The sequence below is a fragment of the Quercus robur genome, chromosome 12 (assembly GCF_932294415.1).
Source record: "Quercus robur chromosome 12, dhQueRobu3.1, whole genome shotgun sequence".
Classification (NCBI taxonomy): Eukaryota; Viridiplantae; Streptophyta; class Magnoliopsida; order Fagales; family Fagaceae; genus Quercus; species Quercus robur.
In genome coordinates this window covers 30,868,570-30,929,517 of record NC_065545.1, presented here as the reverse complement: position 1 = coordinate 30,929,517, position 60,948 = coordinate 30,868,570, and the positions used below count along the sequence as shown (strand labels likewise).

General features: G+C 37.6%; 2 protein-coding genes and 1 pseudogene across 2 annotated transcripts; 2 read left to right on the top strand and 1 right to left on the bottom strand.

Moving 5' to 3' along the window:
* Positions 1-11,895: 11,895 nt before the first annotated feature.
* LOC126708375 (uncharacterized) lies at positions 11,896-12,345 on the top strand. Its single transcript, XM_050408164.1, has one exon. The coding sequence runs from the start codon at positions 11,896-11,898 to the stop codon at positions 12,343-12,345; it is 450 nt and encodes a 149-aa protein (XP_050264121.1).
* A 10,024-nt stretch (positions 12,346-22,369) lies between these two features.
* LOC126709276 (geraniol 8-hydroxylase-like) lies at positions 22,370-24,111 on the bottom strand. The gene is made up of 2 exons (XM_050409444.1): positions 23,215-24,111; positions 22,370-23,052 (listed from the first exon to the last, which is right to left on the bottom strand). The coding sequence occupies exons 1-2, from the start codon at positions 24,109-24,111 to the stop codon at positions 22,447-22,449; spliced, it is 1,503 nt and encodes a 500-aa protein (XP_050265401.1). The 3' UTR covers positions 22,370-22,446.
* A 250-nt stretch (positions 24,112-24,361) lies between these two features.
* On the top strand, positions 24,362-26,135 carry LOC126708373 (flavonoid 3'-monooxygenase CYP75B137-like; annotated as a pseudogene).
* Positions 26,136-60,948: the final 34,813 nt, after the last annotated feature.

Genomic DNA, 60,948 nt, shown 5'->3' with positions numbered 1-60,948 from the left:
GAATTTGTTTGATGCTACTGAACTTTGAATAATGTGAAGTCTGAGAACATGCTTTTACTTGAAAAAATTAAGAATTTGGAACATGAACTATCTGTTGTTAGAGAACAAACTGATAGGTTTGCAAGCTCCAAACTTGATCACTTGTTGAGTGTTCAAAAGTCTCCCTCTGACAAAACTGGCTTAGGTTTTGTAGAAAGCATCTCTGTGCCTGCACCCCATTTCACAAACTTTGTTCATTCTTCTTCTTCGGAACCCCATGTGAGTGAGGTTGTCAAATCCTTTGTGAGTGAGGCTAATTCTGTAGAAGTTACACCTCCTAGGAAGATTAGGGTTGATCTTCATGAATCTAAACCTAAGGCTTCTAACCCTCCTAAGGGCAAGACACGTGATAAGCCTGTATGAGTTTATCATTTTTGTGGAAAGTCTGGACACATTCATCTGAACTGTTTCAAGCTGCAAGCTACTAAGAGAGCAAATAAACCAAAAGTACCTGTGCCTCAAGCACAAGATCCTATGGTACTTATTGGTGAATTGGTAAAGGCTCTAAACCTTTATTTCAATCCTGGAGTTTGTAATCATTCTCATGTAAATAAGAACTCCAATACTCGAGGTGCATCTAAAAAGTTTTGGATGCAAAAGGCTCAATCAAATTGAGTCTTTCTGACGTGGTCCTTGTGCTTCATTGCTCTACCCTTTGTGACCATTGTTTTTTTTTGTTTCTTTTTGTTTTCTTTTTGTTTCTTTTTGTTTTCTTTTTGTTTCTAGGATTTGCATTGCATAACATTCATGCATTTCATTCTAGAACTGTTTTTGTTTCTACTTTTCAAAATAAATAAAAAATAAAAAATAAAAAGGAAAAAGGAAGCAAATTGTGTTTTGCATTTATTTCCTTGGCATTGAAAACAAGGTTGGTCAATTTATTTTCACATAACATGTCTTTGTACCTTGTTTAGCTGGGATGAACTTATTTATTGTACTTTACTAGTTGAAACTTTGTAGTGCATGTTGTGTGGGAAGATGTTTATAGTTTGATCACATGATCTTGATCTTGAAGTCACATGTCTTTGACTGTTGGACTTGAACCTTTGAAGAAAGGCATAAATAACCATCTCACCACTGTTCACTAGCCAATCATGAACACCTTAGTGCATATCGTAAGATTTTGTACTCGAAAAAGTGTAGCACATGCACAAAAAGAACATAAGGTGTAGTCTCGGTTTAAATGCTAAAATTCGTGTGTGCATTATTGGACTTTAATTAAATCAATCAAATAAAATTGGTGTGTATATTATCCTGGCTATTTTAATAAGTTTCTGCTAAATTAAAATTTGTGTGTACAATATGAGGCAAATCAAGAAACTTACATGATTGCAAGCTTATGATCTAGGAGATGTGGGAGTTATATGATATAACTCTTTAGGTGATAGTCTCTTTCAAACTCTATGTGATGAATTTTGTAGAATTTGTATTTGATTTCTATTCACATATCACCTCACATGTATCTCAAGTTTTTGCTAGTTACACACACTACACAAGTTACTCTTTGCTAAATTTTGTACATGTTATTGTGTGTGTTTTTGGTTTGACCAACCAAGTTTGAAAATTCCTTGAGTTTTATGCAAAACATATTTGATGGTTGAGATTTTAAGAGAATGGATTGAAAATCTTAATTTTGGGAAAACTGAGTTCAAAACATGTGATTTTGAAAAACATTTCATCTCATACTCATGCATGTAATTCATAAAATTCAATGCTTTAAGGAGTTTCTGCATTATTTTGCTTTGTTTTTCAAAAAACTGATTTTTCCAGAATTTCGACTGATCAAAATTGTTTTTTGACCAATCGAAATTGCAATTAAAAATGTTTGTGAGTCTTTGTCTGTTTCGATCGGTGCTCGATTGGTGTTGGATCAATCAAAGCATTTTTGACCGATTGAATCTGTTTTTCAATCGATTGAAAATTATGGAGAGAATTTTTTAAAAACTATTCTTCACGTGTTCAAACTCACTTTTTCAAAAGTTTTCATCTTTTTCTCTCTCTATACTACTCGGTCAAGGCTCCAATCCACTTTTTTGTCATTTTCCTCCATTTTGTTTTGCAAGGTTTCTCTCTCCCAAGGCCAGTAAGACCTTTATACCCTTCCTTTTGCATTTATTTTCACTTTTCATGCATCAAATCATGCATTCTTTAGGGATTTTCGAACCTATGCAATTTTGGGGTTTTTGATGAATTAAACCTTTTCTTTCACAATTGATCAATGAGTTTTTGTTGGGGGATGTTATAAACATGATCTTTGGTGTTTAATTTGATCAATTTGATGTATTGTGAGAAATTGAAAATTCTAGGGCTTGAAACTACCCGATTTGGGGATTTTGTTCAAATTGAGTTTAATTGATGAAATTGGCTTGTTGGATTGATTAATTTGATCATTATAAACTGTTTTTTAACTTGTGTGATGATCAATTGGTCAATTTATTACAAATTGAACAAGTGTTTTTTCAAGATTTTGGGGTTTTTGTTATAAACTCAACGTTTAAGCCAATTTTGTGATTCTAAACTTGAATTGAACTTGTTATCACTACATTAGAGCATGCATCATAACATTTATCTGTTCATGCATCATATAGATTGTTATTTCTATATTTTTTTTTGTGCTAACTGGCAATCTGCCCTGGGTATTTTCCTTTTCTTTTTTTTCTTTTTTTTTTCCCTCTTTCTCTTGTGTCTTTGTCCTTACCCTAGCACCATGCCTAGGAAGACTAGAGCCCATAGGACATCTTTCTCTTCTTCTGCTCCTTCCTCTGTGGGCACTGTGTTTCAGAGTAAGAAATGTCAAGAGTTGTATGAGACACTAAACCTTAAGAGAAAAATTTAGGCTGAGCGTAAGGTTCTGTTAGATAAGCTAGATCCTGCCATTAGGGCAAACTTTGAGCGTCGGGGCTGGTTGCCACTTTTGGATATTGATTATCACCCTCCTGCTACCCTTATTAAAGAGTTCTACTCGAATCTCTCTATCCACGTCTATGATTCCAACACTTTAGTCAAGAGTTGGATACGAGATGTAGAGTTCACCATTACTCCTCGTGTAGTGGCTGACACTCTTGGGATACCCGCGGTCCCAAACCCTGTTTATTCGTATGATGAGTCTCCTCCCTTAGACAACATCATGTCTTACATAACTGGTACTTCTATCCGTTGGGGTTCTGATCCTCGAATCACTTCTGCTGAGCTCACTAAGACTACCTATCTTTTCATTAGGATAGCAGGTCATTCCTTGTGGCCTAACTCTCATCTGCACACCATTCCCTTGGAGCGATATGCATTTTTGTATACTCTTGTTACGGATGCTTCTATTAGTTTTCCTCATCTTTTTCTTTGTTCTTTGAACGAAGTTCATAGGAGTTCCTCTACCGCTCATGCTCTTTTTCATCCTATTTTCATTCATAGGATTTTATTGTTTTTAGGTTTAGATGACTTCCCCGCTTCTGAGCCCGTACACATTATTGCTCCCATAAGTGCCACCTTTCTTAGGCAAAGGGCTGCTCAATTGCGACCAAACTCTAAACACCCTGGAGTTGAGCCTTCTGGTACCGCACCCCCTTCTCCTTCTAGTACAGGTACTACTTCTGCTAATCCTGTTGATGATGCTGCTACTACTGTTGTTCCTCCATCATCTGCTTCGGATGATTTTGACATTCGACGTACGTTGGAGACTGTCATAACCGTTCAGGCGGCTTATGGTCAGATTTTGGTGGACATGCTTGATGAGATCTGTGCTTTGAGAGCTGATCTAGAGCATCTTCGACGTTCATCTTTGCCACCTTCTTTTGATGATGGATTATGAGTGTTCTTTGGCATTCTGTCACAAAAAGAAGGAGTATACTTGTGTTTGTAGAGGAGATTTTTGTTTTAGGGAGAGATTCTGTATGTTGGAGCTTGTGGAGTTATTTAGATTGTATCTAGGTGCTTCACTATGTTTTTACATTTTTTTTTTTTTTGGGCTCTTGATGTATTTTTTTTGATAGGGGGAGATACATTGTTTTTGTTTATATGTTTCTTGTTTCACTGCTCATTGATTTATATTTATGAGTTATTCATGATATATGTCTTTGTTTTGTGTGTTGTGAAGTCAAGAATTTAGTTTTGTTTTACTTGTATTTTCCACACAAGCATTTATGCGTTTGTTGAGTATTTCAGGAAATATACATGTTGATTCAGTCATGTTGTTGTCTACACTTGCAACTGATGGATAGTAGTTAGGTTGAATTATTATGTAATGGGCATTATTTTTGTTAAGGGCTTTTACTTGTAACTTTGAGCATTGTGTTTGTGTTTTGTCATGGATTGCCAAAGGGGGAGTTTGTTAGGTTCTAAATACTTAGGAACTAATGTATTAGAACTCTAATTTGTATTGTTGGCAAACCATGATCAAAACAGGTTTTATAGTCTTGTTTAGACTTGCTTAAAGTATGTGTTTTATGTAAAGTTGGAATCGAGCTGCTGCAGAATTCATTATGCAATTCGGTTTGGCTTGATCGATCGAGAATTAGGCTCGACCGATCGAAAGTCGGGCAGAATGTTTTTTCTGCAGAATTTCCAACTCATCCCTAAACCCATATGACGTGTAGGGTTTTATGTTTTGCCCTAGGTATAAAAGGGAAACCCTAGCCACGTTTTTGAGATTGCTCTATTTTGCTGTGTGTGTGAATCTCTTGTGAGATTTGAGAGGTGGTTGCCTTCACACATGCTTAGGATTATCAAGAAGGAGATTTCATTGAGAGCTTGATGATCATTCAGTCGCTGCAATAAAAGCTTAAAGATACACAAGCAGGAGTGCTTGTACTTGCTGCAGAATCCAAGAAATAAGGAGTCCGTGGTCTCGAAGCTGTCACGTGGTCATGTCAGTAAGTTTTCTATTGGTGGGTAGCAATAGGATGTTAGTGGTTTAAGTCGCTATTGTAAAACTTTGATTCTTTCATAGTGGATTCAAGTTTACCTTGAGGATAGCTAGGTTAAATCCTACCCAGGTTTTTACCGGTATGGTTTCCTAGGTCATTATATCTTTGTGTTCTTTATATTCCACACTTTACATTGATATGATTATATGATTGTGTGTTAACCTAGATCTGAATTTTGGACTAAGTAATCACTTGGCTAATTAACTAGGTTAATCCAATTGTGTTTTAAGGGATCTAAAAACATACAGATTGTATATTATTGAAGATAAATAATTAATAAAATAAAACTGATCTTTAACATAGAATATTTGCCTATTTATTATATATATAATAAAAATTGGATCTATAAAATTGATGAATGCACTTAATAATAACATTTGGGACAAAACTTAGATACAGTACTTTAGGTGTTATTCCTTAGGTTCCCCTCTTAATATTCAAATCATATGGCTACTTAACTAAAAAAATACACTTTCATCCTATGAGAAAAAATTCACGTGGCAGAATTTTAAGAGATGAACCTAAGAAACAGCACCAAAATACTGTATCTAAATCTTGCCCTAAAGAAAAGGTGAGTATTTGTTTTATCCTCATAAAAATATGCACATAAAAAAGATCTTTAGCCTTTTCGGCATTGAGAAGTGAAACTTCCTCTAGGTCTTGGAGGCTCAATGTAAAGGAGTTCCCAGCACTGGCTAAAAGGAGAGATGGGGAGAATGGTTTCTTCACTCTCCGCAGCCTTCTTCATGCCCTAAGTCATAACCATTCTTTCATGAATCATGATCTGTGTGTGTGAAAACATAGATATAATTGAGTTCAAATATGTGGTGGTGGAGATGGAGATATGTGGTTGTGGGTTTGATCTGGGCTCAGACCGGTGGTTGTAGATCAATAGTGGAGGTGGGGATTGGAAGTGAGGGTGAAGAGGGGCTTAGATTGGTAGTGGTGGTTGTGGAGGTGGAGATCAATGGTTGGGTTTTGATTTAGGCTCAAATTGGTGTGGTGTGGCCATGGGTCTTCAGCCATGGGTCTTAAGGAAGAAGAGCAAGAAAGCTATGGAGATTCAGCCATGGGTCTTAGGGAAGAATAACAAGAAAAACCATGAGATTTTGGGGTGTGGCATTGTTGTGGAGATCTTTAGGGAAAAGCAATGCAGTCCACTAGGAATTTTCTGGGTTTTTTTGTGTTTGTTTCTCAAGAAAATTTCTAGGTTTACATTTTTTGGAGATTAGTTTGTTTACTAAGTTTATGGGTTTGATTTTTTGGAGAATTCAGTGTTGATTTTGTTAGAATTTGTTGAGTTTGATCATCCAAATGGGTTGGCCGATTGGATATGTTGGGGAAGAACATGAAGAACATGTTCTTATGTTCTTCCAAAAAAATAATGAAAAGCAATAAAAGAAAATAAAAATTTAAGAGTAAAATACTATTTTGATCTCTAAACTTTACTAAAAGTTTAGTTTTCATCCCTAAACTTTAAGAAGTTCATTTTTCATCCCTAAACTATTAAAAAACTCATTTTTCGTCCCTAAACTATTAAAAATGTTTCATTTATGTTCTTAAATTTTGCCAAAAGTTTTTTTTTTCATCCTTAAAATATAAAACAATGTTCTTTTTTCATCCTTATTTTTGTTTCTAAATTATTGAAAAAATTCTTTACAAAGTTTAGCGATGAAAAATGATTTTTTTTTTTTTTTTTTTTTTTTAAAGTTTAGGGATGAAAAACAAACTTTTGGCAAAGATTAGGGACCAAAATAGTATTTTACCCAAAATTTAATTATTTATTTTAATTAGATTTAAGGGCAATTGCATCAATCCAGCCATATTTTTCTGTCTATTATACACCAACAACCTACTTTTTCTATTTTACAAGACCACTTTTACAAAACTCCCATATCAGAATATCTATTATACACTCTAATTTATTTAAATAATATTTTTTATTATTATTTTATTAATACCTATCTCTTTCATTAATATATATTTATTTCCCATCCCAACCGTCCTGCTCTCAATTCTTCTCTACCTCTATTTCTCCCTAAACTCTCTTCCTCACTCATATCTCAAACCCATAATTTACATATGTAGAAGATTTAGCAACGCAGTAGGGCAAATCTGGCTATAACAACAAGGCAGACTGATGACAACTGATAGTAGAGCGGTAGCAACGGCGACAAATCCAACTAATTTTGTTGGGTTTTTCTTGTGGGATTTATGTTGGATTTTTCATATGGTTTTTCCATTGGGTTGGTGTGAGAGACCACACCCCCAGCTCATTTTTTAGATGTTGGCCCAAACCCACGTGAATGGGTGGAGTCGTGTTATTGCCTCTCAAAATAGAGGTTTGACTGATTATATTTTCCCTTTTAGATTAAGGGTTTTACAATCGAGTTGCCACTTATTTAATTATTGGAATAAATAAGAAAACCAAAATTGAAAAATTCCTCATTTATTGATTTGTAAATGAATTTACATTGATCATAAGAAATTACATGGTTTTGGTCCTAGATGCAATCAAAGATAAAGTACATGGTTTTGTTTCCTAGTTACAATCTAGAAATTGAAAATTACATGGATAAACATTGATCTATCAACCCTTGATCTAAGCTCGAAGGCTATGTTACAAGATGAAAAGGTGTTAGGCACCTATCTTACCATGTGAAACTAGTTTTCTAGACTATGGTAGCCAACATTCATACACATCATCCAATATGTCAATCAATTTGCATGTTGAATTTAATGTGTGTACATGTGATAAACCCTAATTCAATTTATTAAGTATTACATTTGGATTGAAAAATAAATTCTATTGTATGTGTAGGGATGGTGATATCCTAAATTCAAGGATTTGAAAGAATTATGAAACAAATATCTTTTTCATATTTTGATGTGGATTTAAAATCAAAACTAGTGTTATTCATGAACATGTGATGAATAACCATGAACATGTGATGAACAACCAGTAACATGTAAAGAACACATAAGAACATTTAAGAACATTTAAACATATTCAAGGAATTTAAATAAATACTAGCATACTCTAATCTTAAATTAACATTATAGCAACATGAAAAACAAGTTAAGGATAGAGATTTTACTTGCATGCAAGATCCACACAGTGGAGGAGGAGTCTCTTGATGGAAGTCTTAAAGGTGAAGTAGAAAAGAAGAACTAGGAGAGGGAGAATAAGTCTCACTCAATACCTTGAGCCTCAGGAAAACCAAGATATGACAATACTATTCAATTTCACTAAAACTCAAGAGAGGAGAAGAGATGGTGTTTCTGTGTGCTCTAGAATGGAGGAGAGGGGAGGATTAGGATTATATAGTAGTGATGGAGAAAATATAAGCAGAATGTCATTTAATGAGGGTTGACAAAGGATCAAAAAGAATCATGAACTTAGACCTTATTTTAGACTTTGGGGAAATCTGGTACATTAAATGTAAAGATTGGTGGGAGTGAGGAGCAAGCAAAATTCAATTTTCCCGTAGCTACTGTAAAGCTTGTAGAGTCAAATTAAAAAAATTATATCTTACTTAATTTTGATCGGAATTATCTCATTTTTGTGCTCAAATTGAAGCCCTAGATGTCTAGTTTCTGGAAAAATTAATCTCATTCACAGATTCAAAATATTCTGAGAGATATCAATGAAACAGTGAGAAGAGGTCATTTGTTAGAAAATAATTTCAGCACAATTAACATTAATAGATCCCAAATTAGTTTCCAATTAACATTAATAGGCTTCAATCACTCCCATTTCAAACTTAATTAGTTCAAAATTTTCCCTAAATAAAAAGATAATTGCACAAATTACTCATTGAATAATTAGTATTTGACTATTTAATTAATTAAGTGTGTGCAACCTTACCATAAAATGTAATCCTAACCAATCAAATTATGGCATGTCATTAATCTCAAATTAATTATAATTATATCCAACGAGCAAAAGATTGGAGTAGATTTTTTTTTTTTTTTTTTTTTTGGTTTTTATGGATTAATATGTAAATATTTTGGAGGAGGGGGCTCAAAATATATATTTTGGGGTAAATTTTTTTTTCTAGTTAGATATATATACTATTCTATATTTTTTTCAAAATCTGGGGGGAGGGGGGGGGGGGGGACATAGCCCCCCTTAGCCCCAACGTAGGTTCGTCTCTGAACACTTGAGATCGCTTTTGAGGTTTGACTCATAAATGGAGAAAAAGCTATGAGAGGGAAGACTCATGTATCGGTTACAAGGTATACCTTCTTCGTCAATAGAGCAAGAAGGCAGACAGATGATGTGTGATAAGTTCTAGTGTTTCTAGATACTAGCAATTGTTCTCAGGAGCTAGTTAATTGGCGTGCTTGTTTTGGAAGCAAGATGAGTTTGGTGTTTATGGATTGAGTAGAGTAGGATTTTTTAGATGACTTTTGAGATTTGACAAGTTTAGTAGTGTATGCTTTATATGTTAAACTAGTCAATCAGCCCACAAGGCTGGGCCTAGCATATTGTATTGGCATGCAATTCATTCATATTACTTTTACTTCACATGTATTGTTCCTTTATAAAGACAGATATTATATAGATTATGTAGGTAGGGCCAGCCCAACATAATTTAGGGCCTAAGACGAAAGATTTATATGAGGCATTTTATATATAAATATTAATTAAATGAAATTATTTAATATTAATCAAATTGAGCTTTATTTGATGCATTAAATACATAATTTAATGAATAATGCTAACTAAAACTAAGGTTAGTTTCATATAAAAATTTGAATATCATAGATGAAGTATAAATTTTAACAAAAAGAAAAAAATGATTTTTTATTTTTTAAAAAAGAAAATTATTTTATCTTGGATATAAGACAATACATGCTTAAATAAATTTGTACTCTAATTTTTAAGAGAAAGAGATAGATATTATTTGGTACGTGGTTTTGTAGGAGATTAGTTTATAAAAATTAAAGTCTCAAATTATTAGAGAAGATTAATCATCATTGCTCTAACACATTTGCAATTTTTTTTTTTTGAAGCATTTTAAGGTTTCAATTGGGTTAGTTTTCTATTAGTCTCATATTTTCAAAATATTTTTAGAAATAAAAAAAAAATGCTAAAGGTACTACAAAATGTTCACAATATGATGTGACAATAACTGCGATTGATGAACTTCAATAAAGTAATTAATAATTATTTAAACATTAAATTACATTTTGTGATTGTTGACATGTCAGTTTGTAAGCCTATATTAAATTTCTAGTATCCCTAACATCACTAATAACAAAAAGTGCTCAACCATTTGAAAAAAAATCATATATTTTTTTTTATATATAAAATGTTGGGCTTATGCAATGGGGATGGGCCTTTTTTCTAGTGTGTAATTATTATTATTATTATTATTATTATTATTTGTTGGGGGCGTTAGGCCTAAGCCTTGTATACATATTGTCTCTCAATCTCTTTTTATTTACATTTTTAACAAATTTTTTTAAAAAATATTAAGTATTTTTAACACACATACGGGGAGAGGGGAAAAGATTTTAAACAAACTGACAGCGATGTATATCCAAAAGGGTCTAACTCTTGGATATACAACATAAACTTTAAACCTCTTTTACTTACACTCATTTTTCAATGTGGAATTAATCCATTGTGTTTTCTTTTGAGAATACTAAGTTGTATAGCACCGAGGTGCCCAGATCCAATTGGGCCTTGGATTCAGGCCCAGTAGCACGGCCCAGTTTTTCAATCCCTTTTTATTCTACCCTCATAAACTACAAGTCCAAATCTCGTCACCTAACCACTGCTCAACGTAAAATGCCCGAATAATAAAGAAAGACTGAAATCCAAACATACCATAGAATGCTCGGCAGTTTCTAGGAAACATCACTACTGGGCATATTCGCTTGAGTTGGAACCAAGTTCCAAAGCCACAGTCGCTGCATTCCGCTCTCACCTAAATATCCACTTACAATAAATAATATTGGACTTTCAACTGCACTAACTATGGCAGTAATCATGATCTCCCCACTAACTTAGAGCTATAAATAGGAGAAGTTGGGGAAGAAAGGGGGGTTCACGAGAGGGAGAGAAAAAAGAGAGAAAAACAGCTATTCAGAAAGAGAGAAAGAAAACTATATTGAGTCTTTGTGCCGAGAACGACCCAAAGTAGGAAATCCTAAGCCCATCTTATAAGTAAGTTATGAGCCCAAGTGAGGTTAAGCCCAATAGCCTCATTTCCGGTGCCCACAATTAGCGCCCATCGTGGGGCTATCATACGAAATTGTGGTTCGACTGAGACTCAAGCATGGGAAATGTCCGAAAGGCGTTCGGGAGGCCAAGTCGAGAGCGGATCGGTAGGATCTTCTCGGGACTCCACATGGTGGGAAAGAAGGCAGAAAAGGTGTGAGGACAGGGAGCGTGGGCGAGGAGAAGAAGAATCTGGCCTAAGGGAGGGGTCAGACCAGATTCACTGAACAATGTTGGGTGCTCGAGACACGGGCAACGTGATGGGAGAGACCAAGAGCTGGAGCAGTTGCGCAGACTGGTGAGGGATTTGGAGTTGGAGGCAAGGGGTTGGCGCCAGAGAATGGACTGAGACAACCAAGAAAGGAGGGATGATAGTGTGGGAAATCGAGGCAAGGAGAGCTCTAGCCAGTCTGGTCCCCGACGATTCCAGGACCGTTCACTTTCCCGGGAATTACACCGACACAAGAACCGCTCGCGGTCCCGCGAGACGCGTCAGCGCCAGAACCATTCACATTCACGCGGATATGACGACCGTGGTTCGGATTCCCCAGAGGAACGGCAACCCTACAATGCTGCCATGGACGCAATAAGCCGGGCCTTACGAAGAGTTGCTCGATCGCCGTTCTCAAATGAAATTGAACAGGCCTTATGTCGAGCTGATTTACACGGCCACCGTTTAATTCCTATGATGGGAAAATAGACCCTATGGAGCACGTCAATCATTATATCCATATGATATCCTTGCATGCACACAATGATGCACTGATGTGTAAAGTGTTCCCCTCTAGTCTCGGCTCCACGACCTTGAGATGGTTTAATAGATTACGAAAAGGTTCCATTTGCAACTTTGCCAAGCTAATCCAGGAGTTTGGCGCTCGATTCGTGACGTGCAGCCGGGTGCCGCAACCAGTGGACGCACTGCTTTCCATAAAAATAAGGGTTGGCGAAACACTTCGGAGTTATGCCAGTCGATATTGGGAACTATACAATGAAATCAGTGGGGGTAATGAGAAGATTGCGGCAAGCAATTTCAGGATGGGGCTTCCCGAAGACTCTGAACTATGGGAATCGTTGACGAAAAGACCTCCCGAGGATATGAGGCAACTTATGAGGCGTATTGAGGAGTATAAACGTCTCGAAGATGATCGGCTATAGAATAAGGGTAAGGCCCCGTTGCTTGGTCGCTCCCGGCAGGGCATTTTTCCATCAAGACCAAAGAAAGATTTCAGGATGCAGGAACTAGAAGCACAAGCTGGAGGGGTGAATGTGGTGTTCAAAGAGCCGATACACAAAAACCGGATTAAGAATGAATCGTTCTTCAGGTGGCCGAACAAGATTGGGGGTGACCCATCCCGAAGGAATCAAAACTTGTACTGCACATACCATAGAGATAAAGGGCACACCACCGAGCAGTACCAGGTATTAAAAGATCATCTAGGACAACTAGTGAAGGCAAGATATTTGAAAGAGTTCGTAGTGGATTCCGATAACCGAGATGCCAGCCATGGTGCTCAGTAGAAAGGGAACCCCCTCCTGCCGCCATTGGGAGTGATCGAGGTCATCCACGCTGCCCCGAGGAGTGTGGCCACAACCAGAAGAGGAGTATTAACAGTGACGCCTAAAGAAACCTGTGCGGAAGGACAATCAATCGGAAAAAGGATGAAAGTTGGCCAGCTGGCAATTTATTTTGATGAGGAAGATCTGAAGGGAACGATCCAACCCCATGATGATGCGTTGGTAGTAACAGCGCGGATAAGCGGCTTCATAGTGAAAAAGGTGATGATGGACCAGGGAAGCGAAGTCGATGTAATGTATCCAGATTTGTTCGAGGGGCTCGGATTAAAAAATCAAGACTTAATGAAGTATGATACGCCGCTAGTCTCGTTTAACGGAAGAGTGGTGATCCCCGAGGGTCAAATTTCTCTTTCGGTGAATATGGAGGGCAAGGAAGTGATGGTGACCTTCATAATAGTCAGATCGTTCTCACCGTACACGGCAATCCTGGGAAGGTCGTGAATTCATGCAATGAAGGCTGTTCCATCCACCCTGCATGTGAAAGTTAAATTTCCCGCCGAGCATGGAGTTGCCGTGGTACGAGGAAACCAGCAAGTGGCTAGGCAGTGTCTGGTCGTCGCGGTCAGGTGGAAAGGCGAGCAGGTTGAACAAAAGGAAATCACCGAAGGAGTAACTTCATAGCAATTACAAAAGCCCTGAGAAGAAGTAGGGTCAAGTTGTGTCGAGGAGGTTTTGAAGGTCAAAATTTTTTCAGACACTAACAGGTATTTCCAAATAGGCACGAGCATGAAAGACCGAGATAAGGTAGAAATATTGTTATTCCTTTTGCAGAATGTGGATGTCTTTGCATGGAGTCCGTACGAAGTGCCCGGAGTAGACCCCGAGTTCATTGTCCATAAGCTCAACGTGGACCCATCATTCCCCCCGAAGAAGCAAAAGCCAAGAAGAGCATCGAAAGAACATGTTGACGTGGTCAAGTTGGAAGTCCAAAGGCTAAAGGAAGCAGGAGTGATAAGAGAAATATTCTTCCCGGAATGGTTAGCAAATACAGTGGTAGTGAAGAAAAGAATGGCAAGTGGAAGGTTTGGATGGACTTCACAAACTTAAACTGAGCATGTCCTAAATACCCATTCCTAATGCCGAAGATTGATTAATTGTTAGATGCTACATAGCATTCATTTCCTTGGATGCAAACTATCACTATAACGTAATGCCATTTGGGTTGAAGAACGCCAGAGCCATGTACTAGCAGATGATGACAAGGATGTTCCGAGAAAAAATTGGGTGCACGGTAGAAGTATACATTGACGATATGGCAGTAAAGAGTAAACATGAACCACAGCATGTAGAAGACCTTCAGGGAGTATTTGAGGTACTCTGGCAGCATAAGTTGCGCCTAAATGCTGAAAAATGCACTTTCGGCGTGAGGGCTGGTAAGTTCTTGGGGTATCTGATCTCTAATCGGGGGATAGAGGCCAATCCCGACCAGATTGAAGCCATGAATCGCCTCAGACTGCCGAGTAATCCCAAACAAGTATAAGTATTAATCGGGATGTTAGCTACACTAAATCAGTTAATTTCCAAATTTGCTAATCGCTGCAGACTGTTTTATCAACTTCTGAAGAAGTGGAAGGGATTTCAGTGGGATGAAGAGTGTGATAGAGCCTTTCGAGATCTGAAGGAGTATCTAACGCAAGCACCTATGTTAACGGCCCCAGATTCCGGAGAAGATTTATTCATGTACCTCTCGGTGTCCGATCACGCCGTAAGCGCTGTGTTGCTGAAGGACCAAGGAGTGCAACAACCGATGTATTACATAAGCAAAACCTTGGTAGATGTCGAGACGAGATATCTGCCCTTGGAAAAGTTAGTGTTGGCTCTAGTGCACGCAACAAGGAAGCTGCCGCATTACTTTGAGGCTTATATTGTGTTCATCCTTACCGAGTATCCCCTGCAGTCGTTGTTAAAAAGGTCAGACTTCACGAGCCGAATAGCTAAGTGGGGGACTCGGCTAGGTTCCTTCGACATAAGGTACAAGCCACAAAGCTCAGTGAAGGGGCAGGTTCTTGCTGATTTCATTGCAGAGTTCTCCCCTAAGAACGTCGGGAAGATAATTTGCAATGTAGAGAGTCACCCGTGGAAGGTGTTTGTGGACGGCGCTTCGAGTGCTATGGGGGCCGGAGCCGGAATTGTCATAATCACTCCAGAGGGTATACGACTGAAGCATTCCTTCAGATTAGGATTCAAAGCCTTTAATAACGATGTCGAGTACGAGGCCTTTCTTACTGGATTGAGGACCATTTTATGCCTAAGTGCATGGGATGTGGAGATTTATTCAGATTCTCGGCTGGTTGTGTATCAGATCTAGGGAAGTTTTGAAGCTCGGGACTCTCGGATGAAAGCCTATCTGAGCGCAGCTAAGCAAATCATTAGTAAGTTCGGAATAGTAAAGGTGGCCCAGGTCGGCCGGGCACAAAACAGACACGCTGACTCACTAGCCACATTGGCCTCGTTAATTACCGAGGAGGTTCCTCAGCTTATCAAAGTAGAACTTATAAGAGAGCCAAGTATCAGTATGGAAGATAATTGTAACTCGGCCGGGGTCGACGTCGCCGTGATTTCAACACCTAAGCCGTGCTGGATGGACCCAATCATCGACTTCTTAGCCGAGGATAGAGTTCTGGATGATGAAAAAGAGGCTAAAAAGATTCGTCGGGTGGCTTCCCGGTATTGGCTGTCAGCAGATCGCAAATTGTATCGGAGGTCTTTTGGAGGTCCGTACCTTTTATGCTTACATCCCGAGAAAGTAAATGAACTTTTGTCCGAGCTGCATGACAGGGTGTGTGGTGGTCATGTTGGGGGGTGCTCGTTAGCACACAAAGCGATGACCCAAGGATTTTGGTGGCTGTAGATGCAGAAGGATGCAGCGGAATATGTGCGGAAATGTGAACAATGCCAAAAACACGCTCCTCTGGTCCACCAGCCAACAAGTTGTTTAAACCCCGTCAATAGTCCATGGCCGTTTGCAAAATGGGGGCTAGACATCCTCGGCCCATTCCCCCAAGCAACAGGTAACCGCCAATTCGTGTTGGTGGTGGTTGATTACTTCATGAAATGGGCGGAAGCCAAGGCCCTGGCAAATATCTGGGATGTAGACATGAAAAAGTTTGTCTGGAAGAACATAGTCATGAGATTCGGGGTGCTGAACTCACTGATATCAGAAAATGGGCTACAATTTGATAGCAAAGCTTTCTGAACCTTTTGCAGCGATCTTGGCATCAAGAACAGATATTCCACTCCATCGTATCCTCAAAGCAACGGCCAAGCTGAGGCAGTTAACAAGACCATTTTGAATAGGTTGAAGAGAAGGTTGGATGGGGCAAAGGGAAGATGGGTCGAGGAGTTACCTAACGTTTTATGGGCTTACTGTACAACCCCCAGAAGGTCCACAGGGAGACTCCATTCTCCTTGACGTATGGAGCAGAAGCCGTGATATCGACCGAAGTAAACTTGTGCAGTGCACGGTCGCAGGATTTGACCCCGTCTAGAACGATGGTTTAATGCTGGAGCACTTAGATTGGTTGGAAAAGTGCCGGGAAGCAGCAACAATACGGCTCGCAGAATACCAGCAGAGACTTGCCCAACGACACAACCGAGATGTAAAAGGTAGGGAATTCAGTGTCGGAGACTTGGTGCTGAGAAAAGTTGTGGGAAACATGCAGGACGTAGGTGTAAGGAAGTTAGCTTAAACGTGGGAGGGACCATACAGAGTTACTACCATTGCAGGCACGGGAGTGTACTATTTAGAAGACCTTAAAGAGAGGCCACTCCCCCGGCCATGGAATGTCCACAACCTAAAAAAGTTTTACCAGTGACCATTCATGCACGAAAACGTAAGTCCAAATATTGTACACCGCTCTAGTCAATATAATGATGAAGTTCCTTGTTCCAGCTATATTCAATTTCATTATTGCACATTAAGTATTAATTAATTTCATATTTAGTATTAATGGATTACGTTAAGGACAGAAACCTCATTCTCAGTTTGATCAAAATCGCTGAGAAGGTGGCAACCTTATTCTTATAAAAAATTCTAAGGACAGAAACCTCATTCTCGGTTCGATCAAAATCATCAAGAAGGTGGAAACCTTATTCTTATAAAAAATTCTAAGGACAAAAACCTCATTCTCGGTACGATCAAAATCGCCGAGTAGGTGGAAACCTTATTATTCTTATAAAAAAATTCTAAGGACAGAAACCTCATTCTCGGTTCGATCAAAATCGCCGAGCGGGTGGAAACCTTATTCTAATAAAGAAAATTTTAAGGGAAAAAACATCATTCTCGGTTCAATCAAAATCACCGAGCAGGTGGAAACCTTATGCCAGAGTATGAGGCATCTTGCCGTTCATATTCTCAAGAAAGCAAATATGTGTTGTATAAACACGCAATATATGGGGGCTAGATTTATCCCACCATGCAAGTCATTCCTGGCCATACATGCAAAAAGATAAGTGGCAACAACAAAAAGAGGGGAAGAAAACAACACCGAACAAAGTAATAACCAAGCATTCACGGGCATGATCAATGCAAGCACACAACAAATAAATTATCATCCAAATAAAGTTAACATAAAAACAAAATCAATGTCTCGTCGCCAAACCCGACAACTGCGTACGGGTCATCCCCAGGAAATAAATAAGTTGTTCAGTCACCACAACCCGGTGACATAGGCAAATTTACAGAAAAAGAAATAGTAATAAAAGGGCAGTAAAAAGAAATAAAAGCATTAAAAAGTCAGTTAAGCAATTAACTTAATGAAACGGAGGGTCCGGTCTGATCTATTGCCTCGGTCTGCTGCTGGTCGGCCACGGGAGAATGCAGGTCCCCACCGAGCTGATCTTGAGCACTTGGTATGCTGGTGGCTTCCGTCTCATCTGGCTCTGCATGTGCATCAATCTGTTCCACCAGTTCCCTCATACTTGTTGTTTCCTCCTCGTCAATGGGCACCGGGGGGATCCTACGTGGCAGCGTTTGAGCTCAGCAAGGGAAACTGGCCGGGATCTCTCAAAGGGGAATCCTCGGGGACTCCCAAAATCTGCAGAGCAGCAAACCACCCGGCCTCAAAACCCAACCTTCGAGCTTGGTTCACAACTGGCTCCACGAAATTCTTGGCATTAGTGAACCCTTCATTGTACCATTTCTCTTCGCAAGCCTCCAAAGCCGCCCTTAGGTCAGCAAGTTCCTCGGCTTAAGCCGTGTTCAAGCTGATCGCCTCAGCTAGCTTAACATCCGTCTCATTCTGTTTAGCCAAGAGTTCCGCGGACCTTTTCTCCGCCAGTGCTCTATTCTTCTTTGCGGCAACAGCCTTTTTCTGGACAGTATCAGCTGCCTTTATTTTTTCCTTAGCTATTTTAACAGCTGTCTCCTGTGCCTCCCTCTCCCGATCAGCCTCCTCGGCAAGTTCCTTTGCACAACCATCCAAAATATGGGCCAGTTGAGCAGCCTAACAAAAACAAAAATTAGTACAGCAACAAAACGAAAGGTAAATGAAAAGTAATAAATGTGTAAAGGACAATAAAGAATTAGTAAGTAGAGGGTTACCACGTCAATATACCATTGTAGCCTACGCCCCATGGACTTCTACGACCCTTCTTCAAAGGCGTGTACATTATCGGGCAGAAGGAGGCCCTTTGCCAAGGTCTGAGCAATGCGGCCCCCCTCACCTTTCTCCCACATCCGCACACAAGCAGTTGAAGGAAGAGGCTTGCCGTCCAGAAGATATTTAGGCTTCCACGCCTACGCGACTTGAGAAGAGGATGCTACACTCGGCCCAACCTGGGTTTGCAGCTCATGGATGACAATGTCTCCGGTTGGTCGGGGAGGAGTCCGAGCTGCTGCATCTCCCGAACCGATAGGAGTTTGCTCGGTAACCCTCTACCTTTTCCGGACTCGGCCGGTTTGAGGAGGAGGCGGAAGAGGAGGCGCTTGAGTTTGGCTCTGAGAGGGTGGCTGCTGCGCGGCTTGCCTCACACCGGGCACGAAGCGGTCTATGGTTATGGTCTTTCGGGTCACCATGTCTTCACTGAGAAAGGACTCGGTGTCTGACAAATGAGTTACGTCAACTACAAATTGCTCAGCTTCCTTTATGGGAGCCTCGGGTTCAACAGGGTCCTTAGGCTGAGCGAGTTCTTGGACAAGAACTTCTTCTTGGACAGGTTCGTGGGCGAGCTCTCGGAGACGCCGGGACACACGCTCCGCATACTCGTCCCGCAGTGGCGCTAGCTCGTCCAAGCAGGTGTATCGCTTGCCCAGTTCCCTCGCTTCACCTACTGTAAGCTTTGGCGGTAGAAAATTCACGTGCCGAACGTCTATTTATGACAAAATGGGGCTGTTAACCAACAGCGCTTGTTTGAAAGACTGCCAGGTAGAATAAACCGGTTTGACCCCGAGGATTAGATGTGATGCTTGGAGCTGTCTGTCCCAATGCACAAATATCTCGGACCAAAAGATAAAATTCAAGTCCCTGACATGAACTATCCTAACGTCCGGGATGAACACTTTACCCTCTGCAAAAAAACGAGATACAATATTAGCAACCAATAAGATAAAACTAGTGCAATTAGAAAAACGGTTAAGTCAGAGATCGGTACAAACCCACTTCACGCCATGAGAGGGGGCAGGGAATTTCTCCGGCAAACCAATTGCCGCACACCCGGACAAACTCCCCGGCTGAGTTCCTATTTAAATCAAGTAGGCATGATATCAGTCGTACCTGTGTATCCCTAGTTTTTAAGTAATAATTGGAAGTCTTATTCCCACAAAGACTGTACATGTGGTTTATGTCATGGTAATCCAACTGTAAATTAAATGTATGGTTCAACTTACTGACACAACTAACTACCCGGTAAAAATTGGGTAGGAGTTGGTCAGGGCGCAGCCCATAATACCTAAGTGTGTTAACTAAAAGAGGGTCCACGGGAAACCGAACCCTGCCCTCTAGAATTGCCATTAGAGGAAAGAAAGCAGTACCATGCCCTCTGTGGAGAGCAAACTCGCTCTCGTGGCAGTAAGCCACTTCCACATCACCGGGGATATCAAACTTTTGCCTAAAGATGGCTAAAGATGCCGGGTATCCAGAAGAAAAGAATAACCCATTTCGAAATCTAATACTGAAAGAAGGAACTCGAAGAAAGAAGATGAAGTAAAAGGAGGGGGGTAGAAAACTTACTTTGGGCTCTAAGGAAGGAAGGGTCACTGGGCTAGTGAGTAAGCGCTCAGATGAATATTCGGCAGAGAGTAAACACAGGAAGAAGGAAGTGAAAAAGTGAAAGAACGTTTTGAGAAGAACTATTTATAGAAGCAAAAGAGGACAGAGAAACTTTTAATCAGCAATAAATAGTCATGATTCACAAAAATCCCTACGAATGCCAATGATAATCGACACGCGCGTCGGGTGGGTTCATGAACCGTCAGGTAATAATGACAAGTAAACCTGGGGCCCCGAAATAGCGCATCTTTTGAGAAGAGCATTAATGGGATGCCGTAACCGCCCAAGTTTCTAACTATTAAACTCCCGAAACAAAAATGCATTTTCGGTTCCTTGATTCCTCCCGGTAGCCAAGCATGAATCAAGGGGGGGCTAATGTATGGTACCGAGGTGCCTAGATCCAATTGGGCCTTGGATTCAGGCCTAGTAGCACGGCCCAGTTTTTCAATCCCTTTTTATTCTACCCTCATAAACTACAAGTCCAAATCTCATCACCTAACCACTGCTCGATGTAAAATGCCCGAACAATAAAGAAAGACTGAAATCTGAACATACCATAGAATGCTCGGCAGTTTCCAGGAAACATCACTACCGGGCATATTTGCTTGAGTTGGAACCAAGTTCCAAAGCCATAGTCGCTGCATTCCACTCTCACCTAAACATCCACTTACAACAAATAATATTGGACCTTCAATTGCACTAACTATGGCAGTAATCATGATCTCCCCACTAACTTAGAGTTATAAATAGGAGAAGTTGGGGAAGAAAGGGGGGTTCACGAGAGGGAGAGAAAAAAGAGAGAAAAACAGCTATTCAGAAAGAGAGAAAGAAAACTACATTGAGTCTCTGTGTCGAGAACGACCCAAAGTAAGAAATCCTAAGCCCACCTTATAAGTAAGTTGTGAGCCCAAGTGAGGTTAAGCCCAATAGCCTCATTTCCGGCGCGCACCTAAGTTTTTTTAATACACACACATACGAGGAAAGGGGAGAAAATCTTAATGGAGGCATGCCAGTGTTTGTCCCACCAGCAAAGGGATAAGGGTGCAAGCTAGGAAGGCAGGGGTGTTTTGAGGAAGGGGTGAATCTAAGAGAGAGTGAATAAGGGACTTACAGTTGACACCTTTTGCATTGAAGAGAAAGTTAGATGAAATATGCTAGTGATACATCATTTTCATGGGAAATTATTGTATACTCCCAAAGTACCATAAATGCGTACTCCCTCCTCTCACATGAATGGTAGGTTTCACGAATTAAATTCATGGTGGGACTCACCATTCATGTGAGATGGGAGACTACGCATTTATGATACTCTAAGAGTACGTAATAATTTTCTCATTTTCACAATAACTGATTTGATGATTTAAATTTATGATGGTTTTATCATAAATGTGTGATGAATGAACACCATATCATCATGCTCCAAGAGCACCTAATACTATTGTTCTTCTTTAAGTGTAATTATTAAGTGCTTTAAGCGCTTAATAAATGCATGCTGAATCTCACATAAATAATAGGTCCCATCATGAATGTAAATAGTGTGATCCATTGACATGTGAGAGGAAAGCAAGCATTTATATATTGTGCTCTTGATACACTGAATAGTTACTCCTTCTTTAACATATCAATTGGTAAAGATTATTTTTCTCCCGATTAATCATATCTTTATAGTTTTGGGGTTTTGACCGAAGATGTATGAACAAAAGCAAAACGGAAAAATCGGGGAAGTGATCTAAGTTGAGGAGGAGAAAATTGAAGTGAAGAAAAAAAGCATAGAAAATGACGAAGGCAACAATGGTGCATGTCATATCTATGCCAGCAGTCAATTTGTGCCTTATTTGCATTATTGCAGTGTCATTGCGATCTGTTTTAGACGAGGCCGAGCTTTTGCCATTTGATATCAAGTAGGCTCTTGCAGATGAAAGTTGTATCTTGCTCTTGCTTGGCTTGTTGAATTTTCTTCATTCATAAAGGATAATACACATTTGTTTGTTTTGAACTTTGATCTGTGGGTCACTACGTAAAAGATTCTAAAACAATCAAATCCTTTTTTATTGAACAGTAAATAATTAAATATTGTTTTGGAATATTTTTTTTCATGAATTATTATTAGGTGCTCTGAGAGTATACTTTCTCTCTCTTACATAGGGTTGGAGTATACTTCTCGAACTATCTAATAAATTTTTATTTTTCACATTTGTACCAACAATCTTTAGAATTGTGTGCGTTATGCAAACGTTTTAAAATCTGAAAATCTGATATTTATTTTACACCGAAAATATGAAAAGGTTAAAATGTACTAAAGATGTGCAAGAAGTTAAGTGTGATAATTATTATACTTTTATTGAATAGATATTACTTTCTTATGCGACAATAAAGTTGAATTTTAAGCCCTTAGAAGGACAGACAATAATAGTTACTAATTAGAGGAGGCTGGTTTAAAATGGAAGGAGAGGAGGGAGAGTGCATAAAATTCTTACGCCATGATAGGAATAGCTCGTAGGGGTTTAGCCTTTTGTAAGGTTAAACCAAACTTCTCTTCAAAGTAGATATCCTTGGGCTTAAAACCACCTTCAACTTTCCAATCAAAGGTGTGTATAAGCGAACCCAACATCAAGTGTAACATTCTTAATGCCAATGGTAATCCAGGACACATTCTCCTTCCTGCACCAAACGGAATAAGCTCAAAATTCCTTCCCTTGACATCAATTTCTGATCCCATGAACCTCTCTGGCTTAAATGAGTTTGGGTTTTCCCATATACTGGCGTCCCTGCCTATAGCCCATATATTTACAAGCACTTGTGCACCCTTTGGGACTGTGAAGCCCTGAATTTCTACATCTGCTCCAGCTTTACGGGGAAGCAACAGCGGAACCGGAGGGTGTAACCGAAAGGTTTCTTTAACTATTGCTTGTAAGTACGGTAAACGATCAATGTCAGATTCCACTACTGCATTTCCTTTGCCAATGATTTGCTCGAGCTCTGCTTTTGCTTTTGACAAAACCTCAGGGTTGTAGAGTAGCTCCGCCATTGCCCATTCCAATGTGGCCGAAGTTGTATCATTGCCCGCAAGAAACAGGTCCTATTCGATCGGTAAAAAGTATGCGATTATAGATCATCAGATCCATTCACGAGACCACAAACCACAATAATAAAATGTACGTAAATGGATAATTACCCAAAAACAAAGTGCATAAATGAATAAATTTGTAGTTATTGAAGAAGAATATAAAGAAATTGTTACCACAAACAAACGTTCGATTTGAGTTTTGTCAATCTCCCCTGTGCTTTCTTCACTAATATGGAGAAGGGTATCTAACATGTCATTGTTTCTGATAGAACCAAACGTTTTTCTTTGAAGCAACCGTTGGCTAATAATGCTGCTAAAGAGGTCTATCATCTTCCCGTAGTAAATTGTCATCTGGCGGCGTATGCCTTGAGGATCAACCTTCTTAAGCACAGGAAAATAGTCTGCCAAGTTTGGACGTGAACCCACTTCTAGGATACTATGGACGAGCTTGCTTAACTCTCTTCCTGTGGCAGAATTGGGGTCAGCCAAGTCTACTGAGAAGATGGTATTAGATAACAAATTAAGGGAGGTTTTAAAAGCTGCTTTGCCAATATCAACTGCATCTCCATTTAGACTACTATTATGGATATCGGCAAGGAGCTCTTGCACTTTCTTTTTCCGGAGGTTTTGGTTTGCATCGAGTATCTGATTAGCAAATAAATGGGACTTGCAAATCCTTCGAAGGTTTCTCCATTGGGCCGAAACTGGTAGCCAAGGCAAGCTGAACTCGTGCTCATTGCCAGCTACGACTGACTCTGGAATGGTACGGTTGCAGAAGAATTGGTCATGTTGTTGGAGAACTTCTTTCGCCAAGTCTGCTGAAGAAATGACTATTGTGGTTTTCAGGCCTAGCTTTAGAGTCATTAAGGGGCCATGTGTATTGGCAAGTTTAGCCAAGGACTTTTGGGGTTTGTGACCAACAAGTTCTAAAAGGTTTCCGATGATTGGAAAAGGTTTAGGTCCCGGTGGAAGCTTTGTGGAAGTCACTATACTTCTTGCAATTGAATAAAAAGCTTGAATTATGGTCCAGGTGTGGCAAAGACATAGTATAAAGCTCAAGAAATAATCCATCTCTCTAGCTCTTTTTGCCTAAGTGAAAGCAGGTCCTAAGAACCATCTTGTTGCTAGATATATAGCGTGGATTACTTCAGAAATAAGGTTTTTTCTTTTTCTTTTTTTTTTTTGATAATCTGCAATAATATTAAACCAAACAAGGAGAACTAGAAAGGTAATCCGCCCTACAAATAGACTCTAAAACAGTAAGGAGATTACCATTATTGAAAAAGGACTGATAGGAAGTTAGAGAAAATTTGGCAGCTTCATGTGCTGCTTCGTTACCTAATCTCCTAACCCACCTAACTTAACAAAGATAAAACTAAAAGAAAGACTACGGTTATTGCTAATGGAGATGTTGATTGACCAGTCTGGAATGGTGTCTTCAGAAATAAGATTAGAATACTATGCATAATTTTTATAAACTGATGTCTCATATAATAACAAAAAATAAATAAATAATCAAACATTGATTTATTAAAAATTAGATCTCGGGGTATTGGCATTTGTGACTGGAGTAAACGCGGTCACGAACATGGTGGGGGGTGACTCGCTACAAGGAGAGAGGGACTAAAATTGGAGCTGAGTTTAAAATATTAGTGGGGGAACAGATGGTGCTAATGGGAAAACCAAATGTCTCGGACTTTTTCCCAGGGCTTGCAATGTTTGATTTACAAGGGATTGAGAGAAAAGGAAAGAGGATTGTGCGATATATTGAGCCTATTCTTGATTCAGCCATTGAAAAAAGGATGAATTCTAACACAGGCAAAAATGAGGGGACTGGACAGATGGAACAAAGGAGGGACTTCTTGCAACTTCTCTTGGAGTTAAGGGAACAAGATGGTGCTGGTGCTGCAACATCAATTAGCATGAGGCAAGTGAAGGCCATGCTTACGGTATGCCCAACCTTCTACTTTGTGGCTTGTTCTCCACTAATTTAGTGTGTGACCAGGATGGATCCAGTAATTGAACTAATACATTGTTAGACTAAGCTCACCCCATTTTGAGTCCTGTCATTAGACTGCTAAATACAACATTAATTATTTTTGATAACTTGATAGTTACAATAACGTAAGAGGGGGGATTTGAACACGGTACATCTCGGTGGGAAACACTAAAAAGTGCCCATTCATTCTCTTTTATTTTTTTCTTTTTTTCTTTTTCTAATTAGAAATAGAGGAAAAGGGGGGGGGGGGGGGGGGGGGGGGGGGGTGGGTGGTGTATGCAGTAATAGCATATATTAATGGAACTTCTAGTATAAATTTTCTTAAACATCAAAACATTGGGTTCATGTTTTGCTTGCCACTTCCAATGAGTACTTTATTTATCTTTTTAACAGGACATGGTGGAACGGGTGATGGCAGAGCTGATGCAGCATCCAGGCAATGAGGAAAGTCAAGGGAGAGTTAACAAAATTTGTGAGTTTGGATAGCTTAGTTGAAGAATCCCATTTGCCCAAATTACACTATTTAGATGCTGTCATTAAAGAGACGTTCCGCTTTCACCCCGTGCTTCCCTTCCTAGTGCCTCGTTGTCCAAGCCGGTCTAGCACTGTTGGTGGGTACTACATCCCCAAAGGTTGTATGGTTTGGTTAAATGTTTGGGTGGTACATAGGGACCCAAAGATTTGGGAGAATCCATTGGAATTTCAACCAGAAAGGTTCCTAAATGAGTCTAGCAATTTGGATTATTCTGGCAACAATTTTAATTATATTCCATTTGGATCTAGGAGAAGAATATGTGCAGGGCTTCCATTATCAGAAAAAACTCTGATATACATCTTAGCTTCGCTCTTGCATTCATTTGAGTGGAAATTGCCACATGGTACAGAGTTGGAATTTTCTAACAATTTTGGTATTGTTACCAAAAAATTGAACCCAACAGTTGCTGTTCCAACAACAAGGTTATCCAACTTTGAGCTCTACACAATAAAATTCTGTATTGTAGTTACTTTGTTTTTTAAGTCAACATGTCATGTAAGATGCTTCTATTTTTCTAGTCTAAATAAAGCTGATATGCTTGTCCTTGATTGCCTATGAGACGCATTCATTCGTGTGGAGATTTGCAATGGTGTTTGAAGTTTAGCCTTTCCAACATGATCAACAATTCATATTCTTGAACATATGATTTTTTTTCTTTCTATACAAATATGATAACAAAAAAAATGAAACCACATAAAAACAAAAGGTGGATAATACAAAAATTCTAAGTTTATGGTCCGATAATTATGTTTACAGTTTCCCAAGTCTAGTAATTTCGTTAAAAAATAAAAGTTGGATGCCGTAGTGCGTATGTAAAACATGAAATAAATGGTAACAAGGTATTACTGTGTGAAGATTATATAGAATGCAAGCTTGGTAGCCTTGTGATCTGTCACACAAAAGTTGCTGGAAAGCTTTTCAAGCATCAACCTTGAGCATATAAGCATAGGTGAAAACAGTCTGGTAGATTCCCCGGCCACTTTGGCCTCTAATTAGGGGGAAAAACTTAGTGCTCGGGCACTACCAGCCTTCCCTTTATAAGGAATGTCGAGACATAGGAAGAAATATCTCAGTAGTTGTTAAGAGAGAAACCCGACTTACAAGGAAAATTTGTGATGCTGCTAACAGATTATAAAAAAAAAAAAAAAAAAAAAAAATTCTTAAATTATTTATTGTTTGCTGGTCTTACATTAATTTTTGTCTCAATTTTATTTTAAATAATCAGAAAAAAAAAATAAAAAAAATAAAAAGAATTAGAAGAAGAAGAAGAAGGTTAGCTTTTAGAATTTTGTCCACATTATGCAAATAAGCTATAAAAAAACAATTCTCAAACAAACAAAAACACACATTTTCCTAGGGGCGGCGTTGGACAATGTCCAAGGGGTTCAACCCCCTAAGCTGCTCAAAAAAAAAAAAAAATTATATATATATATATATATTAATTTTTCTTATTTGACCCTCGTAAAATAAAATTTTGAACACTTTAAACCTGATGGACCATTTGGATTAAAAGAGAGAAAGGAGGAGTAAAATAGAGTATAATAGAATTAATTCAAAATTAGCCTATTTTCAGCCAATTCTACTCTACTCCCCTCCTCTCTACTCTCTCCCCTCCCCCTCCCTTCAATTCAAACAGGCCTTAAATATTTTTAAAACTCGACTAAAATAAGCTTGAATATGATTCTTTTAACAATATATTGGTTTTTTAAAACACAAGAAAAATAAGTCCAACAATAGAAGTTAAATTTTTTTATCTTAAACCTAAGAAAAATGCTATTTAGATCTTAACAAATTTAGAATAAACTAATATATAAAAGTTTATTGTATTGAGATTTCATTTGCAATTCAATTAACAATACTAATTAATATGTTTATTGTATTTAGAAACAATAAATGATTTCCAAGATTTAATCTTAGCAACAATAATTAGTATGTTCATTGTATTAAGAAACAATGTGCCAAATGAACTTATAATTTTTCTTTTATGAGAAATGTTATGTCCACAACATTTTCACAATAAATCTTAAGTGATAGATTGTTACTCACTGTTAATGACAGGCAAAACATAGTACTTCTCATCTTTTATTTTATTACTAGTACATATAAGGGACAAATTTGTAAAAAGAAAACCACGTAAACCATAAAATTGTAAGGTATGTACTAAATTTTGTTAATTGGATATATTATTTTATTTACGATTTGATCCAATATTTTACAAATAAAATTGGTCTCTAACCATCTTAATATTTGCAAGTATAGAGAATATAAAAATATATATAAAAAAATAAAAACAAGGTAACATCTAACCAACAATTTATATTTTTAACTTTTTTTTTTTTTTTTTTTTTTTGAGAAACACTCACACACAAAGAAGAGGGAAAGAGATTTTAACACAAATGCACATCACAAATCCACTCAAAAGTCATGATAACTTTTAAGGGAGAGTGGGACAAGTTATACTATACACAACACACTCTCTTAAGCAATTATTTTTAACTTATTTTAATAACATAAAATATGTGATGCTGAAATTATTGGTTTCTTAAATATATATATAATCAATGACAAGTAATTTAATTGGAAATAATTTCCCAAACATTTTAATGTATAATGGGAATTATATATGAACAATAAAATTAATTTCTTATTAAAATTTAAAAAATAAGCTAATGGGACATCAACTAAGGTGCGGTTTGGATCCGTGTTTGAGATTGTGCGTTTGCACATTTTGCGTTTTCTCTTCTTTTTTTTTTTTAGCACTTATGAATAGTAACCGGTACTGTTTATGCACGTAATTACACTGTACGGGAGACAAAGTTTCTGTTTATGCACTGTTCACGCATTGTACATGAGACCCACAACCAATTTATTCAGAAAAAAATATATATATATTAAAAATGAGTCTCACGGTACTATTCACACATTTAAAAATTATTTTACTACAGTATTTTCAGTTTTCAACAAAATAAGTTATATCTAAACGGACCCTAATATTGTTCAAAAGCCCCTCTCACTTTTCTTTCTTTTCTTTTTTTTCTTTTTTTTTTTTTTTTTTCTTATGAATAAAGAACTCAATAAGCTGATAATTTCCCTTTATTGATACTTGAGAGGAACAAAAGCCGGGTATTGATGTCTGTATCTAATAATAAGACAAGACCTAAAAAAAGGAAAATGAGAAAGAGTTTTTTTTTTTTTTTTCCTGCTGAATAAAGGACCCAATAAGCTGATAATTTCCCTTTATTGATACTTGAGAGGAACAAAAGCCGGGTATTGATATCTGTATCTAATAAGAAGACAAGATCTAAAAAATGGAAAATGAGAAAGAGACAAAAGACCCCCTTTCGTTACACTACAAAAAAGAAAAAAACTAGATACTGCTCAGGAATAAACTCTTTTTTTTTTTTTCTTTTTATGGGAGTACTTGCACACACTCCTAAAAATAAGGGAAATTGTGCCTTCAAATAGTAAGATAAGATAAGATACTAACAGGTACCTTGTTCTTATTCAATATTCAGCAACTGTCCACTGATTCGCAAAAACAGAAAACAACTTGCCCGTGCCTGTAATATAAAAACAAAAACTTGTCCCTTATCACTGATGAGCGGATACGGGCCTCCCTTGGGGCCGGGGGCACCCAAAAAAAATTTATTTGATTGTTCCTTTTGCCCAGTTGTTCCAAGAACACCAAGATAAACCCTTAGTAAACCAAAACGCTAGCAAACAATTCACAAATCTGGATAATAATGAAAACCTTTTGACAAACTCAAATTACCAACAAACAAGTAACATATCTGGTCTATAACAACAACAAAAAATACTAATAAAAACAATTACAAATCACAAACTCCTAACTAAATAATTCACAAACGCTCCAGCCTTCTTTCTTGGATCCATTGGTGACTCCACAATCGGCTGAGGCATGATTTCTTGATCACTGTCTTCTCTGATTTGATCTTTCCCCCTTTCTGCTCTCTCTCTCTCTCTCTCTCTCTCTGTCTCTCTCTCTCTATGCGATTATTGTGTCTTATTTGCTTTGATGAGTTCTCTAACTTCTCTCTATTTTATTACCATAGTATTTTTCTTAAGTTGCTGTGGGCTTTGTGACCTTTAGACTTGTCTTTATCCATATATGTGATAAGCACTTAAAAATAAAAATAAAATTATGTAAAAAGGTTTATTTGGGGCTGTTACTAACAGATAGAAAACGATTTTATAAAAAATAAAATAAAATAAAACTGAAGGAAAACTTTTATTGTGTATTGATCTATACTATCTAGTTGATAGTTTTTAGATCCCTTAAAAACAATTGATTTAACCTAGGTAATTAGTCAAGTTGTTACTTAGTCCAATTTAACAAGTTTAGGTTATCACAATAACAAAGATCATAACATGCAAAGCAGCAGAAAAATAAATAACACAAGATATGATCACCCAGGAAACCAAACCGATAAAAACCTGGGGATGATTTGACCTAACTATCTTCAAGGTAAACTTGAATCCACTATCTTGAAAGAATCGAAGTTCATACAATAAGACTTACAAGCCCCCACGCTCGACTCCTTATTGCTACCAACCAATAGAACTTACTAACACGACTACGTGCAAGCTCCGAATCCACAGATTCCTTCTTTCTTGGATTCACCACCAGATACAAGCACACCCGCTTGTGTTTTCTTTAAGCTTCAATGGCAGCAACTGAGTTGATCATCAAGGTGTAGATAAATCTTCTCCTTGAAAACCCTAAGTTTGTGTAAAGAAAAGTTCCTCTAGATCTCATAAGAGATTTACACAAATAGCAATATGAGTAACACTAAAACGTGGCTAGGGTTTGCCTTTTATACTTAGGACAAATTAGAAACCCTAAAAACGTTTTGAAACAACTAGGGCTGAGTTGGAAATTCTGCAGAAAAAACATTCTGCCCGAGTTTCGATCGATCGAGTCAGGCCGAAATGCATTAATCTTTTATGCATTAAGCTCGATTCCAACTTTACATAAATGCACAACTTTGAGCAAAACTAAAATACTTCTAAACGCACTATTTTGATCATGGTTTGACAACAATACAAATTAGAGTTCTAAATATATAAAATCCTAAGACTTTAGAACCTAACAAACTCCCCCTTCGGTAATCCGTGACAAAACACAACTAGAAGCTCAAAGTTTATAAAATAAAAGCCCTTTACAAAAATAATGCTCATAAAACAAATTCAATCCTAACTACTATCCATCAGTTGCAAGTGTAGACAGCAGCTCAATTGAATCAACTTGTATATTTCCTGAAACACTAAACAAAATGCATAACCACATGTGTGGAAACAATACAAGTAAACAAATTAAATTCTTGATTTCAAACAACACACAATAAAGACATATATCAATAAATAACTCATAAATATAAATCAATAAACAGTTTGAAACAAGAAACATATAAAGTACCAACAAAAAATACTCCCCCTAACATGAATATCTCATCAAAAACATGGCAAGAGCTAAAAAAGTAAAATACAATGTAAGCTCCAACCAAAGAAATACTCTCCCCTTGAAAAAAAAAAAACTCTACAAAGTACTCCCCCTTTTTGTGATGGAATGCCAAAGGGCAAACAAACTCCATCATTAAAAGGGAGGTGGTCTAAACTGCGCCAACTCCGCATGCAAGGCACGGATCTCATCGAGCACGTCCACTAAAATCTGTCCATGAGCCGCCTGAACGGTTAAGACATGATTCAACGTACGTCAAATGTCTGAATCATCCGAAGCAATCGGTGGAGGAACATCAGCATCAGCAGCAGCAGCACCCGATGTCTCAGCAACATTAGCACCCGTAGAAGAGGGAGGAGGGGGAACAGCACTAGATGACGCACCTCTAGGACGCGAAGGAGCAACTCTCAAGTGAGCAGCCCTCTGTCTAAGAAAGGTGGCACCTATGGGAGCAATGACATGCACAGGCTCACCAGACGGAAAACCATCTAGACCTAAAAAGAGAAAAATCCTATGAATGAAAATAGGATGAATAAGCGCATGCCCTATGGTAGAACTCCTATGAACCTTGTTCAAAGAACGAAGGAACAGATGAGGGAAACTGATCAATGCACCAGAAACAAAAGCATACAAAAACACACATCGCTCTAGAGAGATGGTGTGGAAATGAGAAATAGGCCACAACGAATGACACACTATCCTAAAGAAAAGATTGGCAGTCTCGATAAGCTCAGCGGACGTGATCCGAGGATCAGAACCCCACTAGATAGATGATCCAGTGATGTATGACATGACAACATCTAAAGAGGGCTACTCATTATAGGGATAGTCAGGCTCCTGAACAACCGAAACCCCAAGAGCCTCAGCCACTACCCGAGGGGTAATGGTGAACTCAACACCTCATATCCAACTCCTAATAAGGGTGTTGGAATCATAGACGTGGCAAGAGAGGTTCGAGAAGAACTCTCTAATCAGGGCGGTCGGTTGTGGATGATCTATCTCTAAGAGAGGCAACCAACCGCTAGACACAAAGTTAGCCCTAATGGTTGGATCAATCTCATCTAAAACCACAGCACACTCAGCCCAAATCTTACGCTTACTGTTCAGATTATCAAAGGCCTCTCTGCACTTATCATTCCTAAACACCTCACTCTTAAAGGGAGACTCAGAGGAAGTGGAAGGGGCCCTATGGGCTCTAGTTTTCCTAGGCATGGTGCTAGGATAAGGACCAAAACACAAAGCAAAGGAACAAAAACACAAAAGAAAAAACCAAGGGCAGACTGCAAGTTAGCATAGAAAAAAAATATAGAACAAAAATCTATATGATGCATGAACAATTTAAATGGCATGATGCATGTCCTAATGCAGTGCAATTAAGTCCAAATAAGTTCAAATTCACAAAATTGACTTGAACATAGAGGTATTAACAAAAAAACCCCAAAATTTGGAAAACCACTTAATCAATTTGAAAGATATTGACTAATTGATCATCTTACAAGATAGATTTCAGAAAATAATGACCAATTACATCAATTGAACAAGCCAATTTCATCAATTTAACCCAATTTGAACAAAATCCCCAATTCAGATCAAATACAAACCCTAGAATTTTCAATTTTTCAAAAACCACAAAATTGATCAAATTAAACCACAAGGATCATGATTATACTATCCTAGAACAAAAACCCAAGGATCAATTTCACAAAATATGGTTTGTATCATCAAAAACCCCAAAATATGAAAAGTGCCGAAAATACCCAATGAATATGCATGAAAAATGCATGAAAACATGAAATAAAATGCAAAAGGAGGGCATAAAGGACTTACCGGCCTTGGGAGACAAAAACCTTGCAAAAATTTCGAAGGAAAACGACAAAAAATCCTTAGTGGAGCCTAGCCAAGTCAGAGAGAGAGAGGAAAGTTTGAAAAGTTTTGAAAAAGTGACTTTGAAAAAGTGACTTTGAAAAAGTCCAATCTGACTTTTAAAAAACATAATTCACGAGTTTTGATCGATCGAAAAACAACTTCGATCGATTGAAACAGACAGAGACTTTAACAAAACAAATTTAAAAAAGTTCGATCGATCAAAACAGAAAAAGGCTCTCTCTAACATATTTAAAAATTTTCGATTGATCGAAAAATAGAATGGATCGATCAAAATGGGCAGAGGCTCACTAAATTTGAGGAAAAACACAGTTGTTTGAAAAAAATTCAGAATCAACTCAAAGCATTTAAATTTAAGAGCAATATGCATGAGTACGTGATGATGTGATTTTCAAAAACAAGAATTTTAAGCCCAAATTTCCCAAAAATAAAATTTCTTGCATTCTCCATAAATTTTCAAGCAACAAATTAAATTTTCACAAAATTCAAAGTATTTGCAAAACTTGGTTGGTCAGACCATAAACACACACAATAACATGTACAAAATTTAGCAAAAAGTAATTCGTGTAGTGTGTGCAACTAGCAAAACCTTGAGATACATGTGAGGTGATATGTGAATAGCAATCAATCATAAAGTCTACAAAATTCATCACAAAGAATTTAAAAGAGACTATCACCTAAAGAGTTACATCATATAACTCCCACATCTCCTAGATCATAGGCTTGCAATCATGTAAGTTTCTTAAATTTATGCCTCATAATATACACACCAATTTTAAGTCATGTGATTTTGGCATTAAGCCTAAAAGTACACACCAATTTTAAGTATTAAGCACTTTAAACCGAGGTTTCACCTTATGTTCTTTTCGTGCATATGCTACACTTTCTCGAGTACAGAATCTTATGATATGCACTAAGATGTTCATGATTGGCTAGTAAACAGTGGTGAGATGGTTATTTATGCCTTTCTCTAAAAGTTCAAGTCTGACAGTCAAAAACATGTGACTTCAAGATTAAGATAGAGCAATTAAAAACCATAAACATCTTTCCCACATAACATGCACTACAAAGTTTCAACTAGTAAAATGCAATAAGTAAGCTCATCAAAGCTAAATAAGGTACAAACGACATGTTATGTGAAAATAAATTGACCAACCTTGTTCTTCAAAAACCAAGAAGAATAGTACAAAATACAATTTGCTTCCTTTTTCTTCCCTTTTTTTTTTAATTAAAAAGAAAAAACACCTACAATGAAATGCATGAATGTTATGCAATGCAAATCCTAGAAAACAAAAAACAAAAACAAAACCAAAGAACAATGGTCACAAAGGGTAGAGCAATGAAGCATAAGGACCATGTCAGAAAGATTCAGTTAGTTCAAGTTTTTTGCATCCAAAACCTTTTAGATGCACCATGAGCATTGAAGTTCTTATTTAAATGGAAATGATTACCAACTCCAGGATTTGAATAAAGGTTTAAAGTCTTTACCAATTCACCAATAAGTGCCATAGGATCTTGTGCTTGAGGCACAGGTACTTTTAGTTTGTTTGCTCTATTTGCAGCTTGTAGCTTGTAACAGTTAGGACGTATGTGTCCAGACTTTTCATGAAAGTGACAAACCTATACAGGCTTATCATATATCTTGTCCTTAGATAGGGTAGGCTTCTTAGACTTAGACTCTTTCAGATCAACCCTAATCTTCCTAGATGATGAAACTTCTATGGGTTTGACAACCTCACTCACAGGGGGTTTGACAGTTTCACTCACTATCTCACTCACAGAAGGTTTAGAAGAAGATGAAGGAACAAACTTTATGGAATGGGGAGCAGACACAGAGATGCTTTCAACATAACCTAATCCAGATTTGTCACAAGAAGACTTTTGAACACTCAACATTTGATCAAGTTTAGAACTAGCAGATCTTGCAACAAATAAATCAAGTTCCAAAGATTTAACTTTATCAAGCAAAAGCATATTCTCAGTTTTCACATTGTTCAAAAGTTCAGTAGCATCAAACAGTTTAACAAGCAAATTCTTCTTATCAAGCTCAAGAGATTCAATTTTCTTCAAGCCAAGTTCAACATTCATAGCATCCTTTGTAGCAACTTTGCAAAGTTTATTATAGGCCTCTTGAAGATCTGCATCTTCAGAGAGTTCCCCATCCGAAGGGTTCTCTTCAACAGATATGCTCTCATCAACTACAGCAGTAGTGGTGAAAGTAATGAAGTTTCCATCCTCATCACAATCAGACTCATTATCAGAAACTTCACCATCACTAAGGGTTACAGCCATAGCCTTACCCTTAGACTTCAAATAGGTAGGACATTCATATTTCATGTGACCATACCCTTGACATCCAAAACACTGAGAACCCAAAGAATTATTAGAAGATTGACCTACTTTTTCTCTAGGTTTATCATTATTGTTAACCTTTGTGGGATCATGCTTCCTAAAGTTTCTAGGTTCAGTAGTGTTCGTTCCTCTTACCTTTCTGTTACTATTCTTGAGAAAGTTTCTAAAATTCTTGGCAAGGTAAGCAATCTCTGTAGCAGAGAGCTCATCATCAAATCCACCTCCTTCAACATCATCAACAGACTTAAGAGCCATTGATTTGGATTTGGTAGTTTTGGGTAAATCCAACTCATAAGATTGAAGAGATCCTACAAGTTCATCAACAGGGATGGAGTCCACATCCTTGCTTTCAGTAATGGCAGTCACCTTGGGTCTAAAGTCTTCAGTTAAAGATCTAAGAATCTTCCTAACAATTTTAGGTTGATCATAGATTTCACCCAAGTTAAAAACATAATTAACAATGTCATTCAATTTAGCATAGAATTCATCAAAAGATTCATCATCAAACATCCTAATGCTTTCAAATTTAGAAGTCAATTGCTGCAATTTATTTATTTTGACAGCCTTTGTGCTTTCATGCACAGTTTGGAGGATATTCCAAGCAGTATGAGCAACCTTAACATTAGAGATTCTCTTAAATTCCTCCATAGAAACAGCGTTAAAGATAGTATTCATAGCCCTGCTATTAAACGCAGCTGCTTCTTTTTGAGAAGTTTCCCACTCACTAACAGGATTAGTGGGCTTCTCCCATCCGTATTCAACGGAGTTCCACACTCTCTCATCAATAGATTTCAGGAATTCTTTCATCCTTACTTTCCAATAAGCATAATTATTCCCATCAAAGTGACGAGGAATAACTAGAGAGTGTCCGTGTTCCATGATAACAAGGGTCAAGGATCAGCTCAGTGATCAAGATCAACAACAAAAGAGCAACCCATTCTGATACCACTTGATGGTTTTTAGACCCCTTAAAACAATTGATTTAACCTAGGTAATTTGCCAAGTTGTTACTTAGTCCAATTTAACAAGTTTAGGTTATCACAATAACAAAGATCATAACATTCAACGCAGCGGAAAAATAAATAACACAAGATATGATCACCTAGGAAACCAAACCGATAAAAACCTGGGGAGGATTTGACCTAGCTATCCTCAAGGTAAACTTGAATCCACTATCTTGAAAGAATCGAAATTCATACAATAAGACTTACAAGCCCTCACGCTCAACTTCTTATTGCTACCAACCAGTAGAACTTACTGACACGACCACGTGCAAGCTCCGAATCCACAGACTCCTTTCTTAGATTCACCACCAGATACAAGCACACCCGCTTGTGTTTTCTTTAAGTTTCAATGGCAGCAACTGAGTTGATCATCAAGGTGTAGATAAATCTTCTCCTTGAAAATCCTAAGTTTGTGTAAAGGAAAACTCCTCTAGATCCCACAAGAGATTTACACAAACCGCAATATGAGCAACACTAAAACGTGGTTAGGGTTTTCCTTTTATACTTAGGACAAATTAGAAACCCTAAAAACGTTTTAAAACAACTAGGGCTGAGTTGGAAATTCTGCAGAAAAAACATTCTGCCCGAGCTTCGATCGATTGAGCCTAAGCTTCGATCGATCGAGCCAAATCGAAATGCATTAATCTTTTCTGCATTAAGCTCGATTCCAACTTTACATAAATGCACAACTTTGACCAAGACTAAAACACTTCTAAACACATTGTATGGATCTATACCATCTATAAGAGGACTCCCCTCTTTGAACTAGAAAAAAGTATTTTATATCAAATGTTACCGTATCATCCGTATCAAAATCTAATAAAAGAGAGACATGTGCAAAAATTATGGTTTTGAAACCCGAACCGTTTAATAAATTGTAAAAGGAAGAAATTTAAGGTTTTTGAGGTCAAACTAAGCTTGAACCATGATGATGTCATAATTAATATAATAATTATTTAAAATAGAAATAAATATATTAAAGCAATACAAATAAACTAAAATAATCCAAATAAATATAAAAACCATCTTTCAAATATATTTTTTACATCACAATTTTCATTATAATGTTTCAAAAATCAAGATAATATTAACAATCGTTAAAAAATATATATATATTAATAAATTAATAGTTTACATTATACTATTATCAATGTAAGATTTATATTATAGACTAAACAAATATGTGCAATATTGTAAGCATTTATTTAATCAACAATGTAAATATTAAATTCATAATATAAAAGCAATAAATAAATTTAATATACCAATTGGTGGGTTTGCAGTATTAAGAAGTAATGTTAGTGCAACAAAAAAATTTAGGCGTAAATACACTTTTAGTCTCTACATTTTGCACTTTTTCCATTTTGGTCCTTATATTTTATTTTTACCACTTTTAGTCCCTAAACCAATTAACACGTGATATTTAAGTCCTTACTGTCAACCAACTAACAAGAAAAGCTAAGGTGGTAGACAGAACACCCCATTAACTGATGTGGCACTGATGTGGCGATTAAAATATGCCACGTTAGCATTTTAATTTTTTATAAAAAGCCATGTCATATAATTTAAACCAAAAAAGAAAATAAATTAAAAAACAAAACTTAAAATTATTTTTTTAATAAGAAAATAAGAACTTGTTCTTCGTTCTTCATGTTCTTACTAGATCCAAGAAATAAACCTAGCACCCACAACCTAACCACCACCGGACTACCACAACCCAACCACCATCACAATCAATCCCACCTAATCAACCCACAAAATAAAAACCAGAAAAATAAAACCCAGAAAACCAGAAAAATGAAACCCTAAAAACCTAGAAACCTAGAAAAATGAAACCTAGAAAACCCAGAGAAAAAAAACCCAGAAAACGCAAAAAAATGAAACCCATAAACTTGGCTGAAGATTCATGGGCTAGCTTAGATGCCGTAGAGCACATGTAAAACCTGAAATAAATGGTAACAGGTATTACTGTGTGAAGATTCTAAAGAATGCAAGCTTGGTAGCCTAGAGATCTGTCACACAAAAGTTGCTAGACAGCTTTTCAAGCATCAACTTTGAGCATATAAGCATAGGTGAAAACATGAGTCTGGTAGATTCCCCGACCACTTTGGCCTCTAATTAGGGGGAAAAACTTAGATAGTGCTCGGGCACTTGGCCTTACCCTTTATGTCGAATGTCAAGACACAAGAAATATCTCAGTATTTTTAAGAGATGTTAAGAGAGAAACCCGACTTACAAGGAAATATTGTGATGCTACTTAGGACTGAGCAATGGACTCGATCCACCCAAAAACCCAACCGATCCGATAGGTTTTAGGCAGGTCTGAGAATATTCGGGTTGGGTTTCGGGTCTTAATTCGGGTTATTTTCGGATTTGGGTCGGCGTTGGGTCATATATATCCTACTTCTGAACCTGATTTTTTTTTTTTTTTTTTAAATCCCTACTTTTTGTTTTTTGTTTTTTTTTTTTTTTTTTTTTTTTTTTTTTTTGATAAACAAACCCTACTCTTTGTTGGTCAAATACTTTCAGCGAAACAACCCTACTCTTTGTTGGTCAAATACTTTCAGTGAAACAAAAATGGAAAATGAGAAAGCCTCAGGCTTGTGATTTTACCTGCGAATGTGAGGAGAGAAATGAACAAGAAGAGGCAAGAGAAAGCTAGGCGCTCCATGCTCTAGTTCTGGACTTCTGGTTTTAAGAGAAATAGAGCATGTGAGAAAGTAAGAGAGAGTGGTTTTAATTTTGCTTGCTGTATATCTGGAATTGTTTGTACTGTCAATGAGAGTATGTGGGTGAGCTTTTCAAAACGAAAAAAGAAAAAAGAGGAGAGTAAGTGGGTGAGAAAGAGTGTGAACACTGAAGAGTCTTTTATGAAGGAGAGAGGAATTGAGTGGATCGAGGTAGTAGCCATTTGACAGAGAAAAACTAAAGGCTAAAGGACAAGTACATTGGAAAGTAAGAGAGGAATTCAATTTGCCAGTTGCTATTGTTGGTCCAAGGAATTGGGTGGGACCCACTGTTGGTAGCCATTTGACAAGAACTAAAGGCTGTAAATAAGACTTGAGAGTTAATAAGAGAAGAGAGTAAGCTCAACGGATCAGACCAAGGGTTTAACGAACAAATTCGCCTGCCCACAAGTCCAACTCGAGACCCGACCCGAAACCCGAAAAACTGACCCGATTTCAAACCCGATTTTTCGGGTCGAGTCGGGTCTCAAGCAACCAAACCCGATTTCTATTAGGTCGGGTTTCGGGCCACAGTAAACCCGACCCAAATTGACCCAATATCACTCTTAATGCTGCTAACAGATTATAAAAAATAGTTTTTTTTTTTTTTGCTTAAATTATTTACTATGGGTCTTACATTAATTTTTGTCTCAATTTTATTTTAAATAATCAAAAAAAAAAACTAATTTTTAGCTTTTTGTCTCACATTATATAAATAAATTATAAAAAATAAGTAATTTCCAAATGGAGAGAAATACACATTTTCCTTGCCTTGTAGACTTTTCAAGAAAAGATTGGATCCTTACCTTTAATGGCAGCTCAAAGACTATGATAATAAGTGATGACTTGCCTTTTAAGGCAACTCAAAGCCATTAAATGATCTGTGGATGTCACTACAAGATAAGATTGTATATTATTGAAGATAAATAATTAATAAAATTAAACAGATCTTTAACACAAAATATTTGCCTATTTATTATATAATATAAAAATTGGACCTATAAAACTGATGAATGCACTTAATATTAACTGTAGGGGTGTTAGGCCTAGCAATATATATTTATGAATATATTGGGCCGCGGGCCCAATCCAAGGACGTGAAGTAGTCTGAGAAGGGGTGAACATCATCAGGGGAGTCCGTGTTAGTAAGTGAAGAGGTTAGTTTTGATCATAAGGGTCCATGAGGGTGGTTCGAGGACAAATGCCTCCTTGGCTAATCAAAACCGAGGTCTGAAGGGGTGGTCTACCATCCAGGGCAACATTCTAAGAGATTTTATTGATACAGATAAGCATAATAGAAGCACAGGATAGAGGGAAGTCTTAAAGTATCTAAAGAGAAAATTGTTACCACTGCATTGAAAGCTCTACACCTAATCAACTGCTACCACGTTATACACAAGATAGAGTGTACATACCACCCATACTAGCAGGAGCCAGTCTCAAAGCAAGAGTCACCTTTCTCATAAGGAGAATACAAGGGCCATGCAATTGGAGATTGATAATTTGAAGAGGAAGTTGCACCATGAACAGTGAAGGCAAACTCCCTCCAATTATGACTTCACTTCTGACGATGAGGAGGATGGTAGTTATAGACTCAGGTCAAGGAATCCTCCTAGTGAGTCTTTCTTGTATGATGAGGACTACCACCATGAGCACAGGAACAGGAGCTCATCTTCCAAAGGCTTGGGAAATGATGCAATGAGCAGAGCGCTCAACCAAATTTCTAGATCACCTTTCATGCGCAGAATTGAGAAAGGAAGACTTCCTCGGTGGTTCACTCAACCCACGTTCACCATGTACAATGGTCGAACAGACTCTATGGAACACGTAAGCCACTTCAACTAGAGAATGGCTGTGCACTCCAAAAATAGGCCTTGATATGCAAGGTGTTCCCCTCCAATTTAGGGCTCATGGACATGAGGTGGTTTGATGGCTTAGGAGCAAGTTCCATTAATTCCTTTAAGGAACTCACTAAGGCATTTGGATCTCGCTTTATTACGTGCAGGAGGGTTCCTCAGCCCTTATATTCCCTGTTGTCTATGTCCATAAGAAAAGGGGAGACCTTGAAAACATACTTGGACAAATACTAGGAGATGTTCAATGAGATCGATGGAGACTTTGATGATGTGGCTATAATGACTTTCAAGGTCGGCTTGCCTGCTGAGATGATTTGAGAAAGTCCTTGACCGAGAAGTTGGTAAGGAGTGTGTGTTGGCTTATGGACCGTTTTGACGAGTACAAGCGGGTTGAGGAAGATCAGTAGCAAGGGAAAGGAAAGGCTATGGTTATCCTTCAAGACAGAAGGGATTTTAGGTCGGACAAATACAATAATAACAGACCCCGGAGGGATTTTGCTAAGCAATCTGGGTCTACGACTCCTCAGATGGTTAACACAATGTTCTGAGAACCAGTAAATCAAGTCTTAGAGAAGATCAAGAATGAGCCATTCTTCCAATTGCCAAACAAGTTGGAAGGAGACCCCATGAGGCGCAACCAAAGTCTTCATTGCTAGTACCACCAGGAATGAGGACATACCACTGAGGACTGTAGGATTTTGTGGAATCATCTGGAGCAACTGGTCAGAAATGGAAGGTTAAAGTAGTTTTTGTATCAGCCAAATGGGCAGGGAAACCAAGCAGGATCTGGGGCTTAGGGGAATGCTTCCTCAAGGCCCCTTTTGGGCACAATTAATGTCATCTTTGCTGATCTTGGGAGAATTGGTTCTCATCCCTCCAGGGTGATGTCTGTAGCTCGACCACCCGTCGAGAACTCTAATTCTGAGCCAAAAAGGGCTAGGGTGGAAATCGGACCGAAGTTGAGTTTTTCGGATGAGGATAAAGTTGGAACCATACAACCACACGATGATGCTTTAGTGGTCACCCTCAGGATAGGAAGTTATGATGTGAAGAGGGTGTTGGTAGACTAGGACAGCGGTACAGAGATCATGTATCCTGATCTATACGAAGGGCTGAGGTTGAAACCTGAGGACTTGACACCTTATGATTCACCCTTGGTAAGCTTTGATGGGAAAGTTGTAATTCCAAGGGGTCATATTAGATTACCAGTACAGGCAGGGTCCAAAGTGGTGGAGGTGGACTTCATTGTGGTGGATGCTTATTCCCCCTACACCACCATTATGGCAAGGCCCTGACTCCATGCCTTGGGAGCCATTTCTTCCACCTTGCATTTGAAAGTTAAGTATCCGTTCGGGGACTAGATAGAGGAACTAATTGGGAGCCAGTCTATGGCTAAGCAATGCTTGGTATCTGTAATTATGCATCAGCCCGGAGTTGAGTCCTCGGCCTCCGCTGAGGGGGGCTCATAGCAGTCAAGGATCCCGATCCTGTCTACGAATGTGGTGTCAGAAGGGGAAAAGTGCGAGAAGCTGGATGAAATTGTTATAGATGGTGATCCAGAGAAGTTTTTTCAGGTTGGAGCTCAGCTACCTCCTCAGGATAAGGAGGAGCTGATCATGTTCCTAAGGAGGAATATTGATGTGTTCACATGGAATGCTTATGAAGCTTTTGGGTGGATCCAGACCTCATTTGCCATTCTCTAAATGTCAACCCGACTGTCCTCCCTAAGAAACAGCCATCTCGGCATTCATCTAAAGAGCATTCTGATGCTGTCAAGGAGGAAGTGAACAAGCTTAAGCAGGCTGGGGCTATTAAGGAAGTGTTTTACCTTGAGTGGTTCGCCAATACGGTGGTAGTGAAAAAGAAGAATGGGAAGTAGCGGGTATGTGTAAACTTCACAGATCTGAATAAAGCTTTCACCAAGGATCCTTTCCCTATGCCTCGAATAGATCAGTTGGTGGATGCCATTATAGGCCATCCTCGGATAAGCTTTTTGGACGCCTTTCAAAGTTACCACCAGATACCTTTGGCTTTGAATGATCAAGAGAAGACAACTTTTGTTACTCCTATTGGGAATTACCACTACAAGGTGATTCCCTTTAGTTTAAAGAATGTGGGATCTACCTATCAGAGAATGATGACCAAGATGTTTGAGCCACAGCTAGGAAAAAAACATTGAGGTTTATATAGATGAAATGGTGGTAAAGAGTAAGTTAGAGTCTAAGCATGTTAATGACCTCGACAATATCTTTGAGGTATTAAGGAAACATAAACTGCGCCTTAATGCTTTTAAGTGTTCTTTTGGTGTTGGTTTAGGAAAGTTCTTGGGGTACATGGTCATTCACCGCGGAATTGAAGTCAACCCTAACCAAATTAAAGCAATTAATAGTTTACAGCCACCTCGGAATCCCAAAGAGGTCCAGAAGTTGATAGGGATGACAGCTGCCCTGAACCCGCTCATTTCTCGGTCAGCAGACAGGTACAGGCCTTTCTTCCAATTGTTAAACAAATGGAAGGGATTTGAATGGACCGAGGAGTGTGTCTTGTCCTTCCAACAGTTGAAGAAATATCTTTCTCAACCACCCATTATGTCCAAACCCGAGGTGGATGAGGTTTGCTTGCTTACATTGCCATGGCTTCCTATGCGGTGAGCTTGGTGCTTGTATGGGTTGATAGTGGTGTGCAAAGGCCAGTTTATTATGTGAGCAAATCACTGCATGAGGGTGAGGTTCGTTACTTACCACTGGAAAAGGTCATTTTGGTAGTGGTGCATGCTATGCGTAAGCTTCCCCACTACTTCCAATCTTACACAGTCGTTACCTTAACTCAACTTCTGCTTAGATCCCTACTTCGAAGTGTTGATTACATTGGAAGGATTGCCAAGTCGGGCATGATCCTAGAGGTTTTTGATATCAAGAATATGCCTCGCACCTTTGTCAAGGGTCAAGTTATCGCAGACTTGGTGGCCAAGTTCGCTGAATCCCCGTTAGAAGAGAAAGTTGAAAAGCAGAACATGGATGAAAAATCAGTTGGCATGGTCTCCTTGCAAGAGCCTTTATACTGGAGAGTGTATGTGGATGGCGCAACAAATCAAAGAAGATCTGGAGCGGGACTAGTTATAATTCTCCTGAGAAGATCATTCTTGAAAAATCCTTGAAATTGGGTTTCTCGGCCACAAATAATAAAGCTGAGTATGAGGCTCTATTGGTAGGGATGACTATGGTTCAGAAAATGGGAGGAAAAATAGTGGAGATGTTTTCAAATTCAAGATTGGTTGTAGGCCAGGTAGAGGGGGAGTTGGAAGCCAGAGATCTGAGAATGCAGGAATACTTGAATCAGGTTAGGCACTTGCAGACAGGTTTTGAGTCTTTTACTTTATTGCAGATCCCTAGAAATGAAAATACACATGTTGACTCTCTTGCCACGCTCGCAACCTCCTCGGCACAAGACTTACCTTGGGTGATCCTTTTGGAAAAATTATTTAAACCCACTGAAAAAAGGAGAGAGATGATCCATATTCATCAGATTAGGGTAAGACCTAGCTGGATGGACTCTATTGTGCTATTTCTTAAGGAGGATATCTTGCCTAAAGGGAAGTCCGAGGTCGACAAAGTAGGGAGAAAGGCTCCTCAGTTTTGACTGTCCGAAGACAAAAAGTTGAAAAGGTGCTCATTTTCTGGACCATACTTGCTGTGTATACACCCTGAGGCTATGGAGCTACTCCTTGAAGAGTTACATGAAGGGATTTATGGAAGCCACACTGGAGGTAGGTTCTTATCTCACAGGGCCGTCACCCAGGGATATTGGTGGCCAAATATGCAAAGGGAAGCACAAGAGTATATGAAGAAATGCGATCAATGCCAAAAATTTGCCCCAAACATTCATCAACTAGGGAGAGTCCTCAATCCTCTATCCAACCCTTGGCCATTTGCTCAATGGGGTTTGGATATTGCTGGACCTTTCCCTAAGGCAGCAGGGAATAAGAGATGGTTGCTGGTCAGCACGGATTACTTCACCAAGTGGGTTGAAGCTGAACCGTTGGCAAATATCAAGGATATGGATGCCAAGAGATTTTTTTGGAAAAACATTGTCACTCGGTTTGGGATCCCTCATACACTCATCTCAAACAATGAACTTTAGTTTGATAGTAAAGACTTCGGAAGGTATTGTTATGACCTAGGTATTATCAATAGGTATTCCACCCCGGCCTTTCCACAAGGGAATGGACAGGCCGAGGCTGTCAATAAAGTGATAGTGAATGGACTCAAAAAGAGGCTAGATGACGCAAAAGGAAAATGGGTGGAAGAGTGGTTACATGTCCTATAAACATATCGGACTACACCTCGTAGGACGATAGGGGAGACACCATTTTCAATAACTTATGGAGTTGAAGCTATTATTCCTCTGGAGACTGGATTCCCAACACTGAGAATGAGTTCTTTCTCTCCGAGCAACAATGATGAGCTGTTAGGGAAGAGTTTAGACTTAATTGAAGAGCAAAGAGAAAGTGTCATGGTCCAACTAGCATATTATCAATACAAGCGCAAGCAAGGATATGATGCCAACGTAAAGCTAAGGCCATTGGCACCTGGAGACCTAGTATTAAGAAAGGTTTTGGGTACTACCAAGAACTTAGCATGGGGAAAGTTAGGGCCCAACTGGGAAGGGCCATATCACATGACGTCAGTGGCTAGAATAGGTGCATATTATCTTGAAGATCTAGATGAAAATGTTGTACCACGCCCCTGGAATGTAAACAACCTAAGAAGGTTGACAGTTTTTAGACCCCTTAAACAATTGATTAAACCTAGGTAATTAGCCAAGTTATTACCTAGTCCAATTAAACAAGTCTAGGTTATCACAATAATAAAGATCAAATCATGCAAAGCAGCGGAAAATAAATAACACACGATATGATCACCCAGGAAACCAAACCGGTAAAAACCTAGGGAGGATTTGACCTAGCTATCCTTAAGGTGTAAACTTGGATCCACTATCTTGAAAGAATCGAAGTTCATACAAAAGGACTTACAAGCACCCCCACTTGACTTCCTAATGCTACCAACCAGTAGAACTTACTGACACGACCACGTGCAAGCTCCGAATCCACGGACTCCTTCTTTCTTGGATTCCCACCAGCTACAAGCACCTCCGCTTGTGTATTCTTTAAGCTTTTTTGGCAGCAACTGTTTTGATCATCAAGGTGTAGAAAATATCTCCTCCTTGAAAACCCTAAGTTTGTGTAAAGGAAAGTTCCTCTAGATCTCACAAGAGATTTACACAAACCGCAATATGAGCAACACTAAAACGTGGCTAGGGTTTGCCTTTTATACTTAGGACAAATAAGAAACCCTAAAAACGTTTTAAAACAACTAGGGCTGAGTTGGAAAATTCTGCAGAAAAGCGATCTACCTAAGCTTCGATCGGTCGAGCCTAAGCTTCGATTGATCGAGCCAGGCCGAAAGCCACAGTGCTTTCTGCTTTACACTCGATTCCATCTTTACATTAACATACAACTTTGAGCTAGCTTTAAACACTTCTAAACACATTATTTTGATCATGGTTTGCCAACAATACAAATTAGAGTTCTAAATACATAAAGTCCTACACTTTAGAACCTAACAAAGGTATTATTATTAATGAAAGCTTTCCTTGCCATATTTTGGTTTATTACATTACTGTCATGCGTTCTATTATTTATTTGAATATCAAATAGAACTTTGGTCATGCTTGGCTCCTTAAACCACATACCTTGGGTAAATTGATATTTTCTATCTTTTTTCTAAGTATCAAACAAAACCTTGGTCATGCCTGACTCCTCATACCACATACGTTGGGTAAATTGATATTTTAGGTTATTCTTTAAGTGTTAAACAGAACCTTAATTATGTTTGGCTCTTTGGACCACATGCTTTAGGTAAATTAATACTTCTATTTACATCTGTTAAGTATCAAATAGAACATTGGTCATACCTGACTCCTTGAACCACATACCTTGGGTAAATTGATATTTTAGGTTATTTTTCTAAGTGTTAAATAGAATCTTAGTTATGTTTGGCTCCTCGGACCACACACTTTGGGTAAATTAATACTTCCATTTGCATTTGCTAAGTATCAAACAGAATCTTAGTCATGCCTGGCTCCTCGGATCACATACCTTGGGTAAATTAATATTTTAAGTTATTTATCTAAATATCAAACAGAACCTTAGTCATGTCTGGCTCCTCGGACCACATACCTTAGATAAATTGATATTTTCTATCATTTTTCTAAGTATCAAACAGAACCTTGGTCATGCCTGACTCCTCGGACAACATACCTTGGGTAAATTGATATTTTAAGTTATTTTTCTAAGTGTTAAACAAAACCCTAGTTATGCTTGGTTTCTCGAACCACATGCCTTGGGCAAGTTCATACTTTCTATTAATTATCTAAGTATCAAGTAGGACCGGCCATGATAAGTGGCAAAAATCTTTGTTATAATAACATGATCAAATGAACACTCATGAGCATCACTTAAAGCATTTGAAATTATATCTATGATTTGTTTAAAAACTAATTACCATCCCCAGTTCCTTAGACTTACTGATAAGGGGAAAACTAGGTGGAGCCTGATATGAATAGATGCTCTGCAATTATGTACATTTTTTAGATTAAGGTTACACTTTCTTGAGATTATGGACTTAGTAGATTTAACTTGTTCCGTTGCCAATCGTGTGGGGTGCAGTAAATGTGCTACCACTTATGCAAATAACTAAATGAAGCTATATCTCATTTCCATGTTAGTTAAGAGTTAAATGAAACGAAAGCTATGCTATAAGATCCATATAAATAACACAAGTATGAAACAAAAATTTATAAATGTCCTTAAACTGATTACAAAAGGGAAACCGATTACAAGTCTCGGAAATAGAAACAACAATTTGAAAAAAAATAATAATAAAAGGGGGGCAAAGAAGACAAGACAACTTAAGGCTTCATTTTTATCACAAACTTGTCTTTTGGGGTCTTTCCAAGCTGAGTGGTAGTTGCCATGGAGGATGAACCCTTGGGGTCCTCCTTGGTAGGTATTGGGAGGGTTGCTAAAACAATCTCCATATTGTGAGGGGCCTCCTTTCCCTTGGATGGGTCCTTAGGGTCAGCTGGGGGTAGGATAGCATCATGGGCCACTTCCTTGGTCACCTCAGCTAGCTTCTCAATACCCTTAGGCAGCTTTGCCTCCTTGGATGAGCTTTGGACTGAAGGGTGAACTTTGGCTGGGCTCTCCTTCCCGATATTTGCCTCCTTGGAGGCAGTATCAGCCTTGGGGCCTGAGGAGCCTGAAGCTTGAATGGCTGGAGGGTAGTACACACTTTCCGCTCTCCTAAGGGCAAAGGAGGCCTCAATCCCAACTTGGTTGAAGGCCTCGTTCCACACTTTGGAGGCAGTAGCACCTACAGACCTCCAAGACCTCAACCCTAAGGGCTTCTTCAATCTTTGCCACTCCTACTTCATACCCATCTTACTCCGCTTGATCCTTGGCCTTCTCGGCCTTTTCCAGTTTCTTTAACAGAATTTTTACTTGATCTCTAGCGGCGGCAAGATCGGCTTCGGTTTGGTGAAGTTGTTTGCGCTGGGCCTCAGCTTGTTTCTCTGCCCCATCCAAGGCTGCCTTAGCACTTCTTTTGTCCCTTTCAACCTCAATCAGCTTGGTGGTTAGCACTTGAGATTTTTTTTTTTTTTTTTTTTGCCACCCTAAAGGCCTCCACGGCAGCTATGCATCTTGTTTCTTCGTGTTTCATAATCCTATGAGAGGAGTTTACTATTTCCTCGGCCCTGTGTATGGATTGGACAGCCTTTTAAAAGAAAACAAAGAAATATGTATACAAGTACGAGGATTAGAGAAAACAAGGATAGGTATGATAAAAAATTAAAAAATTAAAAAAAAAAAGAAAGAAATAAATAAATAAAGAAAAAGAGAGAAAAAAAAAAGCAATTAGGAAACTAACCAAAGCGAGGTCCCTCTTCAAACTGAGGAACACCTCGTGTTTCCTCATCGACCTAAGGTCGGCCATGTCTTCGGGCAGTAACAGAGCTTGCTCCACAGCATTGGCTACATACCCTACCCTCCCCTGTTGAAAGTTTCTAATTAAAGCATCAACGGGCAAAGGTGCTTCATCCAGTACTAGGGCGAGGGCCTAGGTAGGGGACTCAACTTGGGAATCACCCCTCCTATCCACCAAGGTCTGTGTCACCCTGGCCTGCTCGACCCCTTTTTGGAGCTCAGCCTCCTTAGGGAGGGGGCCCTTCCCTACTTCCACCCTTTCCTGGCTTCTCTAATCCCTTTTCCTTTAGTAATCGGTAGGGTCAGGTCGGAGGGGTTAAATGGGTAGAGAGGGAGGAAGCTTGGCTTGAGAAGTCTTCTCTTGCACTTTGCCCTTAACTTAGGACTCCATCACATCCAGAAGATTAGTCCTAGGCTTGTGCTAAATCCCCATTGCTTTAGGAACAATGGTGTCTTCTTGGGTACTGCTTGCTTAGACCAAAGGAAGCTGGCTAGAATCGCCGACCTGAGGCTCTGGAGATGGGAGCTGGTTGAAGATGGCAAAATTGTCCTCAGAGTCAGACACTTCAACTACTTCTTCCTCTTTTTCTTCTTCTTCTTTTCTCTCTTCTTCTTCCTCTTCCTTAATAGCAGGATGGGAAGAGGTGGCCTTTCCAGTTGTATACTGCAGTGGCAATGTTGCTTTAGGTATGCCTTCTGGAATGGGGTTGGCAATGAGGAAACCTAGGATAGCAACACTTATCTAATGTAGGCACGGATCCTTTGCTTTGATTACACACTTCGACACCTGGAAGCTTTTGGAGATTGGGGTGTAGCCGAGGATTAGGTGTGTCGCTCAGAGCTGACCGTCACTATGGACGAACACCTTGGCCTTTAGTATCTTGTCTAAGCTCGACTGATTGACAAGACTGAAGTTGGGAGCAACAACGTTCTTATCTGCAAAACCATTAGGAAAAAACAAAAAACATCGTTAACACAAAACAACACGAATCAAAGGAAAACTCATATACAAACACAAACAAAAGAAAAAGAAAAAGGGATGACTTTGAAATATTCAACCTAAACCTAGAGCCCCACCTGGAGTCCCCTTTCTCGTCGGGCAAGGAAAGCCATCATGCCACTCCTTTGATACGATCAAAAAGTCCTTGTTTAGGCCTTTGTTAGAATTAGGGAGGCATTAGATGAGCCTAATCTTAGGGTACCTAGATTTTAGGTAATACCCCTACCCCTTTAGGTAACGGAGGTTGTAAATCCAATTAACGTCATGATGGGTAAGACCTAAACCCATTTTCTCGTTAAGGGCATTAACGCTACCTAAAATTCTAAACATGTTTGGGGCACATTGGGTTGGAGCTAATCTGTGAGCCCTAAGGTAATCCTTAGTGATGGTGCCCATAGGGATTCTCATCCTTCCCTCTATAAAGGCAATCATCGGGATTACCACTTCTCTCTCTTACCTTTTCTCATGCCATTCCCCTTCCTTACAATACCTAATTAACACTCCTAGCGAAATCCTATACTGAGCTCTAAAGCTCTCTATATTCTCCGCGAAGTCTACCAGGTGAGCAAATCTACCCATATTTAAACAAGGGTTGGAGGTGCTAAGACAGTGAGGAAGAAACTAAGAAGGCCGAGGAGGAATAAACATGGAAAAAAGAAAAGTAGATGGAAAAATAAATGGAAAGGTTTGTAAAGACTTATGCAAAGAAGAAAAGTCTCCTCGAACAGGCTTTCGGAATTTGTGAGGGCACAAGTAGGTTGAATAAGTGCGCAAGTTCAATGTGTCAGTGCTAAAATGAGGTGAATGAAGTGTTTGGGTAGTATTTATATCAAAGAGAGAATGACAAGTGGGAGAATTCCCGCCTGAGTTCCAATAAAATTCTTAGCCATTGGATCCGCATCACGCGTAGAACGTGGGGAACATGGAGCTGCAAGAATTTAATGAAGGCACGTCTCGGATACCAAAGCGTTAGGAGTGTGCGTTGGGCAGTTAAAAAGATACTTGCATAGATAGAGATGATGTGTGATAAGATACAGGGTCACTGTAATGACATCGAAATCCTCCTTTCTTCCCAACGAGATAGAGAGGAGAATTTTGAGGGGCTATTGTAGGGGTGTTAGGCCCAACAATATATATATATATATATATATATATATTGGGCTAGGGGCCCAATCTGAGGACGTGAAGTAGTCCAAGGAGGGGTGAACATCATCAGGGGAGTTCGTGTTAGTAAGTGAAGAGGTTAGTTTTGATCATAAGGGTCCATGAGAGTGGTCTAAGGACAAATGCCTCCTCGGCTGACCAAAGCCGAGGTCCGAAGGGGTGGTCTACCATCCAAGATAACATTCCAAGAGATTCTATTGACACAGATAAGCATCACAGAAGCACAGGATAGAGGGAAGTCTTAAAATATCTAAAAAGAAAACTGCTACCACCGCATTGAATGCTCAGCACCTAACAAACTGGCCGCATTAATGTGGAGGTGATACCTGAATAGTAATTTTCAACCTATAGCTAATACCAGAGACTTCAGGAATGTGCTGATGGGACAAGGATCAACGCCAGCAATCTACCCTACACGTGGAGGGTAAGGATGAAAGAAGGAAGATAGTATAAAACAAAAAGAAGACATTGAAGGGAAAGGATCGGAGAATTAAGAGAAAATTATTGTAGCAATAAGAACAATATTTGTAACCAACTTCAAGAGATATATACAAGAACTGATCTCCTCGGACTGTGCCAATGACGATTTTCATTAGATACAACCAGTCTATTTTTGCCTTATGGTCATTTGGATCTACTATAATTGCTACCCAACTCATTAGAACCTAATTTTCTAACCCACTCTCTACAAATTCATTGTATTGGGCTCTTTAGACCTAAATCCTTTTAACTTTTGGGTTAGGATTCAAAAGGTGTCCTTACAGTAACATTTTTCCCTTTGTCAATGCATATAATAATGATACACCATATTTTGCAAAACTAAAGCTTTGAAGGGTATGATTAAAATGGCTCATCCTCTAACCTCCATCAATTCCTTCTAATTATTACCTATTAATTCCTTTAAAACAAGAAATGTGAAAATTTACTTTTGGTCCCTACATTTTGGGTCGATTATTGTTTTGATCCTTAACTTTTAGTCGCACCTACCTAAGTCCCTGAAAATGAAAAATCATATCAATTTTGGTTCCTGCCATCAACTCACTAACATAAAATTCCTATGTGTCAGACGAAGTGCACTGTTTATACAGTAAATGCTGACGTGGCTAATAAAATAATAATAATAAAATTTATTTTGGCTTTTAAAAAATGACACGTCATCATTTTAATAAAAATTTAAAATTAAAATTGTAATACCCGATTCCAAAATAAATAAATAAATTAAATAAAATAAAATAAAAAGGGTTTTTTTTTTTTTTTTTTATAGGGGTACAACCCTTTCAAGTCCCGGGATAACCTTTGTGAAATGGAAGAGAGGTGATTGAATGAGATCTGGCTTATGGGATCAGTATTTGGGCTCCAAAATTTCGTAGATATTATAGTGTGCCATCACTGGAATAAGGGTGTAGAAAATTACAATCCTGCAACAGCGATGACCAACATTTTCCTACATCTACCATAGTGAAAATTAACCTTGCCGCGCGCCACAGCTACATTCTCAACACAAGGATTTTTGCCATCCTATTGCTTCAGTAACTCAAACTCGAAATTGGGTCTCCAACAACTCAAGAAACTAGCTTGTCCTCGAGTTTCAACTCTAGGCCTTGCCCATTTACCGACCCTCTGCTCCAGCTTCTTATTCAAAATTGAGAAAGAATTGCATTGACAATCTTGGCTTGCCCAAGTCTAGGTTTAACTCCTAATTTTGGTGTCACTTTGGTATGGCTTTTGGAGGTAAGTAACCTTATCCTAATTGGGTTTTATTTTGCTTATATTAATGTATTTTTTTTTTTAAATACTGAAAATTGTTTATAATTGTGAGAATTTTTATTTATTTCTATTGTATTACTGATTTCAAGTAAAGGATTATTATAAATATATTTTAATACTAAGCATATGATTTTTATATACATGCTTGAATAAGATATATTTTTTTTGTTAGAAACAATGATTTCATATATATAATTATGAACAATTTGACTATGAATTAATTTTGATACCCAGCCAATGGAAGTTATTCATTGGTACTCTGATACCCAAGCTAATAGGGGTTATTCATTGGTACTCTGTTACTGAGCCAATAAGGTTTATTTATTGGTACTCTGTTGTCCAGTCACAGGGATATAGCGTGACCATAGACATAAGATTTTTAAGAATATGAATTACGTTGAATATTTGAACTCTTTTGAGTCCTTAAAACTACATATGTGATTTTGGAAATGTTTGAGTACTTGAACTATTTTGAGTCACTAAAACTACTTATGTGTTTTTGGAAAACTGACTCTTTTCTAAACCATCTATGATATATTTGTAAGATTAAAGTATGTGATCTATGTGCAACTTATTATTTTAAGACTACGAAATTTCTTCAATATTTTGAAAACACATAGTATATTATAAGTTTGAAAACACATATTACATCTTATACTTTATAGATCTATTACTTGATAGAACTTATTAGGATTTTGGTTACTTATTAAGTTGTCAACTCACCCCCATTTTTCCCCTCCAGATTCAGATTGTGAAGAATAGCAAGTTTTGGGAGTTTTGATGTTGTGAGCAGGAAAAGAAGCTTAGTGATTTTGGGATTGGATGATCTTCTAATAGTTTTATATTTATTGGCCAATTGGCATTATGTACATAAGGGTTAGATTTTGTTCCTATTAAATTATTGGAGATCTATTTCATAAAGAAATTGTTGAGGTATTTTGGATTTATTTGATTTAATTTTTGAGGATAAATTTTAGTGGCTAAGAAGGGCTTTCACACTTGTAGGGTGCTTACTTTATAAGCGTGCGACAGTTGTCACGTGCCTATCTTTATACTTAGATTTGGGGCATGACAATTTTAAATTGTGATGCCCCAATTTGATTGATTGTGTGATGTGTATAGGTGTGTGATGAGTCCTACATCAAGTATTTACTGGGTAGATCTGGGTTTTATTAACAACTACAAGGAGTCTCAATTGTGACTAATCCTTTTGAGGTATAGCGCAGATGTGGCTAGCGTTTTTCCTTGGGTCGTTACATATGGTATCAGAGCCAGCCCGGTAATCCCATATGGACTCAAAGACACTACCCCACAAAGTGGGCCCTAACGAGGACGTTAGGAATTTAAGTGTAGGAGATTGTGATACCCTAATTTGATTGATTGTGTAATGTGCGTGGATATGTGATGAGTTTCATATCGCGTATTTACTAGGTAGATCTGGACTTTATTAACAACTACAAAGAGCCTCAATTGTGACTAGTCCTTTTGAGGTATAGCGCAGATGTTGCTAGTGCTTTTCCTTAGGTCGTTACAAAAAAAAAAAAAAAAAAAAAAAAAAAAAAAAAAAAAAAAAAAATTTCCAATCATTTTCTTCTTTCCTTTAAAATTTTCCAATCTATCCCCCTCTCTCTGTTTTTTGAAATATGTTGCCTGGCTAATGATGGATGAAGGGTCTGTTGTGTCATAATTGGGTTTTGTGACGATGGGTCTGGTGATTTTTACTCCCCTATTGATCCGTTGCATGTTCAGTCTCATTGGTTAAATATTTGAGTTCACGTTGTAAGAGAGAAATGAGGGAAAAAAATAATGGTAAGGGAAATAGAGAATAATGGAGGAATCTGGAAAATAGAGAACAATTGAGGCTGAAAAATAATGGTAAGAGAAAGTGAAAATTATAGAGAAATGAGAGGAAAAAATAAAAGCTAGTAATTGAACAATAGTGTAGCCGTTGGTGAGCATTATTGCTCTGCCATTGAAGGTGACTTTACACGTGGATGGGATGTATTAATTGATAAAATTACAACTTTTCCATCATACTCTATTTTCATGATTCTAGCACATTTTTCGTCATTCAAACAAAAAATTATTGAATATTTCGGGAATATTATAAATGTGTATTTTCCCTTCTCATATGAATTGTGAGTCTTGTTATGAATTTAATTAATGAAACCTACAATTATGTGGGAGAAAGAAGTATACATTTATGGTACTTTGAGAGTATTCTATAATTACCTCATTTTAACTTATTTTTACTCATTTTTTTAAGTTATGAGAGATGAAAAGTGAGAAAGAAAATTAAGCCAAATAGATTTAACTTATGTAAATCCCACAAAAAGTGAGTTTTGGGGGATAAAAATTGAGTGACAAAAATCATTCCAACCAAACACCTCTGAATGCTTCTACCTAAAAGCAAAGTAAAAAGTCATATTACCTTTCATCACTCAAACCAAACAGCTCTAAAATTGAGCCACGTTAATTGAGATCCCGGTATTGCACGGGGTGCAATTCTTTTAACATGAGTTGTTGATTTAATCTAACGGTTATAAAATTGAGTCACATCAACGATCCGTGTGCCCATCTTTTTGCCAGTTCAATTTGCTCTCTCAGTCCTTACCACTTCCTACCTAAACTTCTCATCAAATCCAAAAATTCAAAATATTTTATCTCTTCCACCAAACCTTTCTCCATGGTTGAATCTCCATGGCTATAGCTAGCAGCCATCAAATCCCTTGCCACCAACGATGATGCTTGCCGCTGTGGCATTCTCCTCGTCTACTTCTCTCTCATCTGGGTTTCTCTATTTTCTCCTACTCTCAAGCCTAGCCATGGCCGAGCTTCTGCTTCCACCCACACCTATTGCCATTGGCGGTGCCTCTCATTGGCGTGACAACCACTGGTGGCCATGAGTCTAGCTCTCTTATTCTTTAATTTCTTTCTCTTTTATTTTTTTCAATTTTTATTTGCCTTTTAGACATGACCGAAACCCCTTTACCACTCATTTTGTTTCATTTTCGATTAGTTTGATGAATGGCATTTTATTTCAGTTTTGATTAGCTTGATGAATGGGTTTTCTTGTTTGGATTTCTGGTATTAGCAAAAACTGTTATTATTAGCATTTTTAAAGCTAGTTTTTGGGTAGGCATTGAAGATGTTTGTGGAAATGCTTCATAGAGTTTTAGTTTATCTCTTTGTATTCTGCCCTTTTTTTTTTTTTTTTTTTTTTTGGATTTTAATGCTAAAACTGTGATGCTATGTGTATGGAAATTGGATCTTTTTTTTTTATTAGCTTGATTAATGGGTTTTCTTGTTAAGTGTAAAGCTTGATGGTTTTGCTTGAGTTTGAAAATTGGGGTTTTGCAATATGGCCGAATCTGTTGTGATTGAATGAAAATGGGGTTTCTTGTAATTTTTGTGTATATGGGTCTATGGGCTTTGGCATTTTGGAAATGTTGATACAAAATGTATGTTTTTTTTTTTTTTTTAATCTTTTTGACCCTGGTTTTTTTGCCTAAGATTATACATTTCTTATTCCTTAGTTTCTTTCACTGAAACAAAACTATGATTCTTAGCTTGATAATAATTTCTCAGTTTGAAGTTTGTCACAATGGATCAATTTTTTTCTCATTCCCTATGTTACTACAATGGTTTAAGTTGTGAAATGCACTAAAGATGTTTGAGAAAATATATGTTAGAAATTTGAAGTGGTGTTAATCTATTTTACTTGTATGTTGTGTAGTCTTGAGGGAGATTCATCATATTGAGAAATGCAAGCGACTCTTTAAATTGGCTAATTCATTCAGGAGATTCATCTTGTGTAATGGAAATATATATATATATATATATATAATTTTTTTTTTTTTTTTTGAAGTTTCGAATGGACTTGTCTCGGCCATGGCATAATTATTTTTTCCTTCCATTGTTGCCATTGTATAATTGAATTGCTGAGCTAGTTGTATCTTCATGTAATGGGTGTTTTTTTGTGTTGATGAATAAATGTCATGTAAATAAATTTGTTTTGCAAATACCATATTGTGACGGAGTTCTATTATTAGCTTTTTAGGTCTTAATGCATTCCAATTTTTTATCTAGTCCAAATAGAGTCATTCTTGTTGGGAGGACCCACAGTTCTTTGTGTTTAAATATGCTTGGAACAAAGTACTAAAAATTGAGGATGATTTAGGGTCTGTTTAGATACTGCTTATTTTGTTGAAAACTGAAAACTTATTGCAGTAAAATAATTTTTAAGTTATGAATTGTGCCGTGGAACCCAATATTTACCTAAAAATATGCATTTAATGTGTTTGGCTGGATCATGAACAGTAATATGGGACCCAGCCAAAAACATAAAACGGAACTTCATTCCTAGGCAAACGCATGCTTAAAAACAAAAATTATATAAATTATATTCAACCTTAGTCTTGCTTTTCACCAAAAAGCCAATCTATATGATGGAATTTCTTGGAAATACTATTGGTACTCTAATTCTGTCAAATTACAACAACTTCATGCTCAATATTTTCTTTTGAAAACAGAAATTACACAACATGAGTCTTCAAAGATGCTTAGCATATTTTAAAATAAATGGATCCAAGATGAAAAAAAAAAAAAAAAAAAAGCTTGATCCAAAAAATAAAATAAATTGTATTAAATTATATTCTTTAATTACAAGCCCATAATAACATGATACATAGACAATTTTGTTCCACCATCATATTACCTAATTCCCACATAATAACCAAAAAAAAAAGTCTTGCATGCTTCAAGATCAAATGCTTCAAAAATCTTAAGTATTGTGACCTTGCTCAATTGTAATAAAAAATCGCATGCACTCATTTAGTTCCACACTTGGTGTGTCTACTGTCTCTTGCTTCTTGACTATATGTGTACATTCCATTTGAAGCTTGCAATTTTCAATAGGCCCTACAGATATAATCATAGCTAAGTTAAACATAAAATATAAAACACTTTCTCAATGATAAGATTTTACAAGTGTAGGTTTATGAAACATATCATTAATGTTTTTATTTTTTTTTTTAAATCATTGACAAGTATCTACCAAACAAATAATAACAATAAGCATAAGAAAAGGTAGAATATCTTCCTGTTTGGAGCATCTTAAAAATCAAATTATTATTGGAAATCTGTCAACAACAAATAGAATGCATCTTGAAGTTAAGCACTAGCAGCAAGGAGCATTACCATCAGGTATGCCAAATGCCAAATGCCAAATATTTGGCATTTGGCACACCAAACACCAAAAATAGACCATTATGAGGTGTGTTAAATGCCAAAAAATTATAAGACATGCTATAGTACACTCTCATCTTTGGCATGGTACGGATGAAAATGTTATATGGTGTTTATTATTTTTTATTCATCTTTCTCTCTCATCTCAATTAAAATATCTCTTCATCTTCACTTTCAGCCACACATTCACTGCTTCTCCATCTGCACTCTCCCAGACTTTTTGCTCTATTCTCTTCCTGTTCATGAATCATGAGCCACCACCAATTTCCTCTTTACCATCTCATAAATTCCATCATCACTAATCTATAAAATCTCCTTCATTGGTTTTTTCCCCCGTTTTGTTCGCTCTCACCTATCTATTCTATCTCATACACCGAATCAGTTTAGTTCATCTCAGAGCAAAACATTACTGTTTCATCTAGCATTAACTTATTGGGTTTGTATTTCGGAGTCGCCGATTCACTGAAAGTATCGCCGATTCAATCTCAGTTTCACCGATTCTTTGAAGGTTTCATCGATTCACTAATTCTTTGAGCATTTCATCGATTCACCGTTTCTCTGAAGGTTTCATTGATTCGTTCTACGTCTACTGTGTACAGGTAAGTTCTTTGTCTTCTCTATGATTCTCTCAGTATTTTGGTGTCTACTTCTATTCTCTTTATCTTCTTAGTTCATATGTGCCGCGTTATTTATTTATTTATTTTCAATTCTTTTGCATTATCGAATAATTACTTGGATGCAAACTATGAGACACTAAGGTTTCTAAATTCCAATTCTAGCATTTAGAGTGATAATCTATTTGTTTCATTAATTCCAGTATTTAGGTTAAAATCATATCTCTCACAAATGGTTTTACATTTAGGAATTTAATCCTAAGAATAAAACCATATGTACCAAAGATCTAATTCCAGCATTTAGAATTTAGAATGATAAAGAGTGAGGCGTGAGTGAGGCGTGGATTCACAAGCGTGTGTGTGTGTGTGTGTGTGTGTGTTTATATGTCTCCTCTTCTTTATGGCAAGTTAGGTGAACCTATCAGTCACAATTTCATAAAGAGTGAGGCGTGAAAACTTTTGGTTTTGTTTATATGTCTCCTCTTCTTAATGGAGTTAGGTGAACCTATCAGTCACAATTTCATAAAGAGTGAGGCGTGAAAACTTTTGGTTTTGTTTATATGTCTCCTCTTCTTTATGGAGTTGCCATTAAAACTTTTGATTTGGTTTATTTGTTTCATTTTGTTTATGAAGCTACCATTAAAACTCATTGGCTATGTTATTTTGTTGTGTTAAGTTTAAGTACCAGCCAATTGTTTTGTTGTGTTAAGTTTAAGTACAATTTGTCATCAAGGAAGTGGCAAGCTTAACTTTGTTGAATTCAATGGGTTTTCTGTGTGAGTTAATGTAATTGGATATGAGTTATGCGTGTAAGTTTTCTATGGACTACATTGATAGTTTAGTTCAATTGAAACAACTTCAACTTGACAGGTTGGCTTTTAGATTGCATTTATAAATATGTTTTCGGCTTTTCATATCAGTCCTGATAAGTTCAATTTTTTTTTTTTTTTTTTTGAAGGTGACAGGTTCATAGTTTAGTTTATATTTTATGTATCTAGTTTTTGACGGATTGATAGTTTAGTTCAATTAAAGTGGATATGAGTTTCCATTGCATCTATCATTTTCTTCAAAAAATTCTAGTGATCGTTAAGGAAAAAAAATCCAAAAACATGGTTGTCACAAAAAATGGATTTCCAGAAGTATGACCATTAGAATCATTTTTTTTTTTAAATGCTTGTTAAGAAAATATGGATTTTTAAAAATATGACCATTAGAATAAGATGATTATTTGAAAATGTTACCATTAGAGTAAGACGAATATTTGAAAATATGACTGTTAGGAACAAATAATAAAGAAAGAATAAAATAAGAATTAAGAAAGAATATTTAAATGAAGTGGTAAAAATATAGAACATTTGATATATGGTGTATTGTAAAGTGGTGTGTTAAAATAGAAAAAGTAACTTTTTGATGTGTCAAAATAGCATTATTTTACAACGCCTGATGGTAATGCTCTAAGGATTTTTAGAAATTCTATTTAAATACAAAACAAGAAAAAGGAAAGGGAGAGAGTTAAACCCATTGCACTATTCATGAGCTCAAGTGTGCAACCTCAGGTGGAAAATCTACTACTGATTGTGTGAAAAAAAAAAAAAAAAAAATCCACAATACCCTATTTTAGGAATGTGAGAATACCACATGAGAGAAAAATTAGTACCTAAATATAAATAATTACTACTAAGAGAAAATTACTATGAAACAAATCATATTTTGCTATCATTTCTAGTAAATTTTTGGCTATTCCAATGCTATTACAACCAACCAATAGCACAAAAAATTCAACCAAAAAAAACCAAGAGCACTATAAGTTTTCAATGTCTACTCCCATCTAAAAGCATGAAGGACTAAAGTAAAGACTCACCTATTAGATATTTGCTCAAATAGGTTAGGGCAGCCAGGAGACCATATAATGAAGTTAACAAATAAATGGTTTTTCATTGTTGTGCTATTTTGAATACAAAATCATAGCTTTTATGAGAATAATTTTCCTATTGTCTGCCTGAGATAAGTTCTCAAAGGTAACACACTAACTTGAAATTCCAATTTCCATTCACATAACATCACAATTTTAGCATAAAAATCCACAAAAAAAAAAGGCAAAATACAAAGAGATAAACTAAAACTCAATGAACCATTTCAACAAATATCTTCAGTGCCCACCCAAAAACCAGCTTTAAAAATGCTACTAATGGCAATTATTGCTAACACTAGAAATCCAAACAAGAAAACCCATTCAT

Bases quoted from the DNA above. Each gene is read 5' to 3' on its own strand.
- LOC126708375 (XM_050408164.1), top strand. From the start codon at position 11,896: ATGGAGCACGTCAATCATTATATCCATATGATATCCTTGCATGCACAC.
- LOC126709276 (XM_050409444.1), bottom strand. From the start codon at position 24,111: ATGGATTATTTCTTGAGCTTTATACTATGTCTTTGCCACACCTGGACC. The intron at 23,053-23,214 runs GTAACAATTTCT...CCGATCGAATAG, and splicing joins AAATCGAACGTTTGTTTGTG to GACCTGTTTCTTGCGGGCAA.